General features: G+C 43.9%; 2 protein-coding genes across 2 annotated transcripts in view; both read right to left on the bottom strand.

The window, feature by feature from the left end:
* Positions 1 to 24450: 24450 nt before the first annotated feature.
* On the bottom strand, positions 24451 to 48959 carry XK (X-linked Kx blood group antigen, Kell and VPS13A binding protein). Its single transcript, XM_077482580.1, has 3 exons — positions 48645 to 48959; positions 29311 to 29573; positions 24451 to 27042 (listed from the first exon to the last, which is right to left on the bottom strand). The coding sequence occupies exons 1-3, from the start codon at positions 48887 to 48889 to the stop codon at positions 26213 to 26215; spliced, it is 1338 nt and encodes a 445-aa protein (XP_077338706.1). The 5' UTR covers positions 48890 to 48959; the 3' UTR covers positions 24451 to 26212.
* A 23083-nt stretch (positions 48960 to 72042) lies between these two features.
* Positions 72043 to 72089, bottom strand: part of LANCL3 (LanC like family member 3) — a 67014-nt gene continuing 66967 nt past the window's right edge. Inside the window, exon 5 of the mRNA XM_077482579.1 lies at positions 72043 to 72089. This exon is cut by the window's right edge and continues 2831 nt beyond it. The gene's annotated coding sequence lies outside the window, so the exon portion shown is untranslated.

Below are 72089 nucleotides of genomic sequence, written 5' to 3'. Positions count from 1 at the left end.
TAGTCTTTTTACCACTTTCAGGCTGAATTTTGTACACAGGCCCATCTTTGATTCTTTCTACCACTTTGTGTACTGATTCTTCCCAGTATGAACGAAGTTTACCAGGTCCTCCTCTTTCAGAGAGATTTCGTACTAAGACCCGATCACCCGGTTGAAGAGGTGCTCCTTTTATCTTTTTGTCATAGTACTTCTTCCCTTTAGCAGATGATTTTTTGCTATTCTCGGATGCGATTTTGTAAGCTTCTTGCATTCTAGATGCCCATTTCTGAGTAAATGTTGGTTGACTTTCTGATTCCTTTTCCAAATTTAGGTTGAGCATTAGGTCAATTGGCAAACGAGGAGATCTTCCATACAATAGAAAGAATGGCGAGTATCCTGTGGCTTCATGCCTGGTGCAATTATATGCATGAACCATATGTGGAAGATGTTCTTTCCAATCTGACTTTTTCTCTTCCTCTAAGGTGCGAAGCATCTGTAACAAAGTACGGTTCAGTCTCTCCACTGGGTTACCCTGTGGATGGTATGGAGTAGTTCTTGAATGAGAACTCCCTGCCAATCGTTGCAATGTCTGAAATAAGTTGTTTTCAAATTCTCTTCCTTGGTCATGGTGGAGTTTCTCTGGATAGCCAAAACGTGGTATGAAATCTTGAAAGATCTTTTCTGCCGCCGTTTTTCCAAAGTGTGCAAAGTGTGTGAAATGGTCAACTATTACAAGTATATACTCATATCCTCCTTTGCTTTTCTCCAAGTGAAGATAATCAATGGATACTAACTCCAAAGGTGAACTGGTAGTAATCGAACCCATAGGTGCTCTTTCGGTGATATTTGGACGCTTTTGTTTGATGCAGCTGCACTTCTTCAGCACATATTCATCAATGTCTTTTTGCATAAATGGCCAGTAAAATCGTTCACGTGCTAGGTGGGTTACCTTGTCAGTACCAATGTGACCCATGTCATCATGAAGATTTCTTAAGACCAATGGTTTTAACTTTTCTGGTAGAACTAGCTGTTTTCGGGTTCCAGAATGTCGATAGAGGATTCCTTCATCGACTCTGAGTTTATTCCATTCATGTATCAAACGTCTTGTTTTGCTGGTCATACTCTCCTTTTCTTTGTGGTTTGGAATCCAGTCGTTCTCCTTAAGCCAGACCACTTCTCTAATGTTGGTATCGTCTTGTTGTAATGCTCTGATATTCTCCTGAGTCATTGGGCAGATTGTCTGTCCTTTCAGCAATTCTTCGGCCACATCACTTTCTGAGTGAAGAGTCAATGAAGCCACCCATAATGCCTCTTCTTCGTCAACAGCTTTGCTCCCTTGCCACATAGCTGACACAACCTCAGATGGTACAAGCTCTGTGTACTCACTCAGATTCTTTGTGAGTTCCACCGGAAATCGTGACAGTGTATCTGCGTCTGCATTCTGTTTACCTGGCCTGTACTTGATATCGAAGTGGAAATCAGCCAACTCGCCAACCCAGCGATGACCCACAGCATTCAGTCTGGCAGTACTTAATACATATGTCAATGGGTTGTTGTCTGTGTAAACGGTGAATGTTGGAGCGTAGTACAAGTAATCTCTGAATTTGTCACAGACTGCCCACTTGAGAGCTAAAAACTCAAGTTTACCAGAGTGAAGATGGTAATTGCGCTCTGCTGGAGTCAATGTTCTGGAGCCAAACCCAATAACACGAAGTTTTTCTCCTTGTCGTTGGTATAGTACAGCACCTAGGCCTTCATTGGAAGCATCAGTGTGTAAGACGAAGGGTAAATCAAAATCAGGGTATGCTAGAATTGGTGGATTGGTTAGCATGTCCACCAGTCTGGATACTACAGCTTGATGTTTGGGTGTCCATTGAATCAGTGTTTTAGATGGCACTTGTGCTTTGTTCCCGTTTTTCTTTGTAGATTCCCTCCGATTGTTTTTGGGGATGGATGTAGCAGATTCTTTCTCAGTGTTCTGCAAAAGTTCATACAGTGGTTTAGCAAGTCGAGAGAAATCTTGAATGAAGGACCTGTAGTAGCTCAGGAATCCTAACAAAGATCTGACTCCTCCCACTGTTTTTGGTTCTTTCCTTTTCAAATGTAATACCGCTTCAAGATCTTTTGGGTCAATTTTTATGCCTTCTTCTGACACCATTCGTCCAAGGTATCGAATCTGTCGTTTAAAGAGTTCACACTTCTTCGGTCTAAGTTTGATACCATGCTCACGCATTCGACTAAGCACTTGCCTAATATCATTGACATGCTCCTGAAAAGTTTTGGAGTAGCAAAGTACGTCATCCAAGTATGGAGAACAACATTTGTCTCTGATGCCCTCTAATACATTCTCCATGCATCTCTGAAAAGCTGCTGGGGCATTCGTTAATCCAAATGGAATACGGTTCCACTCCAGGAGTCCCCAGGGGGTGCTGAAAGCCGTCAGATGTCTGGAGTCTTCATGCACAAAGCCTTGATGATACGCACTACCCTGGTCCAGGATTGAGAACCACGTAAATCCTCCTAAGCTATCCAGCAGATCTTGTATTCTGGGTAGTGGATGTCTGTCTGGGATAGTCTTTCGGTTTAACTCCCTAAAGTCAACACATCGTCGTAGGCTACTGTCCTTCTTTCGAACACAAACAACTGGTGATGAGTACGCGGAAGAAGATTTTGTTACCCAACCTCGGTCAAGAAGGTTTTGGATATATTCTTTCACTTCTTTGTATAGGGGTTTCGGTATCGAATTGTAGCGTTTCTGGACAGGAGTTTCATCTTTCAGATTTATCCTCAGTTTCAGGTTAGGGATGCATCCTATGTCTCCCTCATCTCGAGCAAAGACATCTGATTCATCATATAACATTTGTCTCGCTATCTCCTGTTCTTCTTCTGAGAGATCTTCCAAATTGACAGGTGGGTGCCACTTAACAGATTTGTTAGTGGGTAGCTGATTTCCAGTGTCCACTTGATTCAACTGGTTTACATGAAACACCCTTTTCTTCTGGTCAATTCCCTTTCCATCGTCTTTGTTTGGAGACAATGGTAGAATCTCAGCTGCTGGAGAAATGGTACCCAATACTGTTCTGGGTGGAAGGTAGATGTCATGTTGAGCACGGTTCAGTATAGGTATCTTCACCAGTTTAGAGAACCCATTTGGCACATCTACCACTGAAGGAAATAGTTCAAGTCCTTCCTCAACTGGATATTCGGGAAGTGGTTCAAATGGCATGATTCCTCCTTTCGGCCACGCTCTAATTCTGCATTTGACTTCACAGAGCTCGCCTCCTTTAATCTGGAGTCCCTTCTTCCCCACTTTGACCATACGACTATCGAATATTTCTCCTGGGTCAGTTGCTTGACTGACAGCATTGACAATGTTATTCGCTACACTCTGTCTTACTTTCATAGCTTCACTTAGCAAGATAGTCAGGTTTTGGGTGCTGTTTGGTCGGTCACGGTTTTCTCTGATCAATTCTTCGATAACATTAAACCCAAGAATTGGATTGTCATTACAGCAGTCACTCACCAGCATTGGCACATAAATGGCTAAGTTTCCATGTCCACTACTTTCGAATTCCAGGCAGACTTCAATCCACCCGATGAATGGAATGATAGAACCATTTGCAGTTGTAATGGATAAGTTGTCATCACAAAGTAAATCTTGTATGTGCCTAATGGAGACGCTGGGTAGAAACTTTTCTAACCATGCCTTCCCGACAATGCTGACCTGAGCTCCTGTATCCATCAACATGTCAACCGGAACACCATTCATCCGACATGACAGTAGGCATTTTCCTCCAATTAATTGTGCTACGTGTTGTTTGGAGAATCCATTCTCTTTTGGGAGTGTTCTAGTTGACCGGTGGGTGAATACCCTGTTTACCTTAGCATGGGACAGATCATTTGAGGTGGTCACTGGTTGTCCCTTTCCCAGTGACCGTCTGTCGTTTCCCGACTGCCTTCTTTTCTTCAAGCAATCAACCGCTCTGTGTCCTGTCCGACCACAGTAGAAACAATGGTAGCAGTTCTGACTCTCTCGTTTAATGCAATCATCACACCTGGGCTTGCAGTGAGTTGTATCTGGAACTTGAACATTGGTTAGTGGCTTAGTCATTTGGTTTCCAACAATAGGAGTTAGCTTCATCATCTTTTCCAGGTTCTTTGTGAGAGCAGAGACCTGTGTTGTTAGTTCCATTAATGCAGTGTGATTTGCTCTAGCATCTCCCTCAACTCCCTTTTGGAAGGTGTCTTTTTCGCTATTCCCTGGTGTCTGTGATGAATGAACAGTAATAGGTTTATGTTTAGGAGCACTGTTTAAGCGTCTCTGCCTTTCTGTTTCCTCATCAACTGATCTGGTGACCTGCTCTATGATAAAGTCATCCGTTACTGTCAAATCAGACACATAAGGCTTGATATCTCGTCTAACATTAGAATTTTTCTCATTTAGTCCCTGATACAGTGTATGAAGGAATATGCCTTGCACCAGTTTTTTGTCATAGTTAAACTCTTGCCTATCATGTTGTGATGTAGACAGAACTTTTTGTTTTAACCCCACTAGCCTGTAAACAAATTGTTGTGCTGTTTCTCTTTCTTGCTGGGTAGCATTGCTAAGGTCCTGAAATAACTCATTACCACTTCGTTCTCTCATATGTGACTTCAAAAACCTTTTCAATTCAGCAACAGTAAGATCATCTTTGTCAGTCAACATATCTTTAAAATTACCAGGTTTGATTATTCTCAACACTGTGCGTATAATTTCAGATTCAGGGAATTTTTCTGTTAGACCCTCGTCAATTTGTCTGCACACGCTACTGTAACTCATGTCCGAACCATGATCTGAAATTACACCACCATGCATTTTAAATTCTCTACGTGGCAATAAAGCAACAACATCAGTTAATCTCACCACCTCCGATACCTGTTCAGTCCTTGCAGTCCCACTACTTATTTTTTTTTCAGCGGTTGCAATGTCCACAGTTGGTGTACTTTCCTTGTTAAGTTTTAGTTCATTGATCTTGTCTTGGATAATGAGTAGGTAAGACATACCTTGATCTTCCAACTTTTCCAGCTGATCACTTCTCAAGTAGCCTTTAATAAATTCAACAAGTTCCATTTCGTTGGTACCAGTCACTGATGGAACGTCCACGTCTCTTTCATCTTCCAGCATAATAGCGAGGCTATGCAGCTGTTCTTCATTAAGCAGATGAATTTGTTTCTGGATATCCCACATCAGCGCACGACGAGGAGACGCCATCTCTGTTGCAATCTGAAGACTTGCACTCACAAGGCAGACGACACTCACGACTCTCCTTGTAGCTCTGTAGCAGGCTCACGCTTGTCTCGCGCTTCCTTCTCACTGGTAACACAACGAATCCCGGCACACGAGCCCCCAAAATGTTACCGGCCTCAAAATGTGAATTAAGAGAGACGATGATTGTAGACGCGATGAGATAAGGTGATCAGCTTGGCGTGGACTGCAAAGAATCACACAAACAGCATGAGATATGACCACTGACTTTATGGCTGGAAGTAGTTTAATTTTTACATAACAATACATCTTTTACATTTTTATAGTCACATGTTTATAAACATTAACAATATATATAATACAGATTTTAACTAAAGTATTTTAAAACGTATTTATAACAATGAACATTACTAAATTTAATAACATATATATCCCTGTTATTCAGTGTTATAGATAATTATCTTTATCTCTCTGGTACACTTTAAGTGTGCAATAATCATACTAGCAATGCATTGCTTTAATACAAATATTTTCATGGTAGTACTCTTTTTTAACCACTAGATGGTGCACATTGCATGTCTGTATGATGCAATACATAAGCTTTACATACAATAGGTTTTTTTCTATATTAAATAACAGAAAACATGTGCTTCTATAAATCTATGCCATTTCCAATAAATCAGGTTTAAATATACCTATTTAGAAAGGTTTAGTGTTTATCATTGACATTTGTTCTGACTAATGCAGTATTTTCATGTTCTTATGCACTTTTCACTTGTTTCTGACACATGCTGTTCTAAACTTCTAATTACAGCAAAACTATAGCATAAAATCTGCTGAGACTTTTTCTGCATCTGCTCAAGATGTTTAGGAATCTTTCTATTACAGGTTAATACAGATTAGGAACGATTTAGAGTACATACCTGTAAAGAATCACACAAACAGCACGAGATATGACCACTGACTTTATGGCTGGAAGTAGTTTAATTTCCAGTCACATGGTGTGTGGCCTTATATAGACTCTGTTTGTGTACCTTCTCTGCCATCTACTGGTTATTAATAGAATAGAAGGGATATGTTTAGAAATATAAAAAAAAAATGAATATGTACTTTGCTTTGGGGTGTCTGTTTTGTGACCATATAAACCCCAGTCCGTCACACCTACATAGTTCTGAGCCAATGCCACTTGGAGGAGCCAGTGGTATGACACCAATGATCTTTATAGCTCTCTGTAAGGGGGCTATTCATACACTGACCACCAAAGTAAGGGGCATTGTTCCCACTGACCCCCAATGAATGGGTTTTATCAGGGGTTCCCCGAGACCTGAAAATAATTTTAAGGGTTCCCCTGGGCTAAAAAGGTTGAGAAAGGCTGCACTAGATAGTCAATTCCCCACCCGAGCTTTCCATTGGACGAGCCCGTGGCCAAGCCTTATTCCATTTGTGGCAATGCTCACAGAGTACCTAATTGCAATTACCACTTGGAAACAGAATGACAAGAAAAAAAAAAAGAGACAAAAAAAGGCGTATTTAATAAAAAGAGGCAGAGCTTAGGACTTGTTCTTGGTTCCAATTTTATTATGCATGTTGCTGCAAGTCAGAATGCATGAGATTACATAGACATGAGAAAAAGCGTTGCTTTAAAAAGACCTTGTTCATGCTGTGTTGCACCAAAAATGCAATGTGCAGGTTTTTGTGACAGAAAATAAAACAAGGAAACCTAAGCGCAATCAATATCGGGGAGAGTATTAAACTAATTTTAAAAAACGTAATAAACATGCTATTCCCCAATGTTCCTCAAACTGTCTCCATACACCGCAATTCTTTGGTCAATATTAGTTAGGAACTGTAAAGAATGGAGACCAGTGGCCAGAAACCTCAGGCTAAGCAGAGTTCTTAGTTACATAGTTACATAGTAGGTGGGGTTGAAAAAAGACACAAGTCCATCAAGTCCAACCTATGTGTGTGATTATGTCAGTATTACATTGTATATCCCTGTATGTTGCGGTCGTTCAGGTGCTTATTTAATAGTTTCTTGAAACTATCAATGCCCCCCGCTGAGACCACCGCCTGTGGAAGTGAATTCCACATTCTTGCCGCTCTTACAGTAAAGAACCCTCTACGTAGTTTAAGGTTAAACCTCTTTTCTTCTAATTTTAATGAGTGGCCACGAGTCTTGTTAAACTCCCTTTTGCGAAAAAGTTTTATCCCTATTGAAGGGTCACCAGTATGGTATTTGTATATTGAAATCATATCCCCTCTCAAGCGTCTCTTCTCTAGAGAGAACAAGTTCAGTGCTCGTAACCTTTCTTCATAACTAATATCCTCCAGACCCTTTATTAGCTTTGTTGCCCTTCTTTGTACTCGCTCCATTTCCAGTACATCCTTCATGAGAACTGGTGCCCAGAACTGGACAGCATACTCCAGGTGCGGCCGGACCAGAGTCTTGTAGAGCGGGAGAATTATCATTTTATTTCTGGAGTTGATCCCCTTTTCAATGCATGCCAATATTCTGTTTGCTTTTTCAGCAGCAGCTTGGCATTGCATGCCATTACTGAGCCTATCATCTACTAGGACCGCCAGGTCCTTTTCCATCCTAGATTCCCCCGGAGGTTCCCCCCCCCCCCCCGTGTATAGATTGCATTCATATTTTTGCCACCCAAAGGCATTATTTTACATTTTTCTACATTGAACCTAATTTACCATGTAGTTGCCCAACCCATTAATTTGTTCAGATCTTCTTGCAAGGTTTCCACATCCTGCGGAGAAATTATTGCCCTGCTTAGCTGCTTAGCCTCCAGGTTTTTTATGAACAATAGGATTGGTCACAGCACAGAACCCTGGGGGACCCCACTACCCACCCCTGACCATTCCGAGTACTCCCTATTTATCACCACGCTCTGATCTCGCCCTTATAGCCAGTTTTAAATCCATGTACTCACCCTATGGTCCATGCCAACGGACCTTATTTTGTACAGTAAACGTTTATGGAGAACTGTGTCAAATACTTTTGCAAAATCCAGATACCCCACGTCTACGGGCCTTCCTTTATCTAGCTGCAACTCACCTCCTCATAGAAGCTTAGTAGATTGGTTTGGTAAGAATGATTCTTCATGAATCCATGCTGATTACTGCTAATGATACCGTTCTCATTACTAAAATCATGTATATAGTCCCTTATCATCCCCGCCAAGAGTTTACTGTACATACCATTGATGTTAGGCTAACTCCCAGGGATGTATTTTGGGCCCTTTTTAAATATTGGTGCTACATTGGCTTTTCTCCAATCAGCTGGTACCATTCCAATCAGTAGACTGTCAGTAAAAATTAGGAGCAATGGTCTGGCAATTACTTGACCAAGTTCCCTAAGTACCCTCGGGTCCCAGGGATTTATTAATGTTACGTTTCACAAGTCTAATTTTAATTGATACTGAAGCCCCCTGATTCCCTTGTGAAAACTGAGGAGAAGAATAAATTCAATACCTTCGCCATCTCCCCATCCTTTGTAACCATGTCCTTTCTCATTCTTTATGGGGCCAATATGGTCTGTCCTCCCTTTTTTACTGTTTACATACTTACAGAATACAGACTTTCTTGGGATTTTTTTTACTCTCCTCCACTATGTGTCTTTCATGTTCTATATTAGCTGTCCTTATTGCACTCTTACATTTCTTGTTGCATTCTTTATAAAGTCTGAATGCTGATGATGATCCCTCAACCTTGTATTTTTTGAAGGCCTTCTCCTTTGCTTTTATATGCATTTTTACATTGAAGTTAAGCCATCCAGGACTTTTGTTCGCTCTTTTAAATTTATTACCCAATGGAATGCATTGGCTAATGCCCTTATTTAATATGCTCTTAAAGCAAACCCATCTCTCCTCAGTGTTCTTTGTTTCTAACATTTTATCCCAATTTATGCCTTCTAGTAAGGTTCGTAGTTTAGGGAAGTTGGCTCTTTTGAAATTCAGTGTCTTTGTATTCCTCTTATGTTTCCTATTTGTGTGATTTATATGGAAGCCATTTGACCTGTAATCGCTGTTTGCTGTGAGCGCATAGTGAAAGGGGAATCAAGTAGGTGAAATCAGAAAGCACAGAGTCAGCGTCAGGTTCACAGACCACGGTCAGTTCAAGCAACAGAGAATCAATCACTGAGGTCACAAGCTGAGGTCGGTGCAGGTAGCAGAGAATTATTGTCGGGGTCACAAGCCAAGGTTAATAACAAGCAGCAATAGAGGTATCAAAGAGCATCAGGCAGGATTATGTGACAGCACAATATTTTTATGCTTTCACATAATCCTGCCTGCTGCTCTGAACTGATCCTGGTTTGTGACCATAAAGCTGACTCTGTGCCTTGTGATCTGGACTACTTGATTCCTCTTTCACTAAGAACTCTGCTTAGCCTGAAGTTTCAAGCCACTGGTCTCCACTCTTTACAGTTCCAAACTAATATGAAAACACACACAGGTTGAACTGGATGTACTCGTGTCTTTATTCAACCTTACCAACTACGAAACTATGAATATTGACCAAAGGATTTTGGAGGATGAAGACGGATTGAGGAACATCTGGGTACTGGAGTGAGAGGTAACAGCTGTGGCTTATGTGACCCCACATAAAGGGGAAACCGCATTTAATGAGAATATATGGACATATTGGACAATTGTTTAATGATCTTTATGGATAAAATATTGTTTTTTCACAAGATATAACTTATAATGTTTAATTTTTATTTTGTTAAATACTATATGGCACTGATTTAATATAATGATGCAGGTCTTTATGATGCAGTGCATTAACCTGCATAATGCCTTTTCAATCAGTTGAATAGAGTTCTTTAAAAATGCAGCATAAGACATTAGATACCCTGGTATAATTTATGTCTCAAGTAAGGATAAGCTCGGGTGTGTTTGGAGGTTCTTCTGAAAGATACATGGCCAAGCCCACCAGAAAGCTGTCACTTGTAATGGGACAATCATCTACAGCTGACGCTCTCCCCATCCCACATATACTGTAAGTATGGCTTTGGGGGGGGGGTGCCCCTGTGAAAGATGATTGGTCCATTGCTGGTTAAATCACATGGGTTCAGTAGAGCATCCAAACATGGCCAAGTTTATTTCTAGTCTTGAGGACTAAAATAGTGAGATCTCCCTTCCTTAATTCCCCATTCCTGGCTGCTACTGTCCAGCTGGGAGTTTTTGGTGTTTCCACCTACTTTTGCATCTTTCAACATCTTCTCTTGCATTCTCTATATTAGAAATTGATTAGAATTCCTATAATTATGGTAGGAACCCCTTATATTGGCTATATAAGGTGTGCTAAGTGCTGACCTAAATCTCATGGACAAATATCTTACCAAGAGAGTCTCTGAAAAATACTGTCAACAGAATTACTTTTCAATATCTACCATATCTATAATGTATAACTATAATATTGGTTTAGGGTGAATTGACCTTTTAATGCAGAAATATAATAACATGTTCAGTTTTAAGACTAAAGTGAGACCAAGATCTTAAGCTGAGTATACACATATGAAAATGTGGCCAGTTCAGCAGAAACTGGCCCATTTTCAGTCCATGTACCTCCCCTCTCTGTTCAACAAAAGACGGTCATTAGATCAATTTCTATTGAACGTACCTGCTGGAAAACCAGCATTCAATCAGCTGTTGCAGTCATTTGCTGACATGGTGAGGAGTCCCCGCTATCAGAATATAATTACAAAGCAGGGGGGGATTTCTGCATCCACATCACTTGTGTGGAAGTAGGAATCTGTGAGTTTATTTTTCATTCCATTGAATTAAAAAAAACTCTGCATTTATATTCAGCTTTGGAAACAACATAATTGGGAAAATGTATCTTCCATTATTGCAGTATGTATGCTGATTTTATTCTGAGCGTTTTATTTGAACATTTTTTTACTTGTTATGTATAAGCAAGAAGACACTTGTTTCTTTTGTAAATATGTTTATTTAAAATGGACATTTAAAGTGAGGAGATCATATATGTTCTATAATACTTTCAATAATGATTACAGCACATATTAGTTTGTGGTTACTTGCTGATCAATTTAACCTTTTTTTTTCTCCTATACGCATAACCACAGATCCTGGCAAAGTATATTTCTTTTTAGTGAGTTTTCAATGCATATAGCCAACTAATTCTAGATGCAAAAAAAAAATGAACAATGCACAAATGGAATCTGAAAGCAGTACTCCGGATTTTTTTTATTTATTTTTTTTATTGGGGAAAGTTTAGACCCATTCTCGCATTTTTGTTGTTGTCTGTGACTCCATTGGAGGAATTCACTCCTACTTCCTATCCCAAAACAAAAAGTAGGAAATGTCACCAATCTTTATATACAGCAACAAACTGCTGACAAAGAGTCTAGCTTTTCCCCACTTTTCTAGTAAAAGCATTTTTATTGCTTTCTGTTCCTCTTGGGAATCTTCTTAGGTATTGTACAGTTGTTACAACAGAAAGTAGAAATCTCCCCCCAAACTGTACACAGACAGTAATAAAAAAAAAACCTGATAAGAGGTTCTCACCCTTCCAAATCCTGTCCAATGCTAAATATAGTCTTGGCCACTTGAGTTCTGCTTCGCAGTGGCAGTAATATCTGTAGAGCTTGGCAGGGTAACCAAAAACAGCCTATAAATAAAGTTGTGTTTACAAAAGGTGAGGAGTCTATATTTAGAATCTGCTCAGCACTTGAAAATCAATAATTCTTACTGGGACTTCTTTTTTAGACAAGACAGGAGGTAACATTTTGTAAAACACAGCAGGTAAAATACATTTAATATCATTAAAGTGGCAGCCCCTCCCTCCCTGCAATCCTTTGGGACATGTCACATTCCCCAGAAGATTGCCCGGCCATTCAGGACGTGCAGCGCAACTCACACATGCGCAGTGCACACCCAGCTGTAAAGCAGCACGTTTTCACAGCCGGGTGCCCACAGTAGTGATGCCGCGGAGAGGCAGTGGAGAGAACCGAGGCTTCTGGCGGCCGCATCGCTGGATCATGGGACAGGTGAATGTGTGTTTATTAAAAGTCAGCAGCCACACTTTTTGTAGCTGCTGACTTTTAATAAACACGGAAATGGCTGGAACTCTGCTTTAAAAACCCTAACTAGAGCTTCCCCTTGTTGGTTTCTTTTGGTTATATATCCAGTATCTGTATGTGAAGTAGTGAGTCTACAGCTTGTATAACAGTGTCAATTTGCTGTTCCCACAAAATAACGCAACACACAGCCATTAATGTCTAAACTGCTGGAAACGGGGGCGTAGCCAGGCAGCGGATGTAGCCGGACGCACTTTCAGCTCTCTCCGCCAAGAATCCGATATATTATCCTGAAGACTCACCATTTAGATCACAGACTGTTCCCCGAGTGCGCCACGGTAGTATCTGCTTTGCTGCATCCTGATGTCCTCCGTTAAACGGATGAACACAGCCCGGCCCACGGACAACATGGCCCAAAATGGCACCCAAGCACAACGCTCTGCCAAAGAGCTCCGTAGAGAAGCGGCGGAAAAACTCTTCACGAGGCCCCTTTCCACAGAGCTCGCTACCTCCTCTAGAACACCAGAGGATTCATCGGGGGGGGGGGGGGGGGTGTCAGAAATACCATGCCCCTGGAAGAAGCCAGTGGATTGGGATTCACCTGGAACGCAGTGAGTACCCCAGAGAGCGGTTCCACAAGGCCTCATGCTCCCGCCAGCCCCACTGATGAAAACGAGCCCTCCTTGAGGGATATCTTAGTGGCGGTGAACACATGCAATGCCTCCCTGACAGAAAAAGGGTAAAAGCTGAGATCACATTTCTGAGACAGGACACTCAAAAACTCAGGGAAAGAACTGCTGCATTAGAGGGGAGAGTTAGCTCCATAGAAGATGACATGGCGCCTATGCAAAGGGACCTTAACTATAATAACTACCTTCTAACACAGCACTCATCCCGCTTAAAGGAACTTGAAAATAGAATGAGAAGGAACAATATCAGAGCCATTGGATTGCCTGAAAGGGTAGAAGGGAAAAACCCTGTGGATTTTATTGAAAAGTGGCTTGTAGCAGCATTTGGCAGTGATGCGTTTACTCCTATGTTCTCTGTGGAACGGACGCACAGGGTCCCAGCCAGGCCTTTATAGCCGGGAGCCCCACGAGACCCTTTTTATTTAAGCTTCTCCACTACAAAGATAGAGACGCAATACTACACAATGCCAGAACCAAGCCAGAGGCATTAAAAATTTAAAATGTCAAGATATCCTTCTTTCCAGATTTCTCGGCAGAACTACAGAGGCAGCGAGTGAAATTTGTGGAGGTCAAAGATGCCTTCGGTTGCTTGACCTGAAATATGCAATGTTGTAGACTTGTGCACAAAGGAAAATTTCGTTTAGTTTCGGTTCGTTGTCATTCGTAAAATACATCATTTCGTTCTGTTATATTCGTTATGTTACGTTAATACGTTTTCGGATAATTCGTTATTATTCGTAGAATGTCGAATTCATTCATTCGTATTCGTTGAAATTCGCTATTTATGTATGTATAGACATTCATGATAATGATTCGTAGTTTGGAAAGTCGTTTGTTTATTGAATCTTTTAACACACACAATGACAACGTCTCTTCTCCTCGGCTCAAATACAATACAACACCCTTCTAAAGTTCTCAGGAATGCACTTCGCCAGTAATCCATCCTCCGGCACAAAATTTATTAGCTGATTGGACTATAAAATTTACTTTGAGCTGACCTTTTGTTTCATTAGATCTTTAAAGAATTACTGAATCATGTCGAATTCATTCGAATTCATTCGTTATATTTCTTTCGTATTCGTTGTTATTTGTTATTTTTTTATTCGGACATTCGGATGGATCCGAATGTCCGAAAGATGCAAAACTTTCGATTCGTTACGAAACGAATTGCACAAGCCTACAATGTTGTACTCTGCCCGCCTTCAGGTGGAAGCACTGGGCTCAGTGCAATTCTTTGATTCACCGTCTACGGCTGCACAATGGCTAGATTGAGAGGAACGACCGCTACGGGAAGCCCACAACCGAAGTCCTGACCCCCCTGAGGGATAAAGTACCACCTTTATGGATACCCCGAATTCTTCTGAGTCCTAATAGCAAGGCGGGGAAATGGCTGATCTGTAGTCCTATAATCAACACCAAGGCTACTTGTCCTAGTTGCTGAGAAGTTCTAAGACACTGAAGTGCACTTCCACTGTTGCCCCCAGGATGGTCTGGTCCAGGCCTCCAACTGCCTTTTGGCATTTCAGTTTGGTTTGGGAAGTTTTTATGGTTTTGCTTTTTGATTTGCTCCACCGCGGGTCCCCTCTCATCTTCGCCACCTTTGCTTAATGGAACTTTAACTCTATGTGCCTCTACCTCATGCCTTATCCTCATGCCACATCTAGGGATGCAACTGATGTTTAATAACTGCTACCCACCACCAGGTCGTATGGGACCCTTGACAATTTTGTTCTTTTTTCTCCCTCCCATCCTCCTTTTTATTCTCCATTCACCCCCTTTGCCTATTGGCCCATCCCATAATATTTCTGCTTACATTGCACTATCGATAGAAGTTATCCTCACTGTTATCACTATGTCAATGCAATGTCTAGAATAACCAGAATACTGTCATGGGATGTTCGAGGCCTGAACAATCCTGTCTAATGCATGGCTGTGCTTCGCACAGTTAAGCGTGTTGACGTGGATATAATCTGTTTACAGGACACTCACCTCCCGCCAACCTCCACTCCCCAATTTGCCAAACGGCAGTTTTGCCATCAGTACCATGCTACTTACTAAGTATACTCGAGGGGAGAGAGTCTCCTAGTCAAAGGTAGCACGCAGTTTTCTGCTCTTGAAGTTATACTTGATCCTGAAGGTCGCTATATTTTTATTGTGTGTTCCCTTTATGGGAATAAATGTATTATTGCAGGTCTGTACATCCCGCCTCCATTCTCTGCTGGTCCTCTCAAAATTCTAGCAGACTTTATGTCCCATTTTCCAGGCATACCAGTATTGGTCATAGGGGATTTTAATAATTACTTTGACCATGACAAGGATAAACTGCATTCTCAGACAGCAGACAATATACAGAGGCGACATGGCCAGACCCCATTTGCTTGTTTAATTGCTGAAATGGGTCTTGTTGATATTTGGAGAATGCATAATCAAGATGCTAGAGTGTATTCCTGCCAATCTGCCTCAGTGGGGGGATTATCTAGAATAGATCTGGGATTGGGTAATGCTCAAATGTTGCCACTGCTCATATCCTCACAATACCACCCCAGACACGTATCTGACCATTCACCACTGACGGTTGACTTACACATAGGGGCGGTAAAGAGTAGGGCACTCTGGAAACTAAACCTGTTCTGGCTGTCCAGCTCTTTTACAAGTGGTGGCCCAGTCTTTTTTCGCCGCTGCCTTCTGTTCTTCTCTTCTTCTCTTCTTGAGATGTTGCCTCGTCACTGTTTCTGGCCGCAATGACAGGGACTCGGCGTGTGGCGACTTATATAGGGACATCGCCGGGTGATGTCCCCGCCCATTATGATGTCACAGTCCCAGCATCCTCTAGGACCGGCAAGAAGAACCGAAGAGGGGGACAAGACCCCCGAAGTCGGAAGAAGAGGGCAGCGATGAAGAAGAAAGCCGGGCTCCTCCGCTAGTAAAAGAGCTAGCAGAAGATAGCGGAGGAGTCCAGCGAGAAGACCCCCCGGAGCTGTGCAATAAACTATTTTTAACCCTTGTGTGTTGTGTTTTGTTTACATTTTTTTCACAGGTGAATGGGTAGGGGTACATTGTACCCCATACTCATTCACATAGGGTGGGGGGCCGGTATCCGGGGGCCCCCTTATTAAAGGGGGCTCCCGGATTCCAATAAGCCCCCCGCCTGCAGACTCCGACAACCAATGGCCAGGGTTGTCGGGAAGAGGCCCTTGTCCTCATCAACATGGGGACAAGGTGCTTTGGGGTGGGGGCGCCGCAAGGCCCCCCTTCCCCAAAGCACCCCACATGTTGAGGGCATGCGGCCTGGTACGGCTCAGCAGGGGGGCCGCTCGCTCGTCCCCACCCCCTTTCCTGACCGGCCGGGTTGCGTGCTCGGATAAGGGTCTGATATGGACCTAGGCGGGGACCCCCACGACGTTTTTTCGGCGTAGGGCTTCCCCTTTAAGTCCATACTAGGTGACCAGGGACGGATCGGGGGGCAACAGGGCCATTGCTCCCCCCGAGAAAATATTGCTGACTGTGAGGCTGAGCGCGCCCCGAGAATTCAGAGCCACGGTTCACAGCCATTCTGTACCTCCCCCAGCAGTTTTCCAAACTCTCTCCTGTAAGCTGTTGCTTGAGTGGGAGGGAGTGGGAGGGAAGGGAATGTGCCTGACCCCCGAGACCGCGCCCGCCTGGAAGAGGGAGGTGTGAGAAGCTGAGCAGAGGGAGCCGAGTGACTGTGAAATTCCTAGAGGTGAGCTCAGCTAGAAGCAAATCGTGGATTCGTTTACAGACACCTCTATGATGATTCTGCTGAGTTACTGCAGCTTAGCATAGAGGATCTGTTAGCTGACAAATGGGATTGCATCTTTTCATGTGGCACAGTGAAAAATCGTGCCCTCCTGAACCCCTCAGTGTGTGACCTCCTGATCCCTTCAGTGTGTGCCCTCCTGATCCCTTCAGTGTGTGCCCTCCTGATCCCCTCAGTGTGTGCCCTCCTGATCCCGATAGTGTGTGCCCTCCTGATTCCCTCGGTGTGTGCCCTCCTAAACCCCTCGGTGTGTGCCTTCCTGATCCCCTCAGTGTGTGCCCTCCTGATCCCTTCGGTGTGTGCCCTCCTGATCCCCTCGGTGTGTGCCCTTTTGATCCCCTCGGTGTGTGCACCCCTGGTCCCTTCAGTGTGTGCCCTCCTGATCCCCTCAGTGTGTGCCCTCCTGATCCCTTCAGTGTGTGCCCTCCTGATCCCCTCAGTGTGTGCCCTCCTGATCCCTTCAGTGTGTACCCTCCTGATCCCTTCAGTGTGTGCCCTCCTGATCCCTTCAGAGTGTGCCCTCCTGATCCCCTCAGTGTGTGCCCTCCTGATCCCTTTAGTGTGTGCCCTCCTGATCCACTCAGTGTGTGCCCTCCTGATCCCTTCGGTGTGTGCCCTCCTGATCCCCTCAGTGTGTGCACTCCTGATCCCCTCAGTGTGTGCCCTCCTGATCTCCTCGGTGTGTGCCCTCCTGATCCCTTCAGTGTGTGCCCTCTTGATTCCCTCGGTGTGTGCCCTCCTGATCCCTTCGGTGTGTGCCCTCCTGATCCTGTCAGTGTGTGCCCTCCTGATTCCCTCGGTGTGTGCCCTCCTAAACCCATCGGTGTGTGCCCTCCTGATCCCCTCGGTGTGCGCTCTCCTGATCCCTTCGGTGTGTGCCCTCCTGATCCTGTCAGTGTGTGCCCTCCTGATTCCCTCGGTGTGTGCCCTCCTAAACCCCTCGGCGCGTGCCCTCCTGATCCCCTCGGTGTGTGCTCTCCTGATCCCTTCGGTGTGTGCCCTTCTGATCCCTTCAGTGTATGCCCTTCTGATCCCTTCAGTGTGTTCCCTCCTGATCCCCTCAGTGGGTGCCCTCCTGATCCCCTCAGTGGGTGCCCTCCTGATCCCCTCAGTGTGTGCCCTCCTGATCTCCTCAGTGTCTGCCCTCCTGATCTCCTCAGTATCTGCCCTCCTGATCCCCTCAGTGTCTGCCCTCCTGATCCCCTCAGTGTCTGCCCTCCTGATCCCCTCAGTGTGTGCCCTCCTGATCCTTTCAGTGTGTGCCCTCCTGATCCCCTCAGTGTGTGCCCTCCTGATCCCCTCGGTGTGTGCCCTCCTGGTCCCTTCGGTGTGTGCCCTCCTGATCCCCTCAGTGTGTGCCCTCCTGATCCCTTCGGTGTGTGCCCTCCTGATCCCCTCGGTGTGTGCCCTTTTGATCCCCTCGATGTGTGCACCCCTGGTCCCTTCAGTGTGTGCCCTCCTGATCCCCTCAGTGTGTGCCCTCCTGATCCCCTCAGTGTGTGCTCTCCTGATCCCTTCAGTGTGTGCCCTCATGATCCATTCAGTGTGTGCCCTCATGATCCCTTCAGTGTGTGCCCTCCTGATCCCCTCAGTGTGTGCCCTCCTGATCCCCTCAGTGTGTGCCCTCCTGATCCCTTCGGTGTGTGCCCTCCTGATCCCCTCAGTGTGTGCCCTCCTGATCCCTTCGGTGTGTGCCCTCCTGATCCCCTCAGTGTGTGCCCCCCTGATCCCTTCGGTGTGTGCCCTCCTGATCCTCTCAGTGTGTGCCCTCCTGATCCCTTCAGTGTGTGCCCTCCTGATCCCCTCAGTGTGTGCCCTCCTGATCCCCTCGCTGTGTGCCCTCCTGATCCCTTCAGTGTGTACCCTCCTGATTCCCTTGGTGTGTGCCCTCCTGATCCCTTCAGTGTGTGCCCTCCTGATCCCGTCAGTGTGTGCCCTCCTGATCCCGTCAGTGTGTGCCCTCCTGATCCCGTCAGTGTGTGCCCTCCTGATTCCCTCGGTGTGTGTCCTCCTAAACCCCTCGGTGTGTGCTCTCCTGATCCCCTCGGTGTGCGCTCTCCTGATCCCTTCGGTGTGTGCCCTCCTGATCCCGTCAGTGTGTGCCCTCCTGATTCCCTCGATGTGTGCCCTCCTAAACCCCTCGGCGTGTGCCCTCCTGATCCCCTCGGTGTGTGCTCTCCTGATCCCTTCGGTGTGTGCCCTCCTGATCCCTTCAGTGTGTGCCCTCCTGATCCCCTCAGTGTGTGCCCTCCTGATCCCCTCAGTGTGTGCCCTCCTGATCCCTTCGGTGTGTGCCCTCCTGATCCCCTCAGTGTGTGCCCTCCTGATCCCTTCGGTGTGTGCCCTCCTGATCCCCTCAGTGGGTGCCCTCCTGATCCCCTCAGTGTGTGCCCTCCTGATCTCCTCAGTGTCTGCCCTCCTGATCTCCTCAGTATCTGCCCTCCTGATCCCCTCAGTGTGTGCCCTTTTGATCCCCTCGGTGTGTGCCCCCCTGGTCCCTTCAGTGTGTGCCCTCCTGATCCCCTCAGTGGGTGCCCTCCTGATCCCCTCAGTGTGTGCCCTGCTGATCTCCTCAGAGTCTGCCCTCCTTATCTCCTCAGTGTGTGCCCTCCTGATCCCCTCAGTGTGTGCCCTCCTGATCCCCTCAGTGTGTGCCCTCCTGATCCCCTCAGTGTGTGCCCTCCTGATCCCCTCAGTGTGTGCCCTCCTGATCCCTTCGGTGTGTGCCCTCCTGATCCCCTCGGTGTGTGCCCTCCTGATCCCTTCGGTGTGTGCCCTCCTGATCCCCTCAGTGTGTGCCCTCCTGATCCCTTCGGTGTGTGCCCTCCTGATCCCCTCAGTGTGTGCCCTCCTGATTCCCTCGATGTGTGCCCTCCTAAACCCCTCGGCGTGTGCCCTCCTGATCCCCTCGGTGTGTGCTCTCCTGATCCCTTCGGTGTGTGCCCTCCTGATCCCTTCAGTGTGTGCCATCCTGATCCCCTCAGTGTGTGCCCTCCTGATCCCCTCAGTGTGTGCCCTCCTGATCCCTTCGGTGTGTGCCCTCCTGATCCCCTCAGTGTGTGCCCTCCTGATCCCTTCGGTGTGTGCCCTCCTGATCCCCTCAGTGGGTGCCCTCCTGATCCCCTCAGTGTGTGCCCTCCTGATCTCCTCAGTGTCTGCCCTCCTGATCTCCTCAGTATCTGCCCTCCTGATCCCCTCAGTGTGTGCCCTTTTGATCCCCTCGGTGTGTGCCCCCCTGGTCCCTTCAGTGTGTGCCCTCCTGATCCCCTCAGTGGGTGCCCTCCTGATCCCCTCAGTGTGTGCCCTGCTGATCTCCTCAGAGTCTGCCCTCCTTATCTCCTCAGTGTGTGCCCTCCTGATCCCCTCAGTGTGTGCCCTCCTGATCCCCTCAGTGTGTGCCCTCCTGATCCCCTCGGTGTGTGCCCTCCTGATCCCCTCGGTGTGTGCCCTCCTGATCCCCTCGGTGTGTGCCCTCCTGATCCCCTCAGTGTGTGCCCTCCTGATCCCTTCGGTGTGTGCCCTCCTGATCCCCTCAGTGTGTGCCCTCCTGATCCCCTCGGTGTGTGCCCTCCTGATCCCTTCAGTGTGTGCCCTCCTGATTCCCTCGGGGTGTGTGCCCTCCTGATCCCATCAGTGTGTGCCCTCCTGATTCCCTCGGTGTGTGCCCTCCTAAACCCCTCGGTGTGTGCCCTCCTGATCCCCTCAGTGTGTGCCCTCCTGATCCCTTCGGTGTGTGCCCTCCTGATCCCCTCGGTGTGTTCCCTTTTGATTCCCTCGGTGTGTGCACCCCTGGTCCCTTCAGTGTGTTCCCTCCTGATCCCCTCAGTGTGTGCGCTCCTGATCCCCTCAGTGTGTGCTCTCCTGATCCCTTCAGTGTGGGCCCTCATGATCCGTTCAGTGTGTGCCCTCCTGATCCCTTCAGTGTGTGCCCTCCTGATCCCCTCAGTGTGTGTCCTCCTGATCCCCTCAGTGTGTGCCCTCCTGATCCCTTCGGTGTGTGCCCTCCTGATCCCCTCAGTGTGTGCCCTCCTGATCCCTTCGGTGTGTGCCCTCCTGATCCCTTCAGTGTGTGCCCTCCTGATCCCTTCGTTGTGTGCCCTCCTGATCCCCTCAGTGTGTGCACTCCTGATCCCCTCAGTGTGTGCCCTCCTGATCCCCTCGCTGTGTGCCCTCCTGATCCCTTCAGTGTGTGCCCTCCTGATTCCCTCGGTGTGTGCCCTCCTGATCCCTTCAGTGTGTGCCCTCCTGATCCAGTCAGTGTGTGCCCTCCTGATTCCCTCGGTGTGTGCCCTCCTAAACCCCTCGGTGTGTGCCCTCCTGATCCCCTCGGTGTGCGCTCTCCTGATCCCTTCGGTGTGTGCCCTCCTGATCCCATCAGTGTGTACCCCACCTGATCCCCTCAGTGTGTGCCCTCCTGATCCCCTCAGTGTGTGCTCTCCTGATCCCTTCAGTGTGTGCCCTCCTGATCCCTTCAGTGTGTGCCCTCCTGATCCCTTCAGTGTGTGCCCTCCTGATCCCCTCAGTGTGTGCCCTCCTGATCCCCTCAGTGTGTGCCCTCCTGATCCCTTCGGTGTGTGCCCTCCTGATCCCCTCAGTGTGTGCCCTCCTGATCCCTTCGGTGTGCCCTTTTGATCCCTCGGTGTGTGCCCCCCTTATCCCTTCAGTGTGTGCCTTCCTGATTCCCTCAGTGGGTGCCCTCCTGATCCCCTCAGTGTGTGCCCTCCTGATGTCCTCAGTGTCTGCCCTCCTAATCTCCTCAGTTTCTGCCCTCCTGATCCCCTCAGTGTCTGCCCTCCTGATCTCCTCAGTGTGTGCCCTCCTGATCTCCTCAGTGTGTGCCCTCCTGATCCCCTCAGTGTGTGCCCTCCTGATCCCCTCAGTGTGTGCCCTCCTGATCCCCTCAGTGTGTGCCCTCCTGATCCCCTCAGTGTGTGCCCTCCTGATCCCCTCAGTGTGTGCCCTCCTGATCCCTTCAGTGTGTGCCCTGTTGATTCTCCCTCCCCAGTGTGTGCCCTCCTGATTCCCCTGTGTGTGCCCTCCTAATTCCCTCCCCCCAGTGTGTGCCCTCCTGATTCCCCCCCCCAGTGTGTGCCCTCCTGATTCCCCCCCAGTGTGTGCCCTCCTGATCCCCCCCAGTGTGTGCCCTCCTGATTTCCCCCCTCCCAGTGTGTACCCTCCTGATTCCCCCCCCCCCCGTGTGTGCCCTCCTGATCCCCCCCCCCCAGTGTGTGCCCTGCTGATCCCATACTGTGCTGTCCTGACCTCCCGCCCTTGTGCCATCCTGACCTCCCGCCCTTGTGTGCTCTCCTGACCCCTCCCCCCCAGTTATGTAAGCAACACCTTATTTTTGGGCAGTGCCCCTCCCGAGACTAGACTCTGGATCCGCCCCTGCAGGTGACGCGGCCAGCGGCGTGTCAATCTCGCCACCAAAGTCCGCCGGACTTTTCCGCCGGATTGTTTGATCATGTGTATGCGGCATTAGCCTTTATGTTGTAGAGATCTGAGAGTAGGAGTGGTTGAGTAGCTTAGCTCAAGATACCAGGCAGGGCTGATCATACTCAGTCTAGAAAAAAAAGATGTGCGTTGTCTGCCCAAAACAGGACATTGCATCTCCAACAGATTTTTGCACTTGCAGTGTCTTTACGGGGATAAACCATTGGAAATGTGCATGTATTGCAGAGATGTACTGCATTTTTTTTTGCCTTGGCATAGCTTTCAGACTATTTATATGCTGATACAGCTAGTATAATAGTATAATAGGCAAAGTTTGTTCACAAAAACATGTATGAGCATACTTAGGGCCCTGCTGCCCTTTGGACCAATTAGGCTGCTGTCTCTAGTGGCACTCATAAAAACACAGTGGGGAAGGGAGGGTTGGGCAGCACTGAGGCTGGGATGTCCATACCTACCAGATGTTCAATTTCCAGTGCATGTTCAGCCCCTGAGCCACATCGTGTTCATAGAGTCCAGACAATCATCTGCACCATGACAATCAAGGACACTGTGTGGCCCAGCTGCCTGCATTCTATTGACTATTGATGTTTTGCAGCCTGGCCGCCAGCATCCTTGTAACCAATGATCATGGGGGAGGTGGTGGCAAAAATGTCTACCTCGGGCAGCATATGTCAACAGCAAGACCCTGGGCATACTTATAAAGCCCTAAGTGAATCCATATACAATCCCTGTGATGAATTTGCCACACCTAAAATATGTACAGCATTTAGCTGAATCTGCAGTTTATCCAGTTACTAGCTATATTGATTTATTTTTATTGTAGAATGTAAATCATATTATTTCCACATTCTACTATTATCTTATTTGAATATATATATAATACAGTTATTTATTATTTTATTTATTACTACATTATTTTATTCTACAGAAAATGTTTTTAATGTATAAATATAAGTTGTACAAATTAAATAAAATTGTTAACAGCCTGGAAATGTATTTATTGCTATGTATATTAAAATCCTTTTTTTTCTTAGTTTCATAGAAAGGTTTATTATATTCTTGGGCATCCCCTCCACTTATGAAGTCATCAGATGAACCAATAATAAATTGATGGCTATTGAGAATGCAATGTTAGTGTAATATAAGGCAGCCAGGCATTTAGGAGTCTCTGCAGCATGTAAAAGTCCAACTTCAATATTTTCCACTCTGTCATGGGACTAATACTCCACACACCTGCTTTGGAATCATGAAAAATGTGTACTGAACTGCACCAATAAATCAGGCAGTGGTAGCCTGGAAAGTACAAAGCAGCACATGATTGTGCCCCATAAGTTGGACCTAATTGTTGGAGCAAAAGAGCCTATACCTCCATACTACACCATCATCAGATAGCTTAAAATGAACATCATTGACTTATTTCAATATACTCTAGCATGGCAGCTTTTCAAAGAAAAACTCCACTAAGCACTCTAAATCCATAATTTCTTTTAGAATTAATACATTTTCTGTACAAAATACTGTTTAGGAGGTGTTACAGATACTAACAGTCAGGCACATGTGTAAAAACTAAAAAAGGAGATTGTTTTCCTACATAAAAGTGGGCAATGTCAGAGACAGACATAGGCACAGCATGGTTTGTGTTTCCTTCCAATAATAGAATAAAAATATGATAGACTCCTTCAGAAAATGATAGTTTCCTTGACCTGGCCTAAATATGGATGTACAGCAGACAAGTCAAAGTAACATCAGAAGTCCTTATCTGCCAGAATTGGCATTAGAACACCCCCCACATGGGAATGCCCGGGCCTGCCAAGAGGTTATGCTGCATACACACGATCGGACTATCAGGCAGACTTAGTCCGGCGGATTGTCTGCCAGACTTTGCAGCTGAGGTCTGCCGGACTTTGAAGCGAACGAACTTCGCCACACACGATCACTCCAAAATTCCGGCGGATTCGAACATGATGACGTAGTATAAGGAAGTAGCCAATAGCTGCCCTAGCGTCGGTTTTAGTCCACCGGACTAGCACACAGATGAATGGATTGTCCGCTAAAAGCCGAGTCCAGCGGACAATTTTGAAGCAAGTCTTATTTCTAAGTCCGCCAGACTTTTGGGAAGAAAAAGCCTGCTGGTGCCCACACACGATCGGCTAAGTTCACTGGATAGTCTGATCGTGTGTACGCTGCATAAGTCATGCTGGGATGTTGTAAGGAAAGTGTATGCTATGGGGGAAGAGGACACTGAAACAAGTTAGTGCTAGTAACTTTATTTTAGCAGTTTTACTGATCCACCAGGATTGCCTAAAACGACATTGAAAAAAAAAAATATTTGCTGTGTAAAGAATACATCACAAATGAGCATTGGATTAGTGTATAAATGTAATGTAGGACAACTGATATGCATAGGTTTTGCCAACATTAAAGAGATGGCTAATGTTCAGTCTTGATCTAGTTAGTCAAAACCATATTTGATGTGAATAGTTTCTCTTTGTAACTGCATTAATGAATAATAAATTAGGAAATATTTACATCAATAATATTAGTATTAGTATTAATATTTATAAATAATCAATATCTACATGAATTTGGTAAATTTCTTTCATTTTTCAAAATAAATAACAGTCCTAATGCATAAGGAGCAAATATAAAAACTCTCTAGCCCAGATAAGAAGTAATTTACTGCTAGCATAACTACCTAAATTATATCTTCATATCAAACTAGTAACCCCCTAAAATTGCAGGAATATAGCTTACAATGGGAAGTTTTAAGAGTTAATCAGGCATTATTGCATTGCACAATGCTGACTAGTATGACTTTGGGCAATGGGAACAGTAGAAGATATTCAGGCAGTTTACAGGAAGAAGATCTGAGTTGAACACAAGGCGGACCTCAGCAGTGTGATAATGTCCTTAGTTTAATAAACAGACAGGTGACACAAGAAGCTGCAAAATGTGGTTATCAGTGATGTGCTAATTCTGTCTGAAGCACAGGGTTGGCTAAGGCCTTTACACTCAGGCAGTGTTTACCTGCATTTGATGTGCGCAAAGGACTAGCTGTGAAACCAGTCAAGCTTCAACCTCCGACTGGCCAGACCACAGCATTAGCAGAGAAATTAGAGAGAACCTCCTCAGGCAGGGGAAAGTTGATTGATCAGAATAGTGTACTAGACAAAGGAAAGTTGATAAAAAAAATTCTATCCCACTGTTCTAGTAGCTGATAACCTCTAATAGTTTAAATGACTAATAGACCGTTTTTTTAAACTCATACCTCCATGTATTGCATTGTGCCCTGCAATCTCTCCAGTAAATGCAGAAATATTGTTCCCATGGAACAACCTCAATTGGGTTGGCCCAGTGGCTGCATGAAATCCTCAGTTGTAAACCACAGAAGGAACAATATCTTGACATCAATGAAGTGGGACATTACTCTCTATCAGTGGCATAAACCCTACATAGTCTTCAATATTCTAGTCCTTTTAGGTAGTACAGCTAAGGATGTAGCCATACAACCAGGCCTGTTGGAACAGGGTGGGGGCTTATTTTAACAAAGAGTAGTAATGTGCTACATTCAGAAATTCCCAGAAGCCCAATTTACAAGACACAAGTATATATAATATATATATAAGTATAAATATGTGTATCCTTTAATCACTTTTATCCCTTTCCTTAGTCATAGCAATGGCAAGATGATGCCTTGCACATATCCATTTTTAATATACTTCAGTTACTGCACACCTTAGCATCTATAAAATTAGCTAAACTCTAGTTTACAGCTTTGTGAATTTTTACCATTTACTGTGAATGTAGCCATCTTCATATGTCTGTCATACTGTATCTGCCTAAGGAACGTATCAAACAGACCTGCCCCTTAGCAGTAACAGATACCTCCTTTAGATTGCCTTGAGTGCAATGCCTACATAAGGTAACTTACATGCATTAAGGCTAAAAAAATGCATATATATCCTGTCAGGATGAAGGTATAGTGACATTAATAAAAGTCAACAAGACCATACTTAAGGACTGGAAGACGCACCCAGCTCTGGGTTTCCATTTTGAACTTCCACAGCCTTGCCGCTCATATGCTCGCTCATATCAGAGCTATCAGACAATTTGGCTCCAAATTTATCTCCTTTGTTTGGAGCTTTAGAGGGTATACAAAGGTAGCACAGGAACTTGAAGCAGGACAGTAGCCCCTGAGAAATACTTGTGGAGAAAAGTTTCTTGCAGGGATGGCAAAACTGGTAGAAAATGAGCATGAACAGAACTGCCAAACAATAAGCAACCATAAGCTGCAGCACCACCAGTGGGGCACATACATACATATACACATCTATTCTATACATATACCACAGCAGAAGTAGGGCAGAATTTTCAATGAACCTCACCATATAATAAACAGCCATACAATACCAGTTTTGGGACTTATTGATTAGGTCTGAGTCGTTAAGTTTGAGTTGAACAGCAGACCAGCAGAACATATTGATGCCGGCATAAAGGAAAGTAAGGAAACAGAGAACCATAGTTGTGCCAACCCTGGACAATGCCTTTTCTATGTTTTCAGGAAAGGGAGATTTGCTCTGCCAAAAAAGAATCCATGGGTAAAAGAAAAACAAGATGAAGTTCAATAACACCACGGGTAAAGTCCATATTTGAAGGACAGAGCTGAACAGAACAAGGACAATCACTCGAGTGGCAATCTCAAAACTTCTCCACAGGAATATGCAGATATAAGCGACTGGTTTGACACTGATATCATAGTCATCGTACTTGATCTTTATGGCCAGAATGTTGCAGCGCGTTGCTCCATACACAATAGACAGCAAGGAGATGCTCATAAAAACACCTGAAATAGAAGTACAGGTATTAGAATTTTCTCCATCTATAATATGTATTACTTCTATGAAAGCACACATAAATGATGACAGATTCCAGTATTAATGGTTAGGAAAAACAGTTATACTTTCTAACCAATATCCTCAACTAAAATAATTCAAATGGACATATGTTTCAATTTACACTATAAGGCTTTAATAAATTATGGGTTTATTAACAAATTTTGTATAACCTGATAAAAATAATATTTATATGAACCCTTTTGGATATTGTATACATTTGTGCAATAATATTGGAAAACATTTTATTGGTTCAAGATAAATCTGTCTTGCCTAAAATGCAAGTCTTGCTGGCCTCCTTTTGAAATGCTAGTTGCCTGAATGTTATACTAACCCACTGGTTTTGATATGTTCCAATTGACTGTATGGAGTCCAATAATTTCAGAGAAACATCAGATTATTGTAGGCAGGTGCAATCTGTACTTCCCACTGCAGATCTGGCAGGGACAGTGCTTAGTGGTAGGGAAAGGTTGTGGAGGAGTAGGGACGGTGCAGGGACTACATCTACCTTGCTTCAGGAAGCCTCTCCTTCTGGTGTGGACCAGCCAGGCCACATTCCACTCTTTGTTGCAGATGCATCTCTCACGTCTTTAAACAGATCGCTATTACATTTCATAAATGGCTCAGGATGGTCGTAATTACCCACCAGTCCTAACTGTATTGTGTTGCACCTTTCTACAATATGTTGCTATTAACTAACTTGGATTCTGTGTGTTTACTGCCCGCCACACCAGGCTGAACCCTGTTTACATGTAGTTATGTCTCAACTTATTATGGGTCAATGACCCTAAAGTATTGACGCAAACAATCAGGACTGAGAGCAAGACGACTAACATTTTCACAAGGAGTGGTCAATAATTATGCCTTCCAGGTTTATCTCAAAACAGGTTTCCTGGAATCCATACAAGTGCCCCATTTCTTACTTACTAAAAAACATGTATATGTAAACCACCTTATATAACAAAGTATTTTTACTTTGATAAAAAAATAAGCATAGGTGTTCTTATAAAATAAATTCTTAAAGAGATAGTAAACTATAAAAAAAATTCTCCCTGCAAGGAAAAGGCATAATGTGCTAGCATGCATCACATACTAGCATATAATTATAAGAAGTAAATCTGTTAACCCACTGTCACGACTTTGCATAATCCTCTTGGATTCCTAAGTTTGTATCCCACTGTCTCTGTGTTTTATTTAAAAAAAAATGCTGTAAATACCGGATTTCAAAGCACGCTCAGCGATCACGTGACCACATTTCTCTTCCACGAGCGGAGGAGAGAGGAGAGAGCCAGCCGGTCACGTGATCGCCGAGCTGGAGCTTTAAAATCCTGTATTTACAGCATTTTGTTTAATAAAATACAGAGACAGGGGACACAGGCTTATGAAACCAAGAGGATTATGCAAAGCATTAACAGTTACTTAAGCAACAGGAGAGGGAGGGCGGGCCGTGACACAGAGCTGACAGGCAGGGAGGGAGGGGGAGGGGGACAGAGGCAGACACAGGATAGCAGAGAACAGGGCTGCGGCTGACAGAGGCATGTACGTTGACCATGGTGTCAAGGCTCAGCAGCCATGATACACCATGGTCAGAGTACAGAGGGGAGGGCAGAAATTGTCAGGATCTGCCAGGTATTTCAGGTTATACAGAGGGCAAAATGACACAGCACAAGCACAATGCTGTATAAAATGCTTTAAAGGAGCAGGATCTTTATTGTTATTTTTTTGGGTTAACAAATGCTTTAAAGTGAGATATCAACGCTGAAGAAGCCTCCAGTATCTGTCATTAAGAACGCTATACATACAGGATGTTTGCTTCTAATTTAAAGCATTGTTGCTATTAAACCATTCTGGAGGTTTGAAAACATTATGTAGTTTATAAACATACTAGACATTTTTTGGATACCGATAAGCTGCCATTGCTGGCCTTCTTCTTAAAATGTTAGATGCCTGGCTGTTTCAATGCTTTTGAGTCCCCGGGAAAAAGCATACAGCAAATACTGTAAGTGTCAGAAAAGTGCCAGAACTTCTTATTACTATTGTTGTTCTTGATCAGGAACTCAAACAGCATGGAAGCCAAAACATCAGAATGACAGCCAGACAAATAGTATTTTCATAAGGAGAGGTTAGCAATGGTATCCTCTGTTAATGTCTCATTACATATTTAAAATTGCAAGGGGAGTTCATGCACATGAACTCCTGGAAGAAAACTGTTTACTCACACAATGATGTTGTAACATTTCTCTGCATTACACATATATATAGCTGAAGGGTCACTTGAGGTGCTGATCCCAGGAAAGCTTGGATGACGGATGCTCGGCTGAAGGCAGACCTATGTGTAAATAGTTTTCTTTCTGCTTGACCCAGCTCCTTCTCCACTTCATCACTACAACCTCCTTTGGGCAGCTGCTTCTTCTTGGTGATGCTAACATAGGGCTCCTCTACTTTACCAGCAGTGAAGTATATGAAGAGAACTTCAATACATCTATAGAATAACAAAGCAGGTCAAATTATGTTTTAGGACATATATTCAGTCGCCATTTAAAGTGTTACTGCATTTTTGTTTAAAAAAAACGTAGAAGAGAAAAAAAAATCAAACTAGAAGCAGCCATGCCTTTTGAAATAATCCCCACCAGTAATGCTTAAAACCCTACTGGATTAGCTATGCTAATACAGAACCAAAGGACGAAATAAATCATCCCCACCCTGAGACAAGCACAGGTATGCGTATTTTTCAAGTGCACAGCTTGCATCCCACTGAGACTAAATCCTGTCTAACACATTTCATACAAAATGGGCTTCATTGTTTCTATGAGACTTGCTAGAGAAAGTGAAATTCCAGAAGGGTGCATGTCATGCACTTGAATATAAAACATGGAAAAAAGCACAGGCGCCAATCTAAGTGCAGTATAGAAGTGATTTTAATTGCACGAATAAGTAGAAGTACTCACAAAGGTGTAGTATTATCAGGCATGGTATAAAGAAATGTGTCCATATAGTGGGTACATCTGTAGGTCTCCTCGATGGTGGCTCAGAGCGGGCCTCACTGGTGGTTGCCAACGCTTCAGGCCAGAAAAAGGAGACGTAAACATGTTGCCTATTGGTCAATCGTGTCCCGGATGTGACGTCATCCCCTGGCTCCCTGTGCATTCCAGATTTAGGAAGCTTCGGCAACCACCAGCGAGGAGATCTACAGATGTACCCACTATACGGACACATTGCTTTATACCAGGCCTGCTAATACTTCACCTTTGTGAGTACATCTACTTATTCGTGCAATTAAAATCACTTTTATACTGCACTTAGATTGGCGCCTGTGCTTTTTTACCACTCTCCAGAAGTTGCTTCTTACTTTCATTGGACTGCCTCTCCAGGTGCTTTACATAAACTCTATGGACAATTTAATTACTTTTTAATTATTCAAATTATTTCACTGACCATTGTCATCCCCCTATGATGTCCCACTTGCTAGCCAGTTAACACTAAGTTTGATCCAAGCGCTGACTATTTCCATGTGTGTTGAATATGAAACTTACCTGTGTTTAGGATATCTTGGAGAGCAACGGCTTTCTTTTGCCCTTCACTGTGCATGAAGGGAGCAGGAACAAGTTCTCTCCCTGTGAGGCACCCTACAAGTAGGAGAAGCTGGTGGAGCTTTAGTAGCACTGCCAGTTATATCTAAAGGTCTTTATGTACATATGCACAGCTATGTCCTTTAACCCTCAGCTGACAATGGTTGGATTTCTGTCATTTAGACACTGGGCCAAGTAGCATGTAGGTGTAAGGCCTACCTAATCTCCACTAGATTAGCTAAGGAAGTGGAGACATTGTGGAAGGTACTCAAGTTGGCAGTGGAGGGACAACTGTTGGATATAAGTGTTTGTACTGAAAGCTTTGTACTGTTCTTTCTTATAGGCTCCCATGCTGCTCCATATAGCTCACATGATCACATGCTGCTGTTTACTGAAGTTCCATGCCATTGCAATTTAAAGACAGGCTAATACAATTGCAACTGCACTCTTATCCAGGCCAAGATAGATCAAAACGTCATGTAGAGTGGCCAAAGTTTGATACAGAAAGAACTGTGGTCAAGGGCGTTTTTGTGATCTGGGGAAAATACAATTATAAATATTTCCTGAAATAGCTTTGGACAGGTCAGAATAATTATATCATGGAAAAAAAAAAAAATCACAGCAGCGAATATAGCATCCAAACAATATTTGAAATCATCCCTAATTGGTTAATCAAGAATTATTAAACATTAGTGATGGACGAACTTCCGACGGGACGTTTCGCGAACGCGAAACGCGAACGGGCACAAACGTTCGCGAAAACGACCGTTCGCCGCGGGCTCCATTGACTTCAATGGGAGGCGAATTTCGCAAACCTTTAGGTCGAATTTGCGGCCACGTGGTAATTATTAGGGGGTAGCACGTAGTCCCACCACCTGGACAATAGCATAATACATGTATGAGGTGAATTTGGGATCGATAACTACAAGCATTTTTTTTTTATTTGGGAAATTGTTCTGACAATTCAGGACTATGGAGCTAATGAAGGCAATGGAGGAGAGGGAAGGTCAGGGACCAGGGTAGGCAAACAAGAGGGTGCAGGAGATACAGAGCACTGACAGCAGCACCGTAATACAGAGCACTGACATCAGCACCGTGACATACAGCGCTGACAGCAGCTCCGTGACATACAGCGCTGACAGCAGCACCGTGACATACAGCGCTGACAGCAGCTCCGTGACATACAGCGCTGACAGCAGCTCCGTGACATACAGCGCTGACAGCAGCACCGTGACATACAGCGCTGACAGCAGCTCCGTGACATACAGCGCTGACAGCAGCTCCGTGACATACAGCGCTGACAGCAGCTCCGTGACATACAGCGCTGACAGCAGCTCCGTGACATACAGCGCTGACAGCAGCTCCGTGACATACAGCGCTGACAGCAGCACCGTGACATACAGCGCTGACAGCAGCTCCGTGACATACAGCGCTGACAGCAGCTCCGTGACATACAGCGCTGACAGCAGCTCCGTGACATACAGCACTGACAGCAGCTCCGTGACATACAGCGCTGACAGCAGCTCCGTGACATACAGCGCTGACAGCAGCACCGTGACATACAGCGCTGACAGCAGCTCCGTGACATACAGCGCTGACAGCAGCTCCGTGACATACAGCGCTGACAGCAGCTCCGTGACATACAGCGCTGACAGCAGCTCCGTGACATACAGCGCTGACAGCAGCTCCGTGACATACAGCGCTGACAGCAGCTCCGTGACATACAGCGCTGACAGCAGCTCCGTGACATACAGCGCTGACAGCAGCTCCGTGACATACAGCGCTGACAGCAGCTCCGTGACATACAGCGCTGACAGCAGCACCGTAAGCAGCCCCAGGAGGAAGTCAGCACAGCACAGGGATGGTGTGATCCCCTCATAATAAGAACCCCCAGGAGGAAGTCAGCACAGCACAGGGATGGTGTGATCCCCTCATAATAAGAACCCCCAGGAGGAAGTCAGCACAGCACAGGGATGGTGGGAGCCCCTCATAATAAGAACACCCAGGAGGAAGTCAGCACAGCACAGGGATGGTGGGAACCCCTCATAATAAGCAGCCCCAGTAGAAATATGACACCGCTCAACCTCTTCAAAGAGGAGGGTAGGGGCATATAGTACGGTGTGCTTTTTTGGGTCAGGGAAGTGAGCCAAATGAATTAAGAAGGTCTGTGTGCTTGATTCCAAAAATTGTTTATAGACATATACATGGTCTACTGATCACATGTGTTGAATTCCTCCGAGATCCATGCCTCATTCATTTTTAGAAATGTGAGGTAGTTAACACTGTGGTGAGCTAGGCGAGTACGCTTATCGGTCACAATCCCCCCTGCTGCGCTGAACGTCCTTTCGGACAGGACACTGGATGAGGGGCAAGCCAACAGTTCGATTGCAAATTGGGCAAGCTCTGGCCAGAGGTCAAGCCTGCCCACCCAGTAGTCTAGGGGTTCATCACTCCTCAGAGCGTCCACATCGGCCGTTAACCCAATGTAGTCGGACACCTGACGGTCTAGGCGTTCCCTGATGCTGGATCCGGATGACACCTGTCGATGGGTCGGCTGAAAGAATGACCTCATATCCGAAGTCACCAACACATCTTCAAACCGGCCTCTTCTTGCAGGCGCTGTTGGATTGGTACCCGCAAATCCTTCTCTGGGAGTGGGAATTGCTCCTCTGCCAGCGCACGCAAAAGCAGAATGCAGCATTTCTCGAAGCAAGGCCTGGAAGTGCTGCATTCTGACAGCCCTCTGCGACGGCGGTAACATTTCCGCCATTTTGTGTTTGTACCGGGGGTCTAAGTACGTTGCCACCCAGTACTGGTCCTTGACCCTCATGCTTTTTATACGGGGGTCCCTATTAAAACACTGGAGCATGAAGGCCCCCATTTGCACTAAAGTGGAAGCGGTGTGGTGGCCTGGCTCCTGCTCATCATCCAGGATAATGTCGTCCTCTTCATTCTCCTCTCCCCATCCTCGCACAACAGGGATCCCAGAAAGGTTTAAAGCATGCTCTTCTTGCTCCTGCTCATCCGCCCCGGCACCATCCTCCTCTGACTCCTCATCAGACTCCTGTTGTTGACTTGTCTCAGATAGAGTAGCCCCCCCTGGGAATTCATCCAGCATTGCGACTTCCTCATCTTCCCGCTCCTGCTCCTCCACAGCCTGATCAATGACACGACGCAATGCACGCTCCAGAAAGAAGGCATAAGGTACCATGTCACTGATGGCGCCATGGCTGCGACTGACCAGTTTGGTGATCTCCTCAAATGGCCGCAGAAGTCTGCATGTGTCGCGCATGAGCAGCCACTGGCGCGGTGAAAAAAAACCCAGCTCCCCAGAACCGTTTCTTTCGCAGAGTTCATACAGGTAGACGTTAACTGCACGTTTCTGCTGGAGCAGCCTATCAAGCATATAGAAGGTTGAGTTCCATCGCGTCGGGCAATCGCAAATAAGACGTCTGACCGGCAGATGGTGTCGCCGCTGAATGTCAGCAAGGCGAGCCATGGCCGTGTAAGATCTTCTGAAATGGGCCGAGATTTTCCTTGCCTGCCGCAAGATGTCCTGGACCCCAGGGTATTTGACAAGGAATCGCTGCACGACCAAGTTTAAGACGTGTGCCATGCACGGCACGTGCGTGATTTTGCCCTGTTTCAATGCGCTAAGCAGATTGGCACCGTTGTCACACACCACTTTACCAACTGTCAAATTGAGCGGTGTTAGCCACTCATCTGCCTGTGAACGCAAAGCTGAAAGGAGTGCCGGGCCAGTGTGGCTCTTTGCTTCCAGGCACAACAGACGCAGCACGGCATGGCAACGTCTCACCTGGCATGTGGAATAGGTTCTGGGGAGCTTGGGCGGTGCAGTGGAAGAGACGCTAGCAGCGGAAAAGGAGGAGGCAGCTGAGGAGGAGAGGGAGGAGGATGGAGTAGGAGGAGGAGAAGAAGAGTCAGGCCTGCATGCAATCCGTGGCGGTAAAACCAAATCTACACGGGTGCCACGGGTTACATGCTTGACGGCCGTCAGAAGGTTCACCCAGTGGGCAGTAAAACTGATATACCTTCCCTGCCCGTGTTTGCTAGACCACGTGTCTGTGGTCAGATGTATCTTGGCACCGACACTGTGTGCCAGAGATACATTCACTTGCCGCTGAACATGGCCATATAGCTCTGGGATGCCCTTCTCTGAGAAATACTTCCTTCCTGGGACCTTCCATTGTGGTGTTCCAATGGCCACAAATTTGCGAAAGGCCTCCGAGTCCACCAGTTTATATGGCAGTAGTTGGCGGGCTATGAGTTCTGACAAGCCAGCCGCCAACCGTTGGGCAAGAGGGTTATCCGGCGTCATCATTTTTTTACGCTCAAACATTAGGCCCACGGAAGCCTGCCTTTTTGCAGAAAAATGTGAGCTTGGCGTGATGGAAGGTGGAGTGGAGGACAATTGTGAGGAGAGAGGAGAAGGAGAAGTAGAAGACGAGGCTGGACGGTGAGAGCCTGCAGTGTGGCTTTGTGTGTTCCGTTGCTCCCACTGGGCTCGGTGATGGCTGCTCATGTGCCTTCTTAAGGCGGTCGTCCCTAGGTGAGTATTGGGCTTACCGCGACTAACGCGTTGACTGCAAAGATTGCAGATGGCAACGCTATTGTCAGCAGCGGACACGTTAAAAAAAGCCCACACTGCGGAGCCATGTGCCGGTGTCCTGGGAGCGCCAGATGTGACCGTACATGGTCGATGACTCGCTCCTGATACATTTGCAGTCTGCTTTGTCCCTGCTGTGCAATGTAAGTCATTGCTGCTTCTCCTCCCTATCTGCTGGTCCATATCTCCCTCTGAACTCCCCTCCTCTTCCTCTCTTGTGGGCACCCACGTGACATCACTAGACACGTCATCATCAACGTCACCTTCCCCACCGCTATAAGTAGAGTAGGCAGCAACACCGGGGACCAACCTCCTCCTTGGGCTGATCTGGGTACTGGCGTCAGACTGCTGAGTAGCGCTTGTTGCTGCCTCCTCTTCCTGATCCAATACCAAGAGTGGCTGCGCATCAGAAATGTCCTCTTGATATGGATCGGAAAATAATTCCAGTGACTCAAGCGGAAGGTATGTGGTGGTGGTGGTGGTGGTCGTGTTGTTGGTGGTAGTGTCTTTGGGGGTGCACATAGCAGAGAGTGAAGAAGAGGGTGCAGATCGAGAGGATGAGGAGGGTGCAGAAGAATAAGGCTGAGTGAGCCACTCAACCAAGTCTGGTGCGTCCTTTAAAGTAATTGAACGCACCTTCTGCAACTTCCCACTTTGGCTCAAGGCTGTTGCTCCTGCCCTACCCCTACCACCCCTGCGGAAGGGCCTGCCTCTTCCTCTGCCTGTCATTTTTTAAATCACCCTGTGACAAAACTCTTAGTCCCTATACCGCTGAAGGACTGCTGCAGTATAGGGCAGCGGTCAGCAGTAGTGCACGTCAACCCTATGTATTGTGGACCGATAGCGGTCCTTACAGAACAGCAGACTGTACTGCACTCAGGCCTATGTACCGTAGCACCCTATACCAAGTTACCAGTCCTTATAAAAACTTTTGTGGACCAAGCAGGTTGTGTGTTAGTGATTAGCAGACTGTACGTCAGTCCCTATACCAATGAAGGACTGCTGCAGTATAGGGCAGCGGTCAGCAGTAGTGCACGGCAACCCTATGTATTGTGGACCGATAGCGGTCCTTACAGAACAGCAGACTGTACTGCACTCAGGCCTATGTACCGTAGCACCCTATACCAAGTTACCAGTCCTTATAAGAACTTTTGTGGACCAAGCAGGTTGTGTGTTAGTGATTAGCAGACTGTACGTCAGTCCCTATACCAATGAAGGACTGCTGCAGTATAGGGCAGCGGTCAGCAGTAGTGCACGGCAACCCTATGTATTGTGGACCGATAGCGGTCCTTACAGAACAGCAGACTGTAACGCACTCAGGCCTATGTACCGTAGCACCCTATACCAAGTTACCAGTCCTTATAAGAACTTTTGTGGACCAAGCAGGTTGTGTGTTAGTGATTAGCAGACTGTACGTCAGTCCCTATACCAATGAAGGACTGCTGCAGTATAGGGCAGCGGTCAGCAGTAGTGCACGGCAACCCTATGTATTGTGGACCGATAGCGGTCCTTACAGAACAGCAGACTGTACTGCACTCAGGCCTATGTACCGTAGCACCCTATACCAAGTTACCAGTCCTTATAAGAACTTTTGTGGACCAAGCAGGTTGTGTGTTAGTGTTTAGCAGACTGTGCGTCAGTCCCTATACCGCTGAAGGACTGCTGCAGTATAGGGCAGCGGTCAGCAGTAGTGCACGGCAACCCTATGTATTGTGGACCGATAGCGGTCCTTACAGAACAGCAGACTGTAACGCACTCAGGCCTATGTACCGTAGCACCCTATACCAAGTTACCAGTCCTTATAAGAACTTTTGTGGACCAAGCAGGTTGTGTGTTAGTGATTAGCAGACTGTACGTCAGTCCCTATACCAATGAAGGACTGCTGCAGTATAGGGCAGCGGTCAGCAGTAGTGCACGGCAACCCTATGTATTGTGGACCGATAGCGGTCCTTACAGAACAGCAGACTGTACTGCACTCAGGCCTATGTACCGTAGCACCCTATACCAAGTTACCAGTCCTTATAAGAACTTTTGTGGACCAAGCAGGTTGTGTGTTAGTGTTTAGCAGACTGTGCGTCAGTCCCTATACCGCTGAAGGACTGCTGCAGTATAGGGCAGCGGTCAGCAGTAGTGCACGGCAACCCTATGTATTGTGGACCGATAGCGGTCCTTACAGAACAGCAGACTGTAACGCACTCAGGCCTATGTACCGTAGCACCCTATACCAAGTTACCAGTCCTTATAAGAACTTTTGTGGACCAAGCAGGTTGTGTGTTAGTGATTAGCAGACTGTACGTCAGTCCCTATACCAATGAAGGACTGCTGCAGTATAGGGCAGCGGTCAGCAGTAGTGCACGGCAACCCTATGTATTGTGGACCGATAGCGGTCCTTACAGAACAGCAGACTGTACTGCACTCAGGCCTATGTACCGTAGCACCCTATACCAAGTTACCAGTCCTTATAAGAACTTTTGTGGACCAAGCAGGTTGTGTGTTAGTGTTTAGCAGACTGTGCGTCAGTCCCTATACCGCTGAAGGACTGCTGCAGTATAGGGCAGCGGTCAGCAGTAGTGCACGGCAACCCTATGTATTGTGGACCGATAGCGGTCCTTACAGAACAGCAGACTGTAACGCACTCAGGCCTATGTACCGTAGCACCCTATACCAAGTTACCAGTCCTTATAAGAACTTTTGTGGACCAAGCAGGTTGTGTGTTAGTGATTAGCAGACTGTACGTCAGTCCCTATACCAATGAAGGACTGCTGCAGTATAGGGCAGCGGTCAGCAGTAGTGCACGGCAACCCTATGTATTGTGGACCGATAGCGGTCCTTACAGAACAGCAGACTGTACTGCACTCAGGCCTATGTACCGTAGCACCCTATACCAAGTTACCAGTCCTTATAAGAACTTTTGTGGACCAAGCAGGTTGTGTGTTAGTGTTTAGCAGACTGTGCGTCAGTCCCTATACCGCTGAAGGACTGCTGCAGTATAGGGCAGCGGTCAGCAGTAGTGCACGGCAACCCTATGTATTGTGGACCGATAGCGGTCCTTACAGAACAGCAGACTGTAACGCACTCAGGCCTATGTACCGTAGCACCCTATACCAAGTTACCAGTCCTTATAAGAACTTTTGTGGACCAAGCAGGTTGTGTGTTAGTGATTAGCAGACTGTACGTCAGTCCCTATACCAATGAAGGACTGCTGCAGTATAGGGCAGCGGTCAGCAGTAGTGCACGGCAACCCTATGTATTGTGGACCGATAGCGGTCCTTACAGAACAGCAGACTGTAACGCACTCAGGCCTATGTACCGTAGCACCCTATACCAAGTTACCAGTCCTTATAAGAACTTTTGTGGACCAAGCAGGTTGTGTGTTAGTGTTTAGCAGACTGTGCGTCAGTCCCTATACCGCTGAAGGACTGCTGCAGTATAGGGCAGCGGTCAGCAGTAGTGCACGGCAACCCTATGTATTGTGGACCGATAGCGGTCCTTACAGAACAGCAGACTGTAACGCACTCAGGCCTATGTACCGTAGCACCCTATACCAAGTTACCAGTCCTTATAAGAACTTTTGTGGACCAAGCAGGTTGTGTGTTAGTGATTAGCAGACTGTACGTCAGTCCCTATACCAATGAAGGACTGCTGCAGTATAGGGCAGCGGTCAGCAGTAGTGCACGGCAACCCTATGTATTGTGGACCGATAGCGGTCCTTACAGAACAGCAGACTGTAACGCACTCAGGCCTATGTACCGTAGCACCCTATACCAAGTTACCAGTCCTTATAAGAACTTTTGTGGACCAAGCAGGTTGTGTGTTAGTGTTTAGCAGACTGTGCGTCAGTCCCTATACCGCTGAAGGACTGCTGCAGTATAGGGCAGCGGTCAGCAGTAGTGCACGGCAACCCTATGTATTGTGGACCGATAGCGGTCCTTACAGAACAGCAGACTGTAACGCACTCAGGCCTATGTACCGTAGCACCCTATACCAAGTTACCAGTCCTTATAAGAACTTTTGTGGACCAAGCAGGTTGTGTGTTAGTGATTAGCAGACTGTACGTCAGTCCCTATACCAATGAAGGACTGCTGCAGTATAGGGCAGCGGTCAGCAGTAGTGCACGGCAACCCTATGTATTGTGGACCGATAGCGGTCCTTACAGAACAGCAGACTGTAACGCACTCAGGCCTATGTACCGTAGCACCCTATACCAAGTTACCAGTCCTTATAAGAACTTTTGTGGACCAAGCAGGTTGTGTGTTAGTGTTTAGCAGACTGTGCGTCAGTCCCTATACCGCTGAAGGACTGCTGCAGTATAGGGCAGCGGTCAGCAGTAGTGCACGGCAACCCTATGTATTGTGGACCGATAGCGGTCCTTACAGAACAGCAGACTGTAACGCACTCAGGCCTATGTACCGTAGCACCCTATACCAAGTTACCAGTCCTTATAAGAACTTTTGTGGACCAAGCAGGTTGTGTGTTAGTGATTAGCAGACTGTACGTCAGTCCCTATACCAATGAAGGACTGCTGCAGTATAGGGCAGCGGTCAGCAGTAGTGCACGGCAACCCTATGTATTGTGGACCGATAGCGGTCCTTACAGAACAGCAGACTGTAACGCACTCAGGCCTATGTACCGTAGCACCCTATACCAAGTTACCAGTCCTTATAAGAACTTTTGTGGACCAAGCAGGTTGTGTGTTAGTGATTAGCAGACTGTACGTCAGTCCCTATACCAATGAAGGACTGCTGCAGTATAGGGCAGCGGTCAGCAGTAGTGCACGGCAACCCTATGTATTGTGGACCGATAGCGGTCCTTACAGAACAGCAGACTGTAACGCACTCAGGCCTATGTACCGTAGCACCCTATACCAAGTTACCAGTCCTTATAAGAACTTTTGTGGACCAAGCAGGTTGTGTGTTAGTGTTTAGCAGACTGTGCGTCAGTCCCTATACCGCTGAAGGACTGCTGCAGTATAGGGCAGCGGTCAGCAGTAGTGCACGGCAACCCTATGTATTGTGGACCGATAGCGGTCCTTACAGAACAGCAGACTGTAACGCACTCAGGCCTATGTACCGTAGCACCCTATACCAAGTTACCAGTCCTTATAAGAACTTTTGTGGACCAAGCAGGTTGTGTGTTAGTGATTAGCAGACTGTACGTCAGTCCCTATACCAATGAAGGACTGCTGCAGTATAGGGCAGCGGTCAGCAGTAGTGCACGGCAACCCTATGTATTGTGGACCGATAGCGGTCCTTACAGAACAGCAGACTGTAACGCACTCAGGCCTATGTACCGTAGCACCCTATACCAAGTTACCAGTCCTTATAAGAACTTTTGTGGACCAAGCAGGTTGTGTATTAGTGTTTAGCAGACTGTGCGTCAGTCCCTATACCGCTGAAGGACTGCTGCAGTATAGGGCAGCGGTCAGCAGTAGTGCACGGCAACCCTATGTATTGTGGACCGATAGCGGTCCTTACAGAACAGCAGACTGTAACGCACTCAGGCCTATGTACCGTAGCACCCTATACCAAGTTACCAGTCCTTATAAGAACTTTTGTGGACCAAGCAGGTTGTGTGTTAGTGTTTAGCAGACTGTGCGTCAGTCCCTATACCGCTGAAGGACTGCTGCAGTATAGGGCAGCGGTCAGCAGTAGTGCACGGCAACCCTATGTATTGTGGACCGATAGCGGTCCTTACAGAACAGCAGACTGTAACGCACTCAGGCCTATGTACCGTAGCACCCTATACCAAGTTACCAGTCCTTATAAGAACTTTTGTGGACCAAGCAGGTTGTGTGTTAGTGATTAGCAGACTGTACGTCAGTCCCTATACCAATGAAGGACTGCTGCAGTATAGGGCAGCGGTCAGCAGTAGTGCACGGCAACCCTATGTATTGTGGACCGATAGCGGTCCTTACAGAACAGCAGACTGTAACGCACTCAGGCCTATGTACCGTAGCACCCTATACCAAGTTACCAGTCCTTATAAGAACTTTTGTGGACCAAGCAGGTTGTGTATTAGTGTTTAGCAGACTGTGCGTCAGTCCCTATACCGCTGAAGGACTGCTGCAGTATAGGGCAGCGGTCAGCAGTAGTGCACGGCAACCCTATGTATTGTGGACCGATAGCGGTCCTTACAGAACAGCAGACTGTAACGCACTCAGGCCTATGTACCGTAGCACCCTATACCAAGTTACCAGTCCTTATAAGAACTTTTGTGGACCAAGCAGGTTGTGTGTTAGTGATTAGCAGACTGTACGTCAGTCCCTATACCAATGAAGGACTGCTGCAGTATAGGGCAGCGGTCAGCAGTAGTGCACGGCAACCCTATGTATTGTGGACCGATAGCGGTCCTTACAGAACAGCAGACTGTAACGCACTCAGGCCTATGTACCGTAGCACCCTATACCAAGTTACCAGTCCTTATAAGAACTTTTGTGGACCAAGCAGGTTGTGTGTTAGTGATTAGCAGACTGTACGTCAGTCCCTATACCAATGAAGGACTGCTGCAGTATAGGGCAGCGGTCAGCAGTAGTGCACGGCAACCCTATGTATTGTGGACCGATAGCGGTCCTTACAGAACAGCAGACTGTAACGCACTCAGGCCTATGTACCGTAGCACCCTATACCAAGTTACCAGTCCTTATAAGAACTTTTGTGGACCAAGCAGGTTGTGTGTTAGTGATTAGCAGACTGTACGTCAGTCCCTATACCAATGAAGGACTGCTGCAGTATAGGGCAGCGGTCAGCAGTAGTGCACGGCAACCCTATGTATTGTGGACCGATAGCGGTCCTTACAGAACAGCAGACTGTAACGCACTCAGGCCTATGTACCGTAGCACCCTATACCAAGTTACCAGTCCTTATAAGAACTTTTGTGGACCAAGCAGGTTGTGTATTAGTGTTTAGCAGACTGTGCGTCAGTCCCTATACCGCTGAAGGACTGCTGCAGTATAGGGCAGCGGTCAGCAGTAGTGCACGGCAACCCTATCTATTGTGGACCGATAGCGGTCCTTACAGAACAGCAGACTGTACCGCACCCAAGCCTATGTACCGTAGCACCCTAGACAGACCAAGTTACCAGTCCTTATAAGAACTTTTGTGGAACAAGTGAGTTGTGAATGATTAGCAGACTGCAGCAGAAGGGCAGCAGTCAAGTATAATATTCTTTCTATATTTGGAAGAAAGAATATTATACGTGTACAAGCCTATTACCGTACCACTGATACCAGTCCTGAAAAGAACCTTTGTGGAACTAATAGTAACAGCAAGTCTTTAAAATTATCCTCACTGCCTGACAACACTGCTTCCTGCCTGTCCCTATACAAATTGGCAAAAAAGAGTAGGCTGGAACGATTAGCTGGAACAGCTCTTTTGTGGACCTGATAGTAACAGCTAATGATGATGATGATGATGATGATGAAGAAAGACTAATCTGGCTGAGCTGTCCCTAAAATAGCAGCATACAGCGCTCTGTCCCTTTATCTAAACTGACAAAAGAAACTCAGGCTGCTGACCTAACACCTATACCAGTCCTGAAAAGAACTTTTGTGTACCAAATAGCTAGCGTTTTCTCTGTCCCTACTCCACACAGGATCCTTTCCCTACAGTGACAGAAGAAAGAATGTAAAATGGCCACCGGATCGGGTGTATTTATAGGTTAGGGGGAATGTCCAAGTGTCCATGAGCTGTCATGTCTCAATTGGTTGTCCTGTAACACATGATAAACGTGTCACGAAAGGTTAAAGTTCTTGTATACATTAAACACGTAAGTCCGCCGGGGCGAACGACGGAAAAAGGCGTTCGAACCCGCGGACGGCGAAAGTCGGAAATTCGCCGCGAAACGACCGCCGGGCGAACCGTTCGGCCATCACTATTAAACATACTTTCCTAAACTCTACAAAAGATTTATGGTGCTCCCATTACTTTTCTAAAGGTTCAGAAAGAAAAAATCAGACAGGTGTTCTAAACCTTAACCATTACATTATATGATTTGTTTTTCCCTTTATTTATGTGTAGGTCAAAAAAAATATCACAATACTTTTAGTTAGGGAAATATGAAATACTGCACGTGAATTTTTAATATGTAATACTTGTGCCGAACAGGTGGTGTTGTTTAATTGATTTCTGGAAAAAATATACATAGACATCTGAATGAATCAAAGAAGTGACTCAATTTCCTTTCTCCCTGCTGTATAAAAGGTTTCATTTAAGGACATAAAGGGAAAAGCTACCAAAGTCGGAGTAACTATGGTACATTCCTGGAGATTACCTTAAGCGAACATTCACTCTTAGGAAAGTACTTTTTTTTATTGAAAAATTTCACTGTGGAGGTATAAAACAGAGCCGTTGGGGCATACCCCAGCCATAGCCCTGTGCATAACAGGGTACAACTCACAGTGTATCTCAAAACTAAACACATCTAACTACAGTTAAAATTATTAACTAACAACATATCTAGTACCCTGTTTCAACATGGTAGGATAGTGACTGAATATATCTATTCCTGTAGGACCTCTCATCCCTCTTATCAGAGTCGGACATTGCAGGGACAGCTAGGGTTGAGTGAAATCACTCGACCTCTGGACTAACTCAACCACTCAGTTGTTTGGGGCCTGGACCCCAACACTCAACAGGGCCAGGTAGATATTCAGGGTATCTAACCAGGGTGGTCCCTGACTCTGAGTCTACAAGTGCCAGACTTTTTCAGGTTCAGGAATATTGGAGGGAGGTAACACAATTTAGGAAAGTACATTTAAATTCCTGCACAAGTTTGGCAATAGAGCTGCTCACGCCTCAGCACTGTGGGATCCTTATAAAGTTGCATTTAGCAGGTCAGGGGAGCTTTACACTTAGTAAAGTGAAAGAAATATGCTTAGTATTGCACTGAATCAGCTCTTTGAAAACCACAGGTCTGTTTTAGCCCCTTGTTGCAGCACAAAAATCTGCCTAATTGGATTACAATGTTGTCTGGACAGCACTATAAAACATTAATAAATAATGATAAAAATATACACATATAAAAGTGGACCTTTTCCCTCCAAAGCGTAAAAAGCACATCTGCATGCCTCTCAGGATGCTCATTAGTAAACACATTATATTCATATACATATAACCTCATTTATGTCATTTAGGAAAATGTACTGTCTTTTTCAGCACTTCCAACTCCCACCAAGGCACCGGTGATGTAGCCAATGCCTCCCAACTGCCTACTTTTAGGAAGCTCTTAAAAGTAAGGCTCCATGCACATTGGTGCATTAAGGGAGTACAGCATAAAACTCAATTTTTTTTCTGTGCCCGGGAAGCCCAGATGCTGTGTACAGCCACCGATAGACATGAATGAACACAGCTGTACTCAGGTGTACTCATACACATCTGCATATAGTGTATAGATGTAGTCCAAAATGCAGATTTTCAATTTTCAAGGAATATGCCCATATGCTATACATTCATGTCTATGTACAGCTATACACAGCATCTGGGCTTCTTGGGCATAACGAAAAAACTAGAATTTCAGTTGTACCCAGGTACACAAGACCTTAATCTGCAAGATCTTGGGAGAAAAAAGAATATCAATGTACTGTTTGCAAAAATCTCAAATTTTGCTAAATCTTGCAAGATCTCAGGAAGTTGTACATTCATTTTTTTTCTGCACAGCTGGCACAATTGTCAAAGGCGGATTGTCCAAGAGAACCAGGAAGAAGAAGCCGGCCACTGATATCATTGCATTTTAAAATAGTGGATAGAGCAACGGAATTCAGGAACATAAAATTTAATCAGGCAAATAGCAATAAGAACTGTTATGTGTTTCCTATATTTATCTCATTGATTTTGGTCTTTAATAAAAAGAGAAGGAAGGAGCTCCGCTTTAAATCCTCACCTTAGATGGGCCAATCAGTAGAGTTTATTTTACCCATTTCCATTTATTCTATCACTACTTTTTAACTTGTATTCATTATTTCAAAATGTGTTTTTTAAATTTCACACGCTTATATAAAGGAAAGTGAAGTGACAGACTGTGTGCTCATTGCCAAGCAATGATAATGTCTAAGGAAATGCTAAATATCACATTGAAGTTTCGAATAAGGAAAAATAATGTGGAAATATAATAAGAAAGTGAAATGCACATATAATAAGCTCTCATTGAACTAGATGTTGAGTGTTACTAATGCCTCGTACACACAATCGGACTATCCGACAGACTTAGTACGGTGGACTTAGTCCGGCGACATTCACTTCCTTCGCTAGTTCCGTCTACCTGGAGCCGCGTTCAAAATTAATGGACTTTACTCACACACGCTGGAGTCCGCTGGAACCCACACACGGGCGGATTGTCCGGCGGACTCTGGTCCGCTGGCCCAAGTCCGCTGGATAGTCCGATCATGTGTACGCGGCATAAGAGGTTCAAGGGCAATTCAGATCAGTTACTAATATAAATAATAATGGCCAGTTGATTGGGTTTTGCAGCTGACTTGATACCAAGGACCACACACCTCCTTCTGCTAAGGTTTGCTTTGAAACTATCTGGAGGAGATATAGCAGCGCGCTTGTGTCCTTTGGTTCCCACAGCCAACCAATTTTTTATTGGTTACTAATATAACCAATAAAAAAGCCTTTAAAAAAAAAAAATGTACTCAAGTACATAATTTAAAGTAAGGGAGGTTACAAAGCACACAAGAAAATGCAAGAGGCTGCAGTCCCGCAGGTTGGTAAAGATGGTATAAAATTCAATAAAGATGAACTAAGGGGATCTTCTGAATTCTCACTGTGACAATGTTTGATGGCTAAAACAGCTAGGTCTGGGAATGATTATATTGTTACCTGGAAGTGTTCCTTAAAGTTCTGAAGAATCCTGCTAGATTCAGAAGTGGGTGAAACGCGTTAACCGTAAATTCCACATCACGGGGCCCTGAGGTCTCTCCATGACCCTCAAAAAAGCATTACAAGTGTCGTAACTAAGTGTAGTGATTGGCAAGAGCAACACCCATTAGGCATGTGCTGGAACTGAAGTGCAGAGGACTCACGCTGACTACGTACACTCATGCAACTTGAACGGACAGCATCCCCCAGCTGGGTAGGCTTGGAAGGATGAACTGCTTTAACGGAGCAAGTTCCAGGAACGCTGGACCAGCAAAACAGTCTCCTTTACATGCACCCTCAAGGTATTGCTCCAATGACCCTACACATGGTCAAGACGCACATTGGCGTTATTACTGAGATTCTACCACTTGGATTTATGTGTCAGTGACTTGGTTCACACACAGTGCGATTAGGCAAGATCAAGAGCCTTATACGCTGCTCAAATAACAATTCATGAAGTACTTTTGGTTGGAATACGATTATGATTATGACATATTGAGCTACTTAGGCTTCTCAGAGTTACAACAAGAGTTCATTAGTGTGCACCTGGACTTTACATACATCTCTGACAGAACACTCTCACAAGCACTAATAGTGATATTATCTGCTGCCTAATCACTGCTTAAATCAGCATACGGCTTGCTTAGCTTGGTTACAGTTGTTAAAGCATATGGCTAACATTTCTCATAACTTGTGCAACATATGCCTGTCACTGTGATACCCCTGGTGGTTGTACATCCTTGAAGGCTCAGATGAGCCAATTACATGGATGAGATACAACTATGAGTGTACTATGTTTCAAAATGCTATATTAACTGGGTACCTGTCGAAAAAAGTTACCCATTCCCTGAAAAAAAATAACACTTCCATTATGTTAGGGCAGGGGGGGGAGGAGGATGTGCCTTAATATAATACAGCCATGCAGATATTTCTCATTATTTACTTTATATGTGGAAGAAACACTATTCCTACTGAAAAAATAATCTGATTTTTTCATACACAAGGGATTGTAAGGGTCCTTTCACACGGGGCGGATCAGCGATGATCCACCCCGTGGATATCCGCTTGCTCAGTAGGGATCGCCGGAGCGATCTCCACTGAGCAGGAAGATGACAGGTCCGCCTTTGCACACTGCGCAGGGACGGACCTGTCACAGCGCCGCTCTCCCCTATGGGAGATCGGGTAACGACGGACCGCAGTGTCCGTCGTCACCCGATCCGATGACGGATGGAAAAATAGCTTTTTCCTCCGTCACACTTTTTTGGATCGGAGCTGGTTGGATGTCAGCGGACATGTCACCGCTGACATCCGACGCTCCATAGAGCTCTATGGAGCATCCGTTCAGGTCTGCCTAAAAAAATGACAGGCAGGCCTGAACAGAACGGTAGTGTGAAAGGGGCCTAAAGCTTTGTTTTTTATTTTCTAAATAGGTTCCTTTAAGCTAGTGCATTGTTGTCTTTCTTTGTCTGAATTTCTCACTTCCTTTTTCTCCTCAGTAAACTTCACGCCATCATCCGAGCGGTGTTTAGTCAGCCAGAACAGCTTACTGAGGAGGAACAGGAAGTGAGAAATTCAAACAAAGAAAAAAAACATTTAAAAGCTAAATCAAAGGAAAAGTTAAGTGAACCAACAATGTACTAGTTTAAAGGAACCTATTTAGAAAATAAAAAACAAACATTTACAACCCCTTTAAAGCGACTTAGGGGCTGATGTATGAAAAGTATGCCTTTGGAAAGTTTTCTTGTTGCCCCTTTGTTTCCAACTACCTCTTCCTGCAGTTCAGGTCTAAGTGAAACAAGGATACTAGTAGGGGCAACGAAAAAAGACAAAATCACAAAGGTTAATATTAGCATACATTTTATGCACCAGCCCCTATAATAAAGCACAATAAAGCAATAACATTTAGGAAAATTGCATTCACAAAAATGACTAGAGAGCTCTCATTTAATCAATATATAGTGCTTCATATTGGTTAGAATGAATCAATTAACATTTAGTCCAATGGATAGAACAGATAGACAGACAGATAGATAGATAGATAGATAGATAGATAGATAGATAGATAGATAGATAGATAGATAGATAGATAGATAGATAGATAGATAGATCTGTCCAATTCCATGTCATAGCCTGACATTCTTTATCCCAATTACCCAAGCAAACCAAATTATGCCACAAATGCTTCTTTCCGGTGTAGCCCAGACAAACAACCCACCCACGCCTTTATCATGTCACCAATTGTGTTGAGTTATTTTAGTGCAGCAATGTACATATTATCAATGCCCACAAAGTCTAAGCCTAATACGGGTGTAATGCTACCAGCTGCAATAGGGTAGGCTATAAATAAAAGCATGTGTAAGAAAGCCAAGTCAGTGGTACTTTATATTACTGATAGGATATAACAAAGTGTGTATCAATCAGTCATGTGATTTATATGTGGTCCTATAGTAGAGGCCAAAACCATGATCCACCCTGATGCCTGCCATGCCCCCCCTCCTCACCTGACTAAAGGTCCCAGCTGCAGTAGATGCAGCAGCAGCACCAGCGGTCTGTCCCTGCTCAGGTCCCTGTGAATGAAGATGAGATTTATCTGCACCAGCACACAGGGCAGGAGGGAGAAGAGGAGGGTCAGGGATTGCCAGATCTTGTCTCCGGCCGATCTGTATGTGCTGCTTATGTACAAGGCGGTCACTGTCTCTGCCACAAACAGAAAGACTGACACCAGCACTGAGCCAGGGAATTTCATACTGGTTTATCAGTGTGTGCACTTGCAATGCTGCACCAGCCGCTGCTCCAATAGGGCTGTGTCACTGAGCTGCAGACAGGAGAAACATACTGCTCACCACCCATCCCTGCCCTCCCTCCCCCTCTATCCATCCCCAGCCTTTATCTTCTGTACATGAGCTTGGTATTCTGCAGCGATGCTGCTGCTGGATCCTTTTACTGGTATATCTGAGAGTGGGAGATAAACCCTGCAAGTGTAAAATCAAACAGAGAGAGAGAGGATGGGCAAAAAAGTACATCAGATCACATCATGACATTTTATTGTAGGTTAACTGATCAGGTTATCATATTTTATAGTATACATTATTGATCAGATCATGACATTTACAGTAAACATATGTGTGCACAGCCTATTGCATTAAGGTGTGAACCTCAACGCTCAAATACATATGTGTGTGTGCATGTGTATACATACTGACGGTGTCAGTAGGGCAGAGATTGGTGTCAATAGGGCAGTGGATGGTGTCAGTAATTTTTGTTTGTATTATTTTATTTTTTATTATTTTTTTTATTTTATTTTTTACTGTTTTTTACACCATTTTTCTGAGCCCTGTTAGGGGACTTTGGTGAAATATCAGGGATTTGAAAAGAGGAATCTGTGGCACATAAGGTTATTAAGGTGTGCCCAGGCACACCTGGCAGACCTTGTGTGCACAACTATGATAGTAAGTATACATTACTGATCAGATCATGACATTTTATAGTAATTATACATTACTGATCAGATCATAATATTTTATAGTAAGTATACATTGATGATCAGACCATGACATTTTATATTAATTATACATTGCTGATCAGATCATGGAATTTTTATAGTAAGTATACATTACTAATCGGATCATGACATTTTATAGTAAGTATACATTGCTGATCAGATCATGATATTTTATAGTAAGTATACATTACTGATCGGATCATGATATTTTATAGTAAGTATACATTGCTGATCGGATCACGATATTTTATAGTAAGTATACATTGCTGATCAGATCATGATATTTTATAGTAAGTATACATTGCTGATCAGATCATGATATTTTATAGCAAGTATACATTGCTGATCGGATCATGATATTTTATAGTAAGTATACATTGCTGATCGGATCATGGAATTTTTATAGTAAGTATACATTACTGATCGGATCATGACATTTTATAGTAAGTATACATTACAGATTGGATCATGACATTTTATAGTAAGTATACATTACTGATCGGATCATGATATTTTATAGCATAGATTGCTGATCAGATCATGACATTTTATACTAAGTATACATCACTGATCGATCGTGATTTTTTTTTTTTTTTTAAAGAGATTTTATTGAGAGTTTACAGGTTTAGAGTAATCACAACAGTATAGTCATCAAACAAAACCAAATTGACAAGTGTCTTGTAAGAAACAGTGGGATTTATGTAGGTCAATCACAATCATATCTTTCAAGAATACATGTGGCTTTACCTATCTTAAGCAAGTTTCGTCTATAACTTCATTTGAGTATCATGGTTAGTATAGATAGAAATAAAGATATGTTCTATAGTTTTCTGTATCGAGAGGCAGGGGCATAAGTGTATGGAGGGCTTTGTGTGATTTATGAACGTACACCGGCCATTTCAACCCTCACCCCTAGAGGGTTCTGTGTCCGGTGAGTGGGTGTACATAGGTGAAACAAAGGAGTATGTTAGGTCAGTATGTCACATTGTGTGGAAGAGACCATTCCATGGGTAGTAGAGTCCTATGTTCTAAAAGGCCTGGGTTTGTGAGGTGGACGTTGCACTTGGTGACTCATTAGCGGTATGTAACTGTTGATATAGGCCCCAAGGACCTTTGTTTAGAATGTTGATATAGGTGTTTTTTCAATACACTGAGTATGAATAAGGGGGGAGTCACTGGTAGTAAAGTAGGGTATGGGAAGGAGGAGGGGGGGCGGAGGTTTATGGTGGGTCTGTCATTGTTAGGTACGGATTGCTCTAGGTGGTGGAGGGAGAGGTAGTAATGAAAGCGGTCACTTCTGGTGATTCTCTAAAGTGCCACCAGCATGCCCAGGTTTCTCTATATTTAGATGGGTCTTCTCTAGATTGGTGTATGAGGCTTTCCATCTCAGCCATTCTATCAACCCGTTGTATCCATTCTTTGATCGTGGGGAGTGAGTTACTTTTCCAATGCACTGGGATACATTGATTTTCCACGTTAATGAGGTGGAGTATAAGGGATTTTTTGTATGCCGACCTTGGGATGGAAGTGTAATGTAGTAGGAATTGAGCAGGAGTAAAGTTGGGGGTATATGTTGAAATTTGGGTGATTAGGCGGTGTATTTCTACCCAATAAGGTTGGATGAGCGGGCATTCCCACCAAGTAAGAAGTAGTGTGCCGTTTGCTGCGTTGCATCTCCAGCATATCGGGGGAAAGCTAGGGTGGAATTTATGAATTTTTTCAGGTGTCCTGTACCATTTCGTAAAAAATTTATGGATCATGATATTTTATAGTAAGTAGGGCTGTTACGGATTAAAATTTTCGTGTTCAATTAATCACATTTTTTTTAATCGATTAATCGACTAATTTTGATTAATTATAATGCACATACAGATCCAACTACTTTTAGCTGATCTCCTTGCATTGCAACTCTGCATTAGTCAGTGGTAAATGTGGTATACACTATATACAATCATCCGACACTAGTCAATCCATGACTTAACTTCACAGTTCACACAAATACGTTTTAAATTCAAACTGTAACACTGACGTAAGTCATTTTTTTTCCCACAATAGCGTGACAATCCCTCCACCTCCAGTCTAACTAATCACTCTCACCTTATGGCATGGACCCCTGTGCAAACAGGTGGTCATGCAACAGGTATCAAAAGGGTTAACACAGACCAAAAACTTCTCTCACGTCTCCTTAGATCTCAGCAAGGATGCCAGGTCATGGGTAGCAACAAGCGAAAATAGACTCTGGACTGCCGCACTCTTGAGAAAAAACGCCTTTCTTTATTTAAAAAATCACATAAAAAAAACACAGCGAACACAGCAGACAAAAAGTGAGCTGACATTTCGCACTAGCAGTAGTGCTTACTCATAGCTCAGCCAGGTCATGGGTACAAAGAAAGATCTAAGTGCTCACCGCTTAAGTATAAGATAACATTTTTGTGTTCAAACACAAACTACTCACATAAAGATGATAAAAACACAGCATGTAAATCCGACAATCGTGTTAGTTCCGTAGGGCAGCAGCGGGTGACGTCATCTGTACGCGTTACGTCCTACTCAAAACTTCAACGTCACCAGACTTCTCCCCCTTTCCCTTCGTTAGCAGACGGAGGCACTTTGGGAAGGGGGGAGGAGTCCAGTGACGTTGATCTCTGTGACATCACCGGATTTCCGACAGAACTCCCTGAAAACCCGGAGAAGTGAGTGCCAATCAAAAGAATTTTGATTGATCAAAAAAATGTATCGATTAATCAAGGAATTAATCTTTAATTTCCACAGCCCTAATAGTAAGTATACATTACTGATCAGATGATGATATTTTATAGTAAGTATACATTGCTGATCATATCATGACATTTTAAAGTAAGTATACAGTACTGATCAGATCATGACATTTTATAGTAAGTATACAGTACTGATCAATTCATGACATTTTATAGTAAGTATACATTATTGATCAGATCATGATATTTTATAGTAAGTATACATTGCTGATCAGATCATGACATTTTATAGTAAGTATACTGTACATTGCTGATCAGATCATGTAATTTTATAGTAGTGATACAGTACTGATCAGATCATGTAATTTTATAGTAGGGATACAGTACTGATCGAATCATGTAATTTTATAGTAATGATAGATAGAGAAATGTCTCACTACAGACTTATTGATATAGAGTATACTGTATGTACAGTATCTCACAAAAGTGAGTACACCCCTCCCATTTTTGTAAATATTTTATTATATCTTTTCATGTGACAACACTGAAGTAATGACACTTTGCTACAATGTAAAGTAGTGAGTGCACAGCTTGTATAACAGTGTAAATTTTCTGTCCCCTTAAAATAACTCAACACACAGCCATTAATGTCTAAACTGCTGGCAACAAAAGTGAGTGCACCCCTAAGTGAAAATGTCCAAATTGGGTCAATGTGTCAATATTTTGTGTGGGCACCATTAGTTTCCAGCACTGCCATAACCCTCTTGGGCATGGAGTTCACCAGAGCTTCACAGGTTGCCACTGGAGTCCTATTCCACTCCTCCAGGACGACATCACGGATCTTGTGGATGTTAGAGACCTTGCGCTCCTTTACCTTCTGTTAGAGAATGCCCCATAGATGCTCAATAGGGTTTAGGTCTTGAGACATGCTTGGCCAGTCCAACACCTTTACCCTCAGCTTCTTTAGCAAGGCAGTGGTCATCTGGGAGGTGTGTTTGGGGTCGTTATCATGTTGGAATACAGCTCTGCGGCCTAGTCTATGAACTGAGGGGGTCATGCTCTGCTTCAGTATGTCACATTACATGTTGGCATTCATGGTTCCCTCAATAAACTGTAGCTTCCCAGTGCTGGAAGCACTCATGCAGCCCCAGGCCATGACACTCCTACCACCATGCTTGACTGTAGTCAAGACACACTTGTCTTTGTACTCCTCACCTTGTTTCCCACCACACATGCTTGACACCATCTGAACCAAATAAGTTTATCTTGGTCTCATCAGATCATAAGACATGATTCCAGTAATCCATGTCCTTAGTCTGCTTGTCTTCAGCGGTTTGGGTGCTTTTTTGTGCATCATCTTTAGAAGAGGCTTCCTTCCGAGATGACAGCCATGCAGACTAATTTGATGCAGTGTGCGGCGTATGGTCTGAGCAATGACAGGCTGACCCTCTACCCCTTCAACCTCTGCACTCATACGTCTATTTCCCCAAAACAACCTCTGGATATGACGCTGAGCACGTCCACTCAACTTCTTTGGTCGACCATGGTTAGGCCTGTTCTTAGTGGAACCTGTCGTGTACAACTGCTGTATGGTTTTGGCCACCGTGATGTAGTTCAGTTTCAAGGTCTTGGCAATCTTCTTATAGCCTAGGCCTTCTTTATGTAGAACAACAATTCTTTTTTTCAGATCCTCAGAGAGTTCTTTGCCATGAGGTGCCATGTTGAACTTCCAGTGGCTAGAATGTCAGAGTGAGAGTGATAATACCAAATCTAACACACCTGCTCCCCATTCCCACCTGAGACCTTGTAACACTAACGAGTCACATGACACCAGGAAGGGAAAAGGGCTAATTGGGCCCAATTTGGACATTTTCACTTAGGGGTATACTCACTTTTGTTGCCAGCAGTTTAGACATTAATGGCTGTGTGTTGAGTTATTTTGAGGGGACAGCAAATTTACACTGTTATACAAGCTGTACACTCACTACTTTACATTGTAGCAAAGTGCCATTTCTTCAGTGTTGTCACATGAAAAGATATAATAAAATATTTACAAAAATGTAAGGGGTGTACTCACTTTTGTGAGATACTGTACAAACTGTATACTGTATATCTATATATCTGTAGTGAGACATTTATCTAAATACTCTCTTTCTAGTCTGGTGTCTGATTGGACACTCAGTGGGATTTAGAATGCATGTGTGAATTGGTTTTACCATTAAATTATTAAGAGTGTATTATAATATATATGTAAAAGATAAAGAGGCATGGCAAATGCAAGGTGCTGTACAAAAGATAGAAACGTACAGTATAACATGCATATGCACACAACACAATGTTGCTGTTGAGTATTGTCAGTAGAGCGGGGAAGAGGGCACAGGAGATATCAGATGCCGCCAGTTCTGCTTATATCTTACAGGGACAACAGTAATTGGGGTACATGAGAAAAACTGCCCAATCAATGGCTGCTTGAAAAAAATTAGCAGCACCCAGTAGAATCCGATATATCATAAACAGTAGCATAGTGATAATATGTTTCAGATGTTTAGCAGGATTTACCCAAAGGCGACCACAGAAAGGACTCCCATAGATGACATGCATAAGGTAGTAGGGGTCATACATGGGAGCATGCCCAGTAGAAAAAGGATCTCAAGAAGTATAAAGGAAGCCAACAAAAAAGATAAGTATAAAAGTGACATTGTAGTTTCACTCATCTGTGACATTTCACAAGAGTTTACTAAGGCCATTCTTCCAACCACTGTGGAACCTTTTTCACAACACCAACCTGGGCAGTTTTAAAATCTTCTGGACACAAGTACCACAGGCTCAGGTTTCCTGCACATCATTTTTTATGATCAAATTAGTACTAAGGGCTCACATGTCTTACTCTGATCACATTTGTATAAACCATCTGAGCAAAGAGAAATAAATGCTTTCTTTAGAAAATGTTCAAAAATGCTTAAAAATAGTTTCTGCACCATAGCCCCACAGTTCCTTTAAACGTCTTCCTTGAATTTCTGGAAAGCATACACGCAGCATTTCACAAACAGTCCCTCAGGTCCTCCTACTCAAGACAACATGTTTGCTAATTGCACTGCCTATGCGGCAAATGCACATGCACGCTCCATTTATTCCTCCCTGGCCGTGTTCCCCTTCTCTTTAGTTTTGGCTAGAGTGGAGAGGATTCAGTACACCTGTCAGGTTTTTATCACTGTCTGTGCCACCGTTTGAGAGATTTTCCCACTCAATGTGTCATGTTTAAAGTTATGATCAAAAGGGAAAGCGAAAGTAGATCCTAAATTTTGGGTAGTCACCAGAACAGTAATATAAGATTAATTTTCCAATGGGAACACTAGTTACATAGTTAGTAAGGTTGAATGCCCCTAACCCTATACATTGCACACTCACATCAGTCCCTACCCTCAAGAGGCCCACAATCCAAGGTCCCCATTCATATACTAGGGCCAATTTTGGAAAGAAGTCAATTAACCTACCTGCATGTCTTTGGATTGTGGGAGGAAACTGGAGTACCCGGATGAACCCACACAGGCACAGGGAGAACATGCAAACTCCAGGCTGGTTATGTCATGGTTGGGATTTGAACCAGCAACCCTTCTTACTGCTAGGTGAGAGTGCAAACCACTACACCACTGTGCCACCTGACTGCTGGTTACCCTGGTGACAATCAGGGATTTCCTCTCAGTTCCTGTTTTGGCTATGGGATAGAAAGTGAAGAGAAATCTCACCAATGGGACCCAATTGAAGAAAAACTGACAAGAGTTCTAACGCTCCCTTACTTTATTCATAATGAGAAGTTTTGCCTTCAATTATACTAGTAATTTTTTAAATCTTTCCATCTATTAAATCTTCTGCCCTATAACTTTGGATAGTAAAGCATTTTTTTTTCTGCCAGTAAATACCTTATACAGCCCACTTCCTGTTTCCTGTCTGGTCTTTAGCCTAGGCTTATGACATCATGCACAGCTCTCCCTTTCACTCTCATGAGAGTTTGCCAGGAAGTGAGGGGGGGTGAGTCATGAGAGGGCCAATGAAGGCTGCAGAGCTGGAGGTGTGTATCTGTGTGTCTGTGTAAATCCAGGAAATGAACAGGCAGCATTGTCAGCTGCCCACAAGTAAAATGGCTGCAGCCAGACTCAGTGGATGGAGATTTCTGCAGAATATTTGGCAAGTACAGAATTACAGTATATATAAAATAATATGCAAAGTGTTTGGAGGGAAGCTTCAGAATGGCAAATATGTTTTTATTACAAATTATGTGAGCAGACTGCAGTTCCTCTTTAAGATCACTTTAAATAATAGCCATGGTGATAAATGTTCCTTTCTCATGTAATTTATTGAGGACTGTTTGTTCTGGCTTCCTGTTGTTTTTCTTTAAATCAGATTTATTGGTTTTCTTGGATTTTCAATAGCAGAGTTGTATCTTTCTGGAAAAAAAGCAAAACAGTTCAAGGTCCTCTGCTGACCTCAATTCTACTCTCAAATGGTTGGGTATTGGTCAGCGAGGGTCCAAGAATGGAGAGTCACTCAGCAATTCAGCAAATATTTTTCAAAGTGTAATGCCCTGTAAATGAGTTCTGTGTTGCTTTCTGATGAATTTGAGGTGCTTTCAACTATTACTTCTTGTTGTTATGTACTGCCCAATCAATTAGTACATTGACTCATAATTCTCAGAGCTTTCAGGAAGCATACAATTTTATGTATTAATGATGAATTCCAAGTATAGCATTTTGTACATAATGTGGACTAATTTAACTACAGTATGTATACATCATACCTGTGGGGTCCCCTAGAAGCTGTAGTATACACTGCTATTGGAGTGTGGAGTGGACAGGAGAATACTTCCTATCTACTTGTTCCTCCACAGGAGCGTAGAAGGTAATTTCATGCAGATGTAAGCGGCCACTAATTTTTGTTGATTTTAGCGAAACGTTAATTAGATTATGGCAAGGCCTTTGTTTATGTGAAAAAATAGTATATAATTTATACTGCTGATTTAACAGGTGTGCCAGGCTCATTGCAATATTATTTTTTTCCCACAAAGGTGCAGTTGTCCTTTAAAAATCATGCAGACATATTAAATTATAACTAAAGGCAAAAGGATTAGAACACTTGTCAGGTTTGTTGTCTGAGATTCACCCTCTCTATTTGTCCCATTTTAGTTATAACTGAGAGTGAAAGTGAAAGAAAATTGCAACACCTCAGACTTTTTGGGATATCCTCTCACTTCCTGTTTTGGCTATGGGGCAGGAAATGAAGGGAAATCTCCCGGATGTGGCACAGGTGAGAAAAAAGACTGACAGGGGTTATAAATGTCCCTAATGCCGCGTACACACGATCGAATTGTCTGACGTACTTAGTCCGGCAAACAATCCGGCGGATAGTCCGGGGGACTTTCTACCGAATGGACTTGGCCACACACGGACACACAGAAAGTCCGGCGTTTGCTAGCGTGATGACGTACAGCACGTACGACGGGACTAGACAAAGGAAGTTCAATAGCGGGTAGCCAATAGCTTCCTTTTCGTACTTGCTTCTGAGCATGCGTCATTCTTAGTCCACCGGACTAGCCTACTGACAAACGTATTGTCCGCTGAAACCCAAGTCCGGCGGAAAGATTGGACTGCAAAAATACTTTCTAAGTCCGCTGGATACACATTTTGATCGTGTGTACGCGGTATAACACTATCCAAAATCAATGCAAAATTGGCCTTCTACTTTAAAGAGGAAGTAAACTTCCATCTTTAAATTTTACCTATAAAAAGCCTTACTTATAGGTAGTATAAATATCTCCTAAACATGCACTGTTTAGGATTTATTTACTGTACATGTAGCCAGTGAAATCATTGGCGCATGTGCTCGGAAGGAACGGCCGCCCGTGCCATTTCTTCAGAGCCCTGTTTCATGACCGGCGGCTCCCATGGCGCGCGACGTCATCGCAGCTCTGGCCAGTCACAGAGCCAGAGTCCGCAAACCCAGAAGCAAGACAGGTAAAGATAGAAGCTGTCTCCGGCAATGACATTGTATTGCTGGAAGGCTTCGTTTTGAGGCAAGTTTCACATAAGTTTTCACAAGTTTCACATAATGTGCGAGTATGTGGTGCACGCACATTATGGCTTTACCTTGCAAAAGAAAAAAAAAGTGCAATGGTTTACATGCGCTTTAATGTTTTTATCAATGCATATTTTCATGATTGTTTTTTTATTGCTTTCTGTGCACACAGTACACACAACTTTTATGCTTCCCACATTACATCTGTGTAAAACCAGGCTAAATGGTCAAGGGACACAGACATTTCTATTTTGTGGAAACACAGCTACACTGCATGCACCCAGACGATGCTACGTTCCAAGGTGTGCATTCATCCATAGCAGAGCATTTACATGCTTCCAGGTGCATTTAGAAACTAACTCCAAATGTACCTGGATACTTGTATTTTAATTCCTGTGTTCATGGGGCCTAAAAGTGAAGAAAAAGAACATGCACACAAGACTAGAAATCAAGTGTTTTTTATAATCTCTGTAAAGAGTAAAAAAGTCTTCTTCTTTGCCCTTAAAGTAGATGCACATCCAGTCATTTAAATGTCAAATAAGCAATTTCAAAAAATGACTTTCGGTATTTTCAAATCTGTGGCTTTCAATAAAAGAATACCTGGTAAATCTGCCATTAAGGTCATTATGCAGATTTTGCTTTTTCAGGGTGACGTTTTGTCTCTGTTTCCCAATTGTTGCATTGTCACCTGTGGAAAACATGAAAGGTAATTGAAGTTACCTTTTTTGCCCACTTTTTAGTCATATTGTTGGTTTGTACAATTAGTGAAAGTAACAGTTTCCCTTTAACAATATCATGTGATGTAATGGTCATGTTAATAACCTTTTCTGTTAATGTAGTTTAATGAGCCGAAGAGTGAATGGCCTAGAATAATACTTTTAATCTTAATAATGCATTAAGGGAAAACTTGATCACCATCATCCAGTGGAACTGCTAGAACATAAGTTGAGGATAACCTATAGCCTCCACTTTGGTAACAGTTAATAATACAGTGTGTCAACCACATGAATCTTTGATAACATGAAGGACAGCAGCTCTTCCGTGGTAGGTATTGGTGACACATATTCTAGCAATCTATCAACATGACCAGATGGCTCAGACACTAATGTCCACAGCAAGAGTTTTCACAATGTATTCATCTTCTTCAGTATTTATCTCTTTCTTTCTATCTTGTCTGAGTACTTGAATCTCTCAGGTCTATCTATCTATCTACAGTGCCTTGCAAAAGTATTCATCTCCCTTGGCTTTTTACATGTTTTGTTGCCTCACAACCTGGAATTAACATGGATTGTTTGAGGATTTGCATCATTTAATTTACAGAACATGCCCACAACTTTGAAATTCTTTTTTTTATTGTGAAGCAAACAACAAATAGGACAAAATAACAAAGAAATATATGTGCATAACTATTCACCCCCTCCCCCCTAAAGTCAATACCTTGTAGAGCCATCTTTTGCATCCATCACAGCTTCAAGTCGCTTTGGATAAGTCTCTTTGAGCTTGCCACATCTTACCACTGGGATTTTTGCCCATTCCTCCTTGCAAAACTGCTCCAGCTTCTCCAAGTTGGATGGTTTGCACTTTTAAACAGCAATCTTTAAGTCTGACCACAGATTTTCTATTGGATTGAGGTCTGGGCTTTGCCTAGGCCATTCCAACACATTTACATGTTTCCCTTAAACCACTCAAGTGTTGCTTTAGCAGTGTGTTTGGGCTCATTGTCCTGTTGGAAGGTGAACCTCCATCCTAGCCTCAAATCACACACAGAGTGGTACAGGTTTTGCTCAAGAATATCCCTGTATTTAGCACCATCCATCTTTCCCTCAACTCTGACCAGTTTGCTAGTCCTGACTGCTGAAAAACATCCCCACAGCATGATGCTGCCACCACCATGTTTCACTGCGGGGATAGTGTTCTTTGGGTGATGTGATGTATTGGGTTTGCGCCAGTCATAGCGTTTTCTTTGATGGCCAAAAAGTTCAATTTTAGTCTCATCAGACCAGAGCACCTTCCTCCATACATTTTGGGAGTCTCCCACATTCCTTTTCGCAAACTCAAAACGTGCCATTTTGTTTTTGCTGAAAGTAACGGCTTTCTTCTGGCCACTCTGCCATAAAGCCCAACTCTATGGAGCGTACGGATTATTGTCGTCCTATGTCTCCAGTCTCTGCTGTGGAACTCTGCAGCTCTGTGCTGCCTCTCTAATAAATGCCCTTTTTGTCTGGTCCGTGAGTTTTGGTGTGTGGCCGTCACTTGGCGGGTTTGCTGTTGTGCCATGTTCTTTCCATTTGGTTATGATACATTTAATGGTGCTCCTAGGAATCATCAAAGATTTGGATATTATTTTATAACCCTGACTTGTACTTCTCAACAACATTGTCCCTTACTTGTTTGGAGAGTTCCTTGATCTTCATTGCAGTGTTTGGTTAGTGGTGCCTCTTGCTTAGGTGTTGCAGCCTCCGGGGCCTTTCAAAAAGTTGTGTATATGCAATGGCAGATCATGTGACACTCAGATTGCACACAATATCATTTCACTAATTATGTGACTTCTGAAGGTAATTGGTTGCACCAGAGCCTTTTATAGGCTTTGTAACAAAGGGGGTGAATACATACGCACATGCCAATTATCAGTTGTTTATTTCTAAAAATAGTTTTATGTATATATTTTTCTAATTTTACTTCACCAACTTAAACTATTGTGTTCTAATCCATCACATATGATTCAGATTTTAAAAAAAACATTGAACTAAAGGCTGTAATGTAACAAAATAGGTAAAAAGCCAAGGGGGTGAATACTTTTGCAAGGCACTGTACTTGTCTGTTCATCTTTCTCTCTCCCAAAGACAGGGTGGGCTGACATTTTACCTCAGGGTGTAGCTTACTTAGCAAATGTGAACAGATGAGCTCCATATATTTTAAGGTGCAACAAACAGGAGTTTATTAATCCACACATAAACTCCAGGGAGAGAGGATAAGAGCACAGGACACCCATTAACTGACTCCAAAAAAGGGTAACAAAGGTACCCAGAGTCTTCTCAAATAGAGAACCTTGAAGATGATGTGGTTGTAGCTCCTGACTGTAAAGCACTAGTAAAATTATCTGCCGGCATCCTGTAGAGAAGACTCCATAATCCAGTGAGATTGAAGCTTCACATCCAAGCTTCTGTGATCCCTCATCTCTTCTATAGGTCCTCTTTGGCTCCACAATCCCAGAGTCACACAAGCTAGACTGCCAATCCAGGTCTTTGCCCAGCCACATGGTCACCCTCTCAGGCTGCAGGCCTAGGAGGTTCCACCATCAAAACACAGCACTCCCCTAGGCAGGAGGCCCAGGGGAGAACAAACTGACTTCCCAAAATCACTCCCTGAATATTTATAATCTCTCCCAGCATGTACCAGTGGCAAGGAAAAACTTTAATTATCCAATGTTGTGCAAGCAAAAATACATTTTTGTTTTCCTTTCAGGGGGTTGGGTATTTTTTGCAATGTGAAATTTCCCCACGCTCAATAACTCATTAAAGTCTGGAGGAATTTCCCTTGCAAAGTGAACAATGTATTTGCTTTAGTGAATTAACCCCAAAGTGTATGTTAACCTTAACACCAAACTTATAAAATAATTTTCTCCATTTTGGTCTGTTAAACATACAATTGAGAGTGTTTTATTATATCTGTTTGATAAGTGTACACAATTCAGAGCTGTCCTATGTACACACTTTCTGATTTATCTCAAAGAGCCTATTTAGCCCTCCCAGCTTTTGTCAGTGACGTGTCACCCCCAATGGGAAATTAGAACCTGAACAGATCAATAGCTAATTGTCTGTACTAGAAGGGTCTTTAAATGGATAAACATGAGGAAGATGATGAGTGCAGAGATGTAGAGATGTACTGTATATATGCATGGACACAGTATATATATATATATATATATATATATATATATATATATATATATATATATATATATATATATACAGTATCTCACAAAAGTGAGTACGCCCCTCACATTTTTGTAAATATTTTATATCTTTTAATGTGACAACAAGAAATTAAACTTTGCTACAATGTAAAGTAGTGAGTATACAGCTTGTCTAACAATTTAAATGTGCTGTCCCCTCAAAATAACTCAACACACAGCCATAAATGTCTAAACCACTGCCAACAAAAGTGAGTACACCCCTAAGAGAAAATGTCCAAATTGGGCCCAATTGACCATTTTCCCTCCCCGGTGTCATGTTAGTGTTACAAGGTCTCTGGTGTGAATGGGGAGCAGGTGTGTAATCGCTCTCACTCTTTTATACTGGTCACTGGAAGTTCAACATGGCACCTCATGGCAAAGACATCTCTGAGGATCTGAAAAAAAGAATTGTTGCTCTACATAAAGATGGCCTAGGCTATAAGAAGTTTGCCAAGGCCCTGAAATTGACCTGCAATATGGTGGTCAAGACCATACAGCGGTTTAACAGGACAGGTTCCACTCTGAACAGGCCTCGCCATGGTCGAGACTGGGCTGCAGGGTAGTATTCCAAAATTATAACGATCCCAAACACACCTCCAAGATGCCCACTGCCTTGCTAAAGAAGCTGAGGGGATAGTTGGTGGATTGGCCAAGTATGTCTCCAGACCTAAACCCTATTGAGCATGTGTGTGGCATCCTCAAACGGAAGGAGGAGCACAAGGTCTCTAACATCCTCCAGCTCCGTGATGTCATCATAGAGGAGTGGAAGAGGACTCCAGTGGCAACCTGTGAAGCTCTGGTGAACTCCATGCCCAAGAGGGTTAAGACAGTGCTGGAAAATAATGGCGGCCACACAAAATATTGACATTCGGGCCCAATTTGGACATTTTCACTTAGGGGTGTACTCACCTTTGGTGCCAGCAAATTTACACTGTTATACAAGCTGTACACTCACTACTTTACATTGTAGCAAAGTGTAATTTCTTCAGTGTTGTCACATGCAAAGATATAATAAAATATTTACAAACATGTGAGGGTGTACTTACTTTTGTGAGATACAGTGTGTGTATATATATATATATATATATATATATAATTATTATGATTTATTTATTTTTATCTTGCATTGACATTCACGACCTATTGACAAATGCTGGAGCTGCCCCTAGTTGATATACAGTATGAATAGGCACTTCACAGTGCTCAGGAGGCAATTCAAGGGGTGGCAGAGGAATATTCTCACAGTATGTGGTGCCTGGGTGCCTGAGTTTAATACGTGTAGCTGTTGTTATATGATATGTAGTGACACTATAGGGTCCAGTAAGGGCTCGATCACACAAGTGCTGTGGTATTATGCAGTAACAGTATATTATCAAAACATAGGTATATGTATTTTGTGCTGTAGTGCTGTTCTGCATAAATACTACCCAAACAAATCTGCACAATAGGGCCATCATCTGTATGTTGTGGTCCACAGCATACGAAAAATGATGTAGTTATAGAGCTATTCATCCTGTGACACTGCATATATGTTCATTCTGTTTGAATTCTGGTGAAATCAAATGTTACTAGGTTAGGCTATTACTATGCTATTTTCCCTCTAGGTCGACTATTATTCATTCATAGGGAATACAACAATTCAGGAAAATACAAGATTATGACCACTAGATGGAGCCGATGATCATAGAAAATATTTATTTTCTATGATCTTTCATATAGAAGAGTTGAACTGGGCAGCAATTTCCATATCTATATCAGGTGGGTCATAAAAGAAGATCCTATATCTTGGATACCATAGCCTCTGCATCCAACCTGGGTACCTCAGAAAAAATTTTTTAACTGAGGATTAAGGCTGTCCGTCCAGAGAAGGAATACCAACGCGGGCCATCCTCCCATGAGGGGCAACCCAGCGGAAGCTAACCATGTGGACCCGGGCTATTTTTTACTCACCTGTATAATCTTTTTATTGGAGTACAGTTCAAGACTCAGGTCCTCCTCTTATTTTGTTTCCAATGACTGGAAGAAAGTTGTCTATAATGCATGATTATGACTAAAGATCCCGTGTTCTGTAATGTACTCCAGAAAATAATTTTACAGGTAAGTCAAAAATCCTATTTTTTCTTTGAAACTCTGTAGTTTTTATTAAAATAATATCTGGTGAGCCTGCTATGAATGATCTTGTTTAGGTACTTCCTGTTATGAGGTTACAGTAGTCTGTCCTGGTCTTCTAATTGCTCTCCTGCTTTGTCACCTTGTCACACACACTCCCTGAGGAGACTATAAGTAGTTGTGCTGACACAGATTGCCCTAAGAAATTATGTACAGCAGTTATTGGAGTGCACAAATGTAGGCAGGAAGTGCCTGCAAAGAGACTGAAGGATACCAGTAAAAATATTTTATTAAAAAAAATGCCAATTATTTCTGATACACAGTGCTTTAGCAACTTAAATGTAATTCTTTCAAGATTAAAAGTGGTTGAAAAGGTTAAAGTTTTTATTCTTTCCCTTTATGCATTCACTGTATTAAAGTAATTGTAAATGCTCAATTTTATTTTTATTAAAATAATAAAGATATTATACTTACTTACTCTGTGCAATGGCATTACACAGAGCAACCCCGGTCCTCTTCTTCTGGGATCCCCCACCGGCGCTCCTGTCTCCTCATCCCTTCGAAGTTCCCCACAGCAAGCCATTTGCTATGGGGGCACTGGGATCCTGAGTCAGGGTGTCTGCGTCTATAGTGCATCTCAGCCTTGCCCCCACTCCCTACTCACAGAATTTGATTGACAGCAGCAGGAGCCAATGGCCCCCACTGCTGCTTCTGAGTCCTGTGAAGTAGCATTGCTGCTCTCATTGCGCAGTGCTGGGTCGATATCAGGCTCAGGTATGTATTTAGGTAGGGCTTGGGGGAGCTGATCGTGAAAGTTTTTTTTACCTTAACCACTTAAGGACCAGAAGGACTTTCCCCCTTAATAACCAGGCATTTTTTTGCGATATGGCACTGCATCACTTTAACTGACAAAATGTATATCCTTTTTTTCCTACAAATAGAGTTTTCTTTTGGTGGTATTTGATCATTATTTTTTGCGCTATAAACAAAAGAAGAGCAACAATTTTGAAAACAAAAACAATATTTTTTACTTTTTGCTATAATAAATATCCCCCCCCCCAAAAAAAGTCTTCATCAGTTTAGGAGTTTAGGCTAATATGTATTCTTCTACATACTTTTGGTAAAAAAAAAAAAAAAAAAAAGAATCGCAAGAAGCGTATATTGATTGGTTTGCGCAAAAATGATTGCGTCTACAAAATATAGTAGATAAATAGATTTATGGCATTTTTATTTTTTACTAGTAATGGCAGCAATCTATGATTTTTAGTGGGGCTGCGACATTGCAGCAGACAGATTGGACACTTTTGACACATTTTTAGGACCATTGACATTTATACAGTGATTAGTGCTATAAAAATGCACTGATTACTGTGTAAATGTCACTGGCAGGGAAGGGGTTCAACAAAGGGGCAATCAAGGGGTTAAATGTGTTCCCTGGGAGGTGTTTCTAACTGTGGGGGGGTGGGACTGACTGGAGAAGGAAAGAGGTTGCTGTTCATAATCACTAGGAACAGCAGATCTGTCTCTCCTCCCCTGTCAGAATGGGGACCTATCTATTTACATTGACAGATCCCCATTCTGGCCTTCTTTGTGGGTGGCTGGCGGACATTGCGGGCACTGGCCACATACATCGGGTCCCTCCGCTGTGCACTGGGTGCTCGTGCCTGCTATGGCTTTTGAAGGAGCCGACGTACAGGTACGGCAATTCATGGGCGTATAATGGCGGTGGCTGGTCAGCAAGTGGTTAAAGGGGTTTTAAAGGCAGAAGTTTTTTCTTACCTTATTGCATTCTCTGCATTAAATAAAAATATATTTTGCATGCACTTACCTACTTACCTGGGTCTGGTCTCGATCCAGAGATGTGCAGGCTCCCTTAGCTCTCATCCTCCCCTTTGGCTCAGACACAGCAGTGAAAGCCATTGACTTTTGGGGGCGGGGTTGAGCCACTTTGTGTGTCAATGGACGCACGAGTCCCCCCCTTAGCAAGCAGCTTGCTGTGGGGGCACTTGGCAGGGGGAGGAGCACTGGTGGGGACTCCAGCAGAGGAGGATCGGGACTGCTCTGTGCGAAACCGTCACACAGAGCAGGTAAATGTATTTATTTAAAAAATGTATAAATCGAGCATTTACCATCACTTTAATTCAGGTAAATATATTAATTTAAAAAAATTATAACTCGAGCATTTACCATCACTTTAATGCAGGTAAATATATTAATTTAAAAAAAATATGAATTGAGCATTTACCATCACTTTAATGCAGGTAAATATATTAATTTAAAAAAATTATAAATCAAGCATTACCATCACTTTAATGCAGGGAATGCATTAAAGGTAAAAAAAAAAAAACCTTTAGTTTTTACAACCACTTTAAGTGTACTTTAATATCAGATTTGAGTTGCCTGACCATGTAATGTTTTAAAGAGGTATTTGTAGAAACAGACAAACTACAAGCAAAACAAAGGGAGGAGAAGAAAATGAAGGATGATGAATGCATTAGTAATTAATAAGACAATAAGGCAACACTGTACAAAATCTTTATTATGATAATTCTTCTTAGGCTTTTTGTAGTGCACAGAAATGAAGAAATGATGTGCAACATAAACCTGCATAAAAAACACTATTAGCAACCAAATCTAGAAAAATATAACAATATATATAAAATAAAAAGATTATTCACAACTAATTAATAAGGAAAATGCAAAGGCTAATACTACATTAAGGCTACACACAGCTATAAATACACAGGTCTACAATAAACACTGTTTGGGTAGATTTTAATATTTCTTTACAAAAAAGAAAAGAAAAAAGAAAAATTGAGGTCATGTCTTTAAACAGACCTTTTAATAAAATAAATTCTGTGTAACATCAATATTTACCCTGCACATCAAAAATACAAATTAATGACACAGTTGTAAAACTCTAATGTTGCCTTAATAATAAATACCAACCACCGTACAGTCAAGCAACCTATTCCAAGACAATGGTCACATACTTTCTGCTAATACAGAGGATCTCAATAGCAGGACACTGCTCAGAAAGAACATCCCAATCAGTGTGTCTCTGCCTGAACAGTCTCCTGGGATTGGTTCTTCAATTTCCTCTAGCAGAGATCACCTGACCAATAACTCAGTATAGATCATGTGATTGTGCACTGGACAACACAAGATTCCCAGTACTGCAATAGTAACTCTCACAAAGACTGCTTTAGTGATCAAGATGAACAATTTATAAGGAAAGTAATACTGTAATGCTGCGTACACACGCCCGGACTTTCCGGCAGACTAGGTCTGACAGTCTTCCTGACAGACTTTTCAGTGGAGTTCCGACGGACTGCCGAACAAACGGACTTGCCTACACATGAACGGACTTAGTCGATTCGAAAGTCAGTTTGTTTTCAACGTGATGACGTAAGACAAGACTAAAAAAGGAAGTTCAATAGCCAGTAGCCAATAGCTTCCCTTGTGTCGTATTTGGTCTGTCGGACCTGCATACAGACAAACGGTTTTCCCGATAGGAATTGAGTCCATTGGACAGATTTGAAACATGTTCTATTTCTAGGTCCCTTGGATATTTCTAACGAAAAACTATCGGATTAGCCACACATGATCAGATTGTCCGATGGACTGATCCCGTCAGACCTAGTTTGCCGGAAAGTCAGTTCGTGTGTACGCAGCATTAGTGGAAATGTGTTTTTTTTAGCAATCTGAATCATTAAGGCCATGTAATGTTAGATTTTGATATTGTGATGGGTTTAAACTACATCTGTTACAAACAAAAGCAATTCTGAACATATGATGCACAATTCCAGATAGCAAGCAATTGAGCTGTAAGTTTGAAAATGACTTGCTAAGCTATGGCTAGACTTGCCAGGCTTCATTCACAAGTTGCACAATTGCAGCAAGTCCACATTGCATGACTCCAGATCAGCTTTCTTTGACAACATTCTGCAAGCCTGCTGCAAGTTCTGGTTCATTTATGTTGTGCTATAGTCATCCCACCACAGGGGTCTCTATGACTTGCAGAGCTCTTGCTGTAGACTCACTACGGCAACTTTGCTCTTGCTAGAGACTTGCCAAGCGAATTTTTTACAAATTGGAAGTGTCAACTAGAACATCTGCACTGCTTCAAGTGTTCTGCAAGTGTATAACTTGCCACTGAAAATGTGTAGCAAGTTAACAAGACTTATGCCCCTTTCACACATCTGTTTCTGTTTTGACGGACTCTGTTTGCTCAGCGGAGATCGCTCCGTTGATCCCTGTTGAGCTGGCGGATGACAGGTCCGCTCACTGTGGAGAGACGGACCTGTCAGATTTCTGCTCTCCTCTATGGGGGATCAGATGAAAACGGATCCGCCTGTCCATTTTTATCCAATTCACCAGGCGGATGGAAAATAGTGTTTCCATCTGTCTGAATTTAGCGGAGCAGATCGGATGTCAGCGGACATGTCACCGCTGACATCTGTCGCACCATAGAACTGCATGGAGCGTCCATTCAGGTCCACCTAAAAAACTGACAGGCGGACCTGAGCGGTCAACATGTGTGAAAGTGACGTATGACACATACAACGAGCCAAGAAAAATTAAGTTCAATAGCCAATGCTGCTCTTCTGCTTGATTCCGAGCATGCATGGCACTTTGTGCGTCGGAATTGTGTACACACAATCAGGATTTACGCAAACGGATTTTGTTGTCGGAAAATTGTCGAAAAAAATTTGAGGTCCAGATTTTGTGTGTCGGAAATTCTGATGGAAAAAGTCCGATGGCGCCTACACATGGTCGGAATTTCCGACCACAAGCTCTGAGCTGTTCAGCACTGCCACAAATTTGTGGCAAGTTACCCTTGCTGTCTCTGATATAGTACCTGAATATATATCCTTCTTCTTTGCAGCAGGGTTTATTTGTAAATAGTAACAAATAAGAATTGCATGTATTGGCCAACAGAAGGTTCACGTTAAAGTCTTCCAGTATGGTTCCTGTGGGTAACACTAAAGCCGCGTACACACGGGCGGACTGTCTGTCCAACTTAGTCCGCTGAAACACATTTCAGCGGACAGTCCGCTCGTGTGTGGGCTTCAGCTGACTTTTTCAGCGGACAGTCTGGCGGACTAAGTATTTCGGAATTTCCGTAATATTGTCCGTCCAACTTTGGTTTCAGCGGACAGTCCGCTCGTGAGTAGGAAAGTTGGACGGACTAAGTATGGCGCATGCTCAGAAAGGATTTACACGGCCGAAGGTTGCATTGCAGTGTATTGGACGTCGTATTTCTAGTCCCGTCGTACGTGCTGTACACGTCATCGCGCAAGCTTTCAACGGACTGTCTGTTCATCGTGTGTGGTCAAGTCCGTTCATTCAAAAGTAGGACGGACTGTCCGTCGGATTGTCTGACGGACTTAGTTGGCCAGACAGTCCGCCCGTGTGTACGCGGCTTTACTCTTCTCCCATTACATATTTATTAATAAATAAACACTAAAGTAATTAAAAATGAATTATACTATATGGACACAACTAAGTTAATTACTTTTACAATAATCACAAGTTACTGATTATTAACTTTTTGATTGACTGCAATAGCTATACTGAAGCGATTCTTTGTCCACATGGGGAGCAAATGTGGTGAACAGGGACCAAAGAGGCTAAGCAAATGTCCCTTAATGCTGGATGACCACTCATTACAGTACATGTGAGTTTTATACTATGAAATGTTTAGCATTATGAAAGTATACCTCTTCAAAGTTATGGTAATCCATATACTCTGCTGGACATGACAAATTCTGGAAAGAAGAGTGGGCGATGTGAAGTACCATCTGTGAAAATATACATATGCTTGTTTTGAAAAACGTATTGACCTAAGGGGTCAATAACTCTTGTTGAGTTCACCCCCAAATATGATGTGGTGTGCAGGTGGAGGTCAACAGTCTGGAACTGCACTTGAAACATGAACAAAGCTGAGAAGAGTTGTCTATCTACACAGTAGTCATTGGCTGCAACTTATTTGACTTGCCACTTTATATGGACCTGCCACTTTATATTTTGCACTAATGGTGTTGTTTTTTTGGTTAGGGATTGAAATATTTACAGCACTTCACAGACATTTGCACTTTAGGGATTATTATCTATTTTTTATTTTATTAGTTATTCGTTTTTATGCATAATTAAGAGTCATTGGAAATATAGTAGTGCACTACCACTTTAATGGTTATGAAATAAATTTTTATGTTCATCAACTTGTTACATGATATGGTATAAATTAGGGGTTAAAGTGGTTGTAAACCGCAGTCACCTCTGACAAGTTTTCCTGACAGGGGAGGGACCTCCAGCAGATTGACTGCCTCAGCTTAGTTCCTGTGTGCTATGTGAAGGGGGTGTGTCTCTTCCATCCAACCAACTTTCAGAGATCTCCTCACTGAGCTTTGCGGTATGTAACCTCAGCTCTCCATCCCTTTTTTCTGAACTGTCGGACAAGCTTATAAATTCAGCATTTTGAATGGATGTAGAGAAGAGAAGACTGCAGATAGACAGGTACAACTTCTGAAGGGGGATTTGTTTAATCTCTGTGCATCACCTAAGTATAATCCCTTCACTGGGTATATGTTATGCCCTGTACACGCGGTCGGACTTTCCGACAAAAAATGTGGGATCAGATCTTGTTGTTGGAAAATCCGATTGTGTGTGGGCTCCATCGGACTTTTTCAGTCGGAATTTCCGAAACACAAAGTGTGAGAGCTGGATCTAAACATTTCCAACAACAAAATCCGATTGTTTCAATTCCGATCGTGTGTAGACAATTCTGACGGACAAAATGCCATGAATACTCAGAATAAATTACGAGACAAAAGCTATTGGCTACTGGCCTCTTTATAGTCCCGTCGCATGTGTTGTACGTCACCTCGTTCTGAATGATCAGATTTTACAACAACTTTGTGCTACCGTGTGTATGCAAGACAAGTTTGGGCCAAAATCCATCATAAAAAATCAAACGTATTTTGTCGTCGGAATGTCCGACCGTGTGTACAAGGTGTAAGGGTTTACAACCACTTTAAGTTATTTTTTGAGTACTTTATTTGTGTTTATATTCTGAAGCTTGCCATACACTGACAGATTTTTTATGTTAAGCCTGCAGATTCCCCCATCCATGCTATACAGAGCAGATGAATTTGCAGTGTCAGGCATTGTATTTTGCCAGCTGTTGGACACAGCTGCTATTCAGGAGACAATTTTCCAGCTGATTCCATTAGTTTTTCAGTTGAAGTATGTTGGGCAGAAGGGTGCCAACAGAGCCACCCACAGAGCGAACTTTGTCCAGTTCAGTAAGATTTCTCTGCTAGAGATTTAACATCTTATTGACAGTTAACCTTAGCATAAATAGCATTTTTTCATTCTCTGACAGTATAAATAACTCATGTAGCCCTAGCAGAAACAGCAAGCTACATAGTAGTATAACCGTCACAGAATAAAAGAAGCAGCTGGCAACTCCATAACATCAAGCGTATTTATTTTCAAGCCTTCACAATGAGTGCAGTCTGCTGCTGACTGTACTCACTGTGAAGGCTTGAAAATAAATACGCTTGATGTTATGGAGTTGCCGGCTGCTTTT

The sequence above is a fragment of the Lithobates pipiens genome, unplaced genomic scaffold, assembly GCF_037356315.1.
Source record: "Lithobates pipiens isolate NorthernLeopardFrog02 unplaced genomic scaffold, aLitPip1_a1.2 Scaffold_16, whole genome shotgun sequence".
NCBI lineage: Eukaryota > Metazoa > Chordata > Amphibia > Anura > Ranidae > Lithobates > Lithobates pipiens.
This window is presented reverse-complemented; position numbering and strand designations above follow the sequence as displayed.

Bases quoted from the DNA above. Each gene is read 5' to 3' on its own strand.
- XK (XM_077482580.1), bottom strand. From the start codon at position 48,889: ATGAAATTCCCTGGCTCAGTGCTGGTGTCAGTCTTTCTGTTTGTGGCA. The intron at 29,574-48,644 runs GTGAGGAGGGGG...GTTATTCTATAG, and splicing joins CAGCTGGGACCTTTAGTCAG to ATGTATTGAAGTTCTCTTCA. The intron at 27,043-29,310 runs GTGAGTAAACAG...CTTCTATTTCAG, and splicing joins AAATGTTACAACATCATTGT to GTGTTTTTATGAGCATCTCC.